The sequence below is a fragment of the Rhopalosiphum maidis genome, chromosome 3 (assembly GCF_003676215.2).
Source record: "Rhopalosiphum maidis isolate BTI-1 chromosome 3, ASM367621v3, whole genome shotgun sequence".
Lineage (NCBI taxonomy): Eukaryota > Metazoa > Arthropoda > Insecta > Hemiptera > Aphididae > Rhopalosiphum > Rhopalosiphum maidis.
The window spans coordinates 25,512,409-25,563,344 of NC_040879.1; the positions used below are offsets into that span (position 1 = coordinate 25,512,409).

A 50,936-nucleotide genomic window follows, 5' to 3' on the forward strand; every position below is an offset into this window, starting at 1 on the left:
TATATTTTATTTTAACTTCACTTATCATCAATCAGTAATTTGTATTATAATACATAGTTATGTAAATGAGCAGCAGCTATAGATAATATTGTTATCAAATTAATATTTATGATATTATAAATATTTGGGAACAGTAACCCTATCAGTGTGCAGATCATCAACAATGTTCGGTACACTGGTAATATCGGTTTATAATATGTATAAATGTATCGGTATAATTTTGAACAGGTCCTTTTCATCCCCCCCCCCCATCATATAGAAATCCAAGATTTTTTTGTAGTAAAAATTAGCATTAAAATAGCATGAATTGCAAGACTATTATCATAATTTGTATAATAAAAATAATAAAAATTTGTATAATAAACAATCAATAAACTTTGGGGAGGAAAACTGTTGAAACATTTCACCAGTTTCCCTAAAATCAAAAAGTAGGATTTCCCGAATTTTTTTACCTAATTAGAATGCAATCAGCATGAATTTTTACGCTCACTTCCATCAAAAAAAAATCTCGCAATATACGAGTATAGTATCCCATGAAATATAGTGTGCCGCAATATGCAGTGTTTCATAAGTCTTCATCCGATTACCGATTATCAGGTTGTTTACCTGCATCAAACTATTGCCGAGCTGTATACATTTGTGATCAAATGAAGACTTTTGATACACTCAATATAGTATCCAGTGAAACATTAAATCACAAAAATAACAATATCTGGTGAAACGATATAAACCATGAAATATAGTAATACATAGTATAAATGAATATAGTATTCGTCCAATTTATATGATATACGTATTGAACGTATAATAGTAAAGAGAGAAGTCGGGTGAGGTACTCAGTTGATGTAGATTTAGGTTAGAGAAAATTACCAGTGTTTTTCAATAAAGTAAAACGACTTGGTGGTATAGTATTGATAGTAAGTACGGAAATATTGAAGGAATTATGGCACAAATCCCTTTTAATCTTTTAAACCACCCAAACTTGTCTTTAAATAACAAAAGGATTATTGAATAAACTTGCTGAAGTCACAAACATCTAATAGCTTCGCAATGAAGCTTGACAAAAAAACAAAATTTCTACAGACCTAAATACCCTAATAAAAATAAGTAGCCGAGTTATATCGTATCATCCAAATTGTATACCCAACCTTAAACTTATGAGTTATGACGTTTTACTGTCGTTCACTCTGATCTAATAATTATAACTCTAAATTTAATTTAGCCAGAGCTGTTAACTTTTGAAAAAGTACAGTGGCGTTCGTTTATTGTTTCTCGCCTATTTCTTTTAGACGTTATGGCTAATGACCATCATGATATTATATCCAGATGTTGTAAAATTAGAAACCATTAGGTAGAACATCAAATAATAACTTTAGAAACATTTAACACAATAAATGGTCAACGACACTTTTCTTACATCAAAACAAACAGAATAATCTACCAAGATCCGTGCAAATTCGGTTTACCTCTGAGCGTACGACTGTCACGCATACACGCTCTTGTTAAACTCTTTAATCATAGAAAGACTCCCATTACACATAAGACAGTGGCAGCTTTAATAAAAAAAATAAAAATAATGCCTCAGCACAATTTTCTTCTTAGTCCCCACCTATATTAGTGACTTACACGCTATAGCATTAAATATATATGTATTATATCGTATGTCTATTATTATTATGTTCCCATTCTACATGTATATTATGATTTTGAAGATCATTTATAGTGTACAGTAGTTGGAACAAAACTGTCAATCAACCAAAATCGCTGTTCTGGCCTAAATTAACAGAATTTTATCGAAACAAAAGGATCACAGATATTTGAAAACCTCCAACGTCTGTAACCTAAAAAACTGGCAATAGCAAAATAGGAGTTTAAATCCGTAATAATGATGCGCCATCAAAAAGATCATGAGCGTATTCACTACATAACATTAACATATTCTATAACTGACAAACAAACAAGGACCATAATGAATGTAATATTAAAAAATAAAAATTATTTGAGATACGTATGTAAAACAGAATTTAATGATGTAATCTTACCTACACCCCTGCGTCTATTAAATGTGCATATGCATCTGTTTATGCTATAGGAGTAATAGTAGACCAATGTTTCTCAACCTTTCTTCATTCACGTACCCCTCGACCTCCAAATATAAATACCATTTATTTTCTCGTAAGATAGATATAAATTTATGAAATAAGTTTAATAATGAAAAATTTATTTATTTTGATCAACATGTATGATGAACCATACAATAATACCTCACGGACTAATGGTACAATGGTACATATTAATGTAATCATTTGGCTTTTTCGACAGCACTTAAATTATTGAAATCTGGCTCCACAGATGATTAATAAATTCGTAAGTCTGAATTTCTCATTGAATTTTAAACTATAGACGTACTGTTTATACGCCCGTTACAACTATGATAAATTACAACTCTGTCAGCACCTAAATGTCTCAAAAACAGAAATCTAGCATCTATTGACATTAATTACAGGTTTTGTATCAAAAAGTTAAAAATGTGTTGTTAATAGCATAATTTACATTTACTACCAACATACGCTCATATTATATACCAGTAAATTTCAGAAAAGTGGTATTGAAGAATTTAAAATCATAAAAAAGGTATCATACCGTAGGTTTGTAATAACGCAAAAATAAGAGAAATTAAAAATAAATTAAATAAAGAGAAAACTGATAAGGATATATTAATTTTAAAGAAACAAATACAAGGGACACAATCCTTGAATAAATGTCGGATCTGTGGAACCTTCTTCCCTATACTTATAAGTGCTGGAGAATAAAGTCACCTATCAGATTTAAATATTAAAATTATTTAAAATTACGTTATTAGCTTCCTCCTGATGGTCGGAGGGTTCTCGATATCGTGATTTGAAATACACTATAGTGATTAAATGTAGGAAAGCAGATTTACACAAATCAACGCAAATAAAATAATTCTCATGCACCTTACCTTATTCGCTGTTGAACTTGTTAACCTGTAGTTGCCTTAATAAAACTGGAATGGGTTAATCACACGGATCCAAATAAAAAAACAACACTGAAGTATTTCGTTGAAGTGAAAATGGTGCAGTTGTCGCTCGCAGTCAGTCTCCGGTGTGATGGGTGTTTATGGTGCTCGTGCACTCTTGAGAGTGTATTGTTAAAAGTGTTTGGTGCTCATGCACTCTTAAGAGATGTTATTGATACTAATGGTGCGCTTGCACTAATGAGAGAAAACGACGTGGTCAAGCCTGCCAGTGTCGCAGGCGGCTCCAATAATGGCATCCGCGTCCTTAGAGAAATCGGCTTTCTCCCCGACGACGGAGAGCCTCAATGGACCATCCCTTGTCTCTGGCGGCACACGAAATAGATCACACAATAGATGTGAAATAGATGCACCATATTGCCGCAATAACGTGTAAGTTCTTACGTGACCAAACAATGTAAATCGTCTCTTTCATCAGTGATAAATAAGGATTATTGGTATTTATAGACAGCTATCTGCGTGCGACAATTTTACTGTTATTTATTTGATGAAATAATAAAATATACAATAAATTATGATGTGTGAGCATATCATTACAGATTATAATAACTACCAGTTAGAATTATTGGATGGACCGAAATTTAGGATAGTTATTGTATTGAATGTCAAACAGCAAGTCTTCAGCATCATACTTGAAGTCCGTTTCAAAAAATTCATATACCAGCTGTTCGATTATGGCAAATTCACGTTAATCTTAAACCATGAAAAATATTTCAATCTAAACCTATCTTTTTAACAATCGTTGGTGGTTTATATTTGTAAGACTATTAATCTTTCCATATCTTATTATATTGTATCTACACTATGTTTTAAAATTTAATTTTTCCGATCTCGTTTAAATATTAAAAAATATTTGTCCTTTTTTGGTTAAATTTTGCACAAATAATTTTAAATTTTTTTAAAAATATCGGTAAAATCTCATTTGTGCTAATAAATATCATAATTGGATTAAGATAGGTACTTAAAATGTATCTCATAAATACAAAAAATTTTTTTAAATTAGTTTAAGTTTTAAATGTAGTTATAATATTTGTTGATTTTTGTTTACTATTTTTTCTTAACTAGACGTTTTTGCAAAATGTTCTGCTAAAATTAACATAGATACATTCAATGACCATCATTTTTTCAATGATAGACATTCGTGAGTATTTGTTAATTATTATTTGGTAATAACAAAATACACACTCAATATTTTGATTTATAATTATAATTGACATGCTATAATACGGTATGGTTCTAGTTACAAACAGTTTTTTTAAATGTACCTATCTAAAAACTATAAAGCTGTGATCAAATTTATTTTAATTTTAAATTCAAACGTGAAATTTTTTATTGCGTTTAAAAGTTTAAAAATGATTGCAATTATAGTTTAGTGAGAGCCAATTTCCCGTTATATGTGTTTATGATATCTTTAATATTATAATACATACAACATGTGTTTAATTTCAAATTGATTGACAGGAAAATTTACGCTTGGACCAGTAGACCACTTTTACTGCTGAAAAATGCTATCCGATAAACAATGTAAAAATACATATTATAAAATCAATTACTATTCATCTCTCAGATTATAATGATAAATGACAATAACAACACTAAAAATACAGCTTATTTATCTTAAAATATTTCATTGAAAGCTAATATTTATTCACTATTCATTTTATAATATTTAATATTTATCTATGGTATGCTATTAGTATAGATACAAAATTTGTATTTTCTTTCTTTTATACATTTGTTCATTCTTTTGAAGTTCAAATTTTTTAATTTTAACAAAATTTGAATATAATAATTAATAATAATAGATAAATAAATTGAATAAATTGAATAAAATTATTTTATATCATGTATAAATATTGTATTGTTTATGTACTTGTAGAAAGTTATTTACGACTTTTTACACTTGTAAGAACCATTGATCAAAATCGAAAATAAACGCTCCTTATAAGAAAGCATACTTACGATTAATAGTCGAAAGTTAGGTTATTCATTTAGGTTGTTCAATGCAGTTATAACAGCCAGTTAGTATTTAAAAAATTAACACTTAAAAAGATAATAATAAAATAAATAAATAAAACCACATGTTGATACACACCGTTGTAAAAATCAACAAGCTGTATCGTTTAGCTCAGAATCTAAAATAAAATTAATATTTTATTAAGATCTATGTTAATTTTAATTTGTGTAGAAAAATAAATTACAAATAGTCTATCATACAATATCAAGCCAAATTCAAATTATCGACTGTGTAGTGTATAATCTTTACATACAAATATTAATTATTTACCAATAAGGACACTTTTTAAATATATATAATATATATAATATATTTGTATTGCCCTATGTTGGAAACTTGGAGGGAAAAAGTCTTGAAGCAACCAAAAATCAAAACTGAGCCGTCACGGGACGCCTGACAAATGTGAAACATCAACAATTTTCTTTTTGTAATAATGTTGAAAATTATTATTATTTGTTATTATTATTTATTTTTTACCGAGCTTCGGCGAATTGAGCTGACGAGCGACAAGTGCGGCGTCGCCACGCCACAGTTGGTCACTACCGTACCACGCCATTAGATGTTTCACATCAAAAATAAAAATAAATTATTCTAAAAATTATCCATAACCTAATAAAAACTATAACATAAATATATAATTTATACTCTATATACTCTATATTTTTTTTGCAGTGTCACGCAGATGTCATAAAATATGAATTTAATTATTTAATATTATATAGTTTATGTAAATTTGAATATTAAAAATATAAAAATTAGTTCAAAAACGTGTTTTAAATACAATTAAACATATAATTTAGTAAGTAGGTATTAATTATTAAAAAATTGACAAATTGAAAAATTATGACATTGGTCTTGCATTGGTATTAATAATTAATGCAATTCAGATTGAAGCAGATGTTTCTTTTATCGCAACGTTTAAAAAAATTAGTTGTAAAAATGTTTTGACTTCAATTTGACTGAATATATCCTTGGAATACTGTTCCACATTCTAAGCTCCAATATGATGCCATTATCTAAATCGTATTCTAAGTAGTCGGCAACCTTTAGAACTCTCATTTCATATTCACATTTAGAAATTAAAGATATTTTGTAGGACGTGTCGGAAAAAAATAAAAATTATATAAGTAGGTAATCTAATAAAATGTTTTATTTGTATGATGTTAAAAAATAAAATGTTACATATATACTATCTGGTAAAATACTAAATGTAATTTTTATTGTTGGATTGTATACTGTTATTTAAATTTCTATATGTTATGTTGCTTGTGCTCTCTCTAAACACATGGCGAATTGGCGAAGACCAAACACATTAATTGCATTAGAACAGCGTGTGTCATTGCTGACGCAAAATTGTGTACATTCTCCGATACGAGAGGAGTCCCAACAAAATCTAAGAATTAAACCTATCGCTTAATAATTCAACATATTTTTATTTTCAAATATGGAATGGAGTGTTTTGTTAGTGATTTAGCAATATGTATGGGCCCTAAAAAAATCCATATTGCCCTCAAATAAAAAAAATAAAAACATTTTTCAAATTAAATATAAGAAATTATATTTAAGTAGGATTTACTTCCTTTAAAAAATGTATATTCAAAATTATATTTAATTATTAATTAATTTTTTTTATGGTATAGAATAATTTACACACAATGAACTTAAAATTAATTTATAAGAATATACCTTAATTTTTTTTTAAAATTATAACACGATATAAACATTATAAACCAACTAAACCAAGATTAGAATTAGGCCAAGACATTGGCGGAATAGTTAATTTTTATTTTCTTAATCCTATGATATTATTATAACATAATTTTATTATTATTATATTTATTTGTTTATTTATATCGATATATCAACCATTATACCTATATAATAATATTTATATATTCGTATAAAGATTTTTGGAAAACAAACAATCAAGCTTATTAATTAATCAACTGCAATTTCTCTTATTTTAATTATTTATATTGCCTTTTTTAATACCTTCAATACATTTATTACATAGGTACATAAATGTTAAATTAAATATCCTATCTCAACAATTGCGATTTTTGAATATTATTAATAATTCTTATTTTATAAATATTCAGGTTTTTTCAAACATTGAATTTGAATCATAACAAATTCACTACTAATGAATTAAATATTTAAATTAAAAAACTTTCATTTAATTAAAGTACAAGTAAATAATAAACAATTATTCCATTCATATTTAATATTCGATTATTAATTCATTTTAAAACTATTTCGAGATTAGTTATAAATATTGATGCGATCTCAGGACGAATAAATCCAATTAAAGTTTTTATAAACCATCCTGGAATATTTTGGCTAATACTCGGAAATATGATGATTTAATCATAGATTTAAGTATTAACTTATATTAATAATTTTATTGAATTAACCAATATTAATTCATTAGATGACTGAAAAGCAAAGTAATTAACTCTTCAAATCAAAATACAGATACACTAAATTATTAACAATTGCTTATAATGAAAGAGATTAAATAAAATTTAAACATCAATTTATCAAATTAAAATTATTTATTTATGTCCCTCATTTCCTCAAATACTTACCTAAAATCAATTGTACTTATAAAATTGTTTATAATTAATTTTTATTAAAACTATTAAAATTAAGTATTTTTATAAAAAAAAAAAAAAAATTATTATAATAAAAATATTTATTATTTTTTTAGGTATGTAAAAAATATAATATAATATTTTTATAATTTATTATATTAGACATTTATTAAATGTAACTATGTAACTATAAATGTAATATGTTCGTTAAATGCAATTAATATGCTAAATTGTAAGAACAGAATCAAAGGAAAGCCTCTAGGTGATGTAAATTAATGGCTAAGAACCAAGAAGTTGTACATTAATTACTTTTTTTAATTGTTTTATTAGCCCATCTGAGGGCCCCATGTGTGATTTACAGTGTCGAATGTCGATTTTATCTTTTTGCCAAGTATTAAAACCACCATAATTTCTACTTTTATAATTGGATTGTTATGCGCATTATTATATGTTTAATATAACTACATAATATATCATATACATGAGTACATGCATCATATAAATACAACGTACATTTTAAGAAATATATGTTTGGACACAAACATAAAACGCACGCATATATATTATATGTAATTACGTGTACGGACGCGTAATTATTATATTATATTATAATTATGTGAATTCTATAAATTCTATAAATCTTAATTCTAATTTTATCTATGTCTATAGCGTGTGTTTTATTTATACTATGATATAATACATATGTGTATTTTTAAATTTTTATTTAAATTTGTTATGCCTATATAGTACATAGTCCACAATAACTTAACAGTTTTTATTATTATACCAACTACGTGTTTATAAATCGTGTACAAGTTATCAATAACTAAAATAACTATATTTTGTATATATGTATTATAAAGAAGAAAAATCGAGTTGGATACCTCCTAACGGTTACCTATATAATTTGTGGCATCTTTAAATACGTCGTCATAATAATGATGGTATAACAAGAAAATTTAAAAATTTACAACAGCCTTCCTGTTAAGCCGCGTGTTTATAGCGTATTGCACTTTTGGCGTCCGCAAGTCATCGTCGTAATACTAAACTCCACACGGATAAATCGTAAAAATTATGTCTAATAGATACTAGCGGTACTACTATTATAATAGCTATGTATATTATCTCACGACGACAGCGCATTACACGTAAGTGGTATACATTATTAGCGGTATTCAGGTAGTAAATCCTAATAACATTATCGTGCCGACGCAGGACACACGTCGCTGTCGTTGCGAGGATCGCGTACGGCGCGCAGTGAAATACGTAAAATCTATATTTAGGGCGCTCGCCGCCGCCGGCGGTGGCGCGTCGTCGTCACGTCGGCGCTCTGCGCTCGCCTCATACTGTACGCCGCCCGATACGCTTTACGCTCGTCATCCCTCTCCGGCGTTCGCTCCGCGTCCCCAATGCGTAAACAAGCAGCATCCTGTTATCTCTCTCTCTCTCTCTCTCTCTCTCTCGCTGTCTGTTTCTCTCGGGCGCGCACTGTGCCTTACGGCCGAATCGAAGTGCTGGTGGCGCTGTCGGACATTATTGCGACAAACAGTGCCGCCGCCGTGGTCGTGCGTCACCGTCAGCCGCAAGTCCGACACATACCGACGTACGATCGACACGACCGTATAAACACAACGATGCTGACCGCGCCGGGTAAACGGTACGCGGCGTCGTCGCGTTCTATTGATATTATTCGTTGAGCGCGAACGACCACCGCCACCACTACGCACCGGTCCGATCGGCGGCCATGGCGACCGAATACCGACAACGTCCCGGCATGGGCGACCATTTCGACGACGAGGTAAAATAACGCACGATAACACAATAACGACAATAGATAATAATAATATTAATAATACACCTAAGTCACGGGTCCGCACACGGAATCGTTACGTTATATTGAGGACGATGTTATTTAATACGTAATATACGCACTGCAGAGAAACGTAGTATATGTTGAATGCGCGATGCCGGCTGGAAGGGCCATTAACATATAATATTATATAGCACCAAAAATATTATAAGCAAAACACGTAAATGTGCCGATATAAAATGATAAAAAAAAAAAATGTTAAACGCCCGGTTTTCGTATTTTGAATCCATCAACAATAAGTTTTTTCTTCATTTTGATCATGAGGTATCCTCTCAACTTGAATAGCAAAAACAATTTGATGACTTGTGGTAAATGACACAGTTATTTTTATATTATAGGTGTTTTTTTATCTTTGCTATTCAATTTTTTCGAATTTTAATAGTTTTATTCGTCTCACATTTTAGTTCTAAATCATTAAAATGTGTTATAATATAGACTGCAGATATAGTTAATTCGAATTTTTACGAAACTTGTATTAAATATTCAATACATTATACAACATGCTTTACCGTCTCAATATGCCTTGAGATGCAAAAATAAATCTTTATTTACGAAATTGGTTCGTTTTGCAAATGTGACACACACAATTCTCATCATGCACCATGATGCGCAGTAAACAGGTACACAACTTTACTAGACACTTAGAATATATTTATGCATTATGCATACATAATTTCAGTCTACATAACCATCAGGGGGGGTTCTCTAGGTACATTTCCCATTAGGAGGTAGGTGTAAATATTGCACGTACAAATACAACACATCTCACTTTTTTTCTGTTTATATATTATAGATTATAGGTATACCTATATGAGACATAATTTTAAGTGCACCACCTTATAGCAATATATCAAATTATTTTTATTTTTAATATAACTGTTTTGTATTATGATGGCCATGATGAGTGATGACTATTTGAGTTAATGCGTATTTATACAGTTGCACATACCAGGGGGGCGACCACCCACCACTCGTAAAACTGTCACTGATAATAATAACAATAATAAAATTTGATACATAAGTCGATGACGACAGCCGACAGGCTGGAAAACGATAACATGATATTATGGTAACAACGTTTAACGGGGTGGAAAAAACATAGAAAAATAAAATATGTTTAGACGATTTTGATTGTATAAGCTTTTCTTATTTGGTCTTTGAGAAATAATAGGTAGCCAGATGGATGATTATATTTATATAATAGGTAGGTATACTCGTGGTCGACAATAGTATATAAAGTATAACATGATGCGGGCAATACATTTTAACGGTATTGAAATACTATATTGACGTGAGTACGTGACATGTAACCATGATACATTAACATAATATAATTGGTAATATTATGTAGGTGGGTAATAGGTTTACTTATGTGGCTACTATATAAAAGTCAGTAAACTATGGGTTAAAAATCGATAATTGAAAATATACCATTTTCACGTAAACCCCATTATACATGCGCACCTTTCTGCACAGGACAGTGATATCAATACATTATAATGGATAAAGGCATTATCAATACGTAGCCATGTATATATTTTATCTATCGGCAGTCAAAAGGTGAATTTCTTGTCAAGTAAAAATGATATGTACATATATATTTGTCAAGAAATTATTTTCATGTAATATTATATAGTTAATTATTTAATTGGTTTCTTTTTTGGCACTTATAAACTTGATACGTCGTTTTGATATTTTATTTTAACATAATATAATTAAGTGGATACAATATACAAAATAAAACCTTGAAAAAACATATTATAGATATATGTATATGGTCATCCTCATATATATTTATTAATTTATTTTTTGATTAAAAAATATTGATTCATGACTGATGAAATACGAAACCATAATTTTGAACTAACATAGTAATAAGTAATTAAGGAATAAAAAACGTCATTACATATTATGATGAATAGTAGAATCACTTTTGAATTCCTCAAAAAAGTAATACAATATCTAAAATATCTTATGATTAATCAACTATCAATATTAGTTTCTTATATTACTATTTGAAAATGGCTGATAGCACATAATATACTAGACTGTTTCAACGTTTAACGTCCGTTATTAAAAAATAAGATTTCATTTTTTTTTTTACGGAGATCTTGAAATTAAAAATACTGAATATTTTTATCATATTAGGATAAAGCATATAGAATCCCGGGGAAAGTTTTTTCTCGCCTTTAAAATATAAATAATAGTTATATAAAACGAACGTATATAAGTAGAAGCTATAAAATACACCAAACGTACTAAATTTTGCTTCAAAATAACAATTATAATAGTAATATTCTAAAATGACGTATTAAATTATAATATAATGACTGAATGTATTATGTATAATACAAACAATTATTGATTGTCATACACTTATACGCAAATAAACAATGCTAAAACTGATAATAAAATGTGTTATTTAACGGTAGGAACAAAACGAATAACTTTATAGTTAATTTTATTGATTTAAAAAAATATAAAATATATTACGTATAATATCAATATCTATATAGGTACTAAGAATTATTTATCATTTTGTGGAGTATTTATTATTTATATTTATAAAACATAAGACATTTTGAGTGATAAATTTTCCACGAATAACAGCAATATAATATTTATTGGGAAATTGTTGAAACTACACTTCAATTCAGTTCTTTATATTTCAATAAGTACCTATTCATTATTTTTTCCTACGAAATTATCACGGAAAAAAATCTTTAAAATATGTATTAATAAATAAAATAACCGATAACTGTAGATAATAGGCTGATATACCTGATAAATTATCATTAAATTACGATAAAAATCAACAATCGAATAGATAATATGAAACATTTTTTGGACCATGTAAAACAAATCACAGAAAAAAAATTGATTGTAAAAAAATACAATTATTGTTTCGTTCAAAATGTAAAATATGAAGTTAAAGCAATTTATTTCGTCGATTTTTTAGGATCTTGTGATGAGTTCGGCCCAACAGCGACGAAACTGGCGTGGGATACTTATCGCACTAATGGTGATCGTCGCGGTTTTAGCTATGATAGTGACGTCCGTAGTCTTATTGACTCCGCCTCAACCAGAAGAATTGTCGGACTCGTACTCGGATTTGGATAACGGTGACAGAACTGGTTCGGACTACTATTACAACCAACGGGCTAACGATGAATTTTGGTGGCGTCACCGAGGTATGAGAACATTACGTTTATCGGATATACTGTCAGACTCTGCTAACATAAAAGTATTCAACGGAACGTGGATTTCTGGTACTGAGATATTTTACGTGACCGGCTCTGGTGACTTAGCCATTATGGAAATTATGGCAGACGGTATTACGCAGACTACTCACCGCATAATGTCTAAAAAAACTTTGCAGGTACCTAAACCTATTATAATATTATAGTATAGTATCATAAACATGAATGATGTTTTATGAAACGTGAATTATTTTTCTTTTAGAAATTAAAAGGTCCTTTGATTTCATTCGAACTATCACCTGATCGTAACCATGTGCTCATAGGTCATCAGGCAAAAAAAGTAATATTTACACGTTCAAAATAATAATAAACAATTAATATTTCTAATTACCTATCCATTTTTATATAGCTCTTCAGATATTCTAAAACGGCTCGTTATACGGTATATACTGTGTCAACCAGGTTAGTATCATTCCGGATTCGTATAGTTGTTAAGCACTGCCCTGCGTTAAGTATTTATATAAAAATACTTGTTGCATAAATTATTATTTATGATAGAGCCCAAAGGATTTTAGATTTGAATTCCAAAATTATTACCAAATAAAATCTAGATGTAATCTTTAGCAGTTTAACAGCACATTTTAACTATACTGCACTATAACATTTCTTATTGTATATTTTTTTATTTTTGACAGAAAAATGTTCAGAAATGTGGTTGCTTATATCTAATAACATTTTATTTTAAATAGATTATCTAGATATAGGAACAAAAAAACTACAATAATTTAAATAATGATATTTTTAAATTATTAATATTAATATTAAAATTCAATTTCTCACTAAATAGTTCTAGATTTAATTTTTTTTTACAATATTAATTATCTTTTAAGAAAAATAAATAAGTTGACACACACACTGGAAAAAGTATTTCATTTTTTTTTAAATTTTTTCTAAAAATGCTTGTTACAAGTCTAAGCTTTTATTAAGACACCATACTTAGTAATTTGGAGGTTTAAGTATATCCAATTTTAACTCGTGAAAAAAAATATGATAATCATTGTATTTATTGTTGCAGACAAATGACTCCTATAACATTGGAAAATCATGGAAATTATGGAAACGAAACCACTTCTAATGATCAACAGCCACATTTGATGCACGCTCAGTGGCATAAGATTTCGACAACAACCGAGAAAAGTGCAGAATCAATGGCATTGATCGTCGTGTATCGGTACGATGTGTTCTACGTCCCATGGTCAATGAAAATACCAACATCAACCAATGGTACCAACATTGGAAAAAATAATGTCACAGTGGATTCTCAGACACCAAACGTCACTAATTTCTCGTCGACACCACTTTCCACTCCATCACTAAACGAAAAATACGACAATGGTGATGACAACAACACGTCAACTCAAAATATAATATGGAAGCCATGGCCTCATGGTCCAGTGCGCAGAATCACCACGTCCGGATCCGGTGGATCGGTTACCGCTGCCGGGGTTGTGAGCAATGGTATAGCTGATTATCTGTATGAAAGTAAGATATTATATTTGGAACACTTTTAAATATAAATATTAAATACATATATTATTGTCGGTACAGTGGAAATATTGAAGAAGTCCCCAGCCATATGGGCATCATCTGGACGGTATTTGATGTACGCAACGTTTGATGATCGTCGAGTAGGAGAATATAAGTATTCAGTTTATACGAAGAGCGGACAACAACACGATCACGTCGATGACAGTGATACCGAAAAACATTCTAAACAGCGAAAACTGAAACGACGCAGGAGGCGTTTAAGGCGTAATTCAAAACCTGTTGAAACACCAGGAATGGCGGAAGATGGCGGCACATCTGATTATTATTTGTACCCACATATAAGAACACTTAAATATCCAAAAGTAAGTCATACATTTTAAGAAAAATATTAGAAATAAATAAGTTAATAATATAATAATTAATAATCGTAAATTTTATTGTAACTAGGCAAACACACCAAATCCTGTCATCACTTTATCAGTAATTGTAAATCTCGATCAATTAGAAAATCCGCAAATACAACCAAAAATACGCACCTTGACACCACCACCAATTTTTCAATATACAGAGTGAGTATTGATACAAATATAAATATTTGATATTTGATGAAGCTTCTATAATAAATTAAATCTCATACGCGACAGCGATTACTATTTCACGGCCGTTCAATGGGTAAACGACGGAGGTGTCGGTAGTGGAAGTGGAAGTCACGAGATCAACGATGACAAATCGGGTGCTTCCGCAGCCGAAGTATGTGTCGTATGGCTGAACCGTGCACAAAACACAAGCGTGACGACACTCTGCAAATCACCCTTGTGGATGTGTCAAGAGGTACATAAATCAATACTTAGTTGTTTACTGATATATTTATTATTTTATACACTACCTACAGAGTATTTATAAAGGGATATGATTTTTATGTGATAGACCCAAGTAATTAATGCAGTGGGAGCTATTGGCGGTGGCAGTGGAATAAGAGGAGGACAAACAAGTGAAACGTTTAATAATGATCACGCACGTCGTCGATACAGGCGCAATGGTAGCGGATTACATAAATCATCACATGAAGCGGTCCATGGAGTAAAAAACAACAGTATCAACGCATCAACCTCATACCAAGAAGACCGCCGACGTCGCCGTCAACCGCATCAGCACAGTCAACATAAACATGGCAGTCAACATCAGCATAACGGACACCATAGCCGTCGGCGACGAGACGGATATGTCAACTCTGGTAGCTACGAACTGCCGAGAGGGCGATATGGTGGTTGGGTGGATGCCACTGTTGGCGGGGCAGGTGGTGGGGTTCCATCAACCGGGGGTGGTGTCAGCGATGGTAGCTATCACATGGTGTCAGCCACCACTTGGTGGTCAGGAGGATCCAACATTAACGATGGAGGAGAAAACTTCGTAGGCGATGACGGATACGCGGGGATTGCTGGTTTTGGTAGTACTGGGACTGGGGCTGTGTATTCCATGGCCGTTTTAGTTCGTAGAGGATGGGAAACAGGTGATAAAGAACTAACACCCCGAGCGCCAGTGTTTGCAGCGGATGGTCAAGGATATGTTAGTGTTGCACCGGTACGCGATGATGAGCACAACGATAGCGAGGACCAAGACAGTGAAGGAGGAGTGCGTCTCCGACGGCCGACTGTTAAACAACACACGCAGTCATCACGTGAGCGAAACTCTAAAAACCGATCACAGTCATCAATTGGAAAGTATTATGCGCAAGTGGTGGCTGTAAACATAACGAAAAAGCTGTTAGCACCACTAACGTTTGGCGAATTTGACGACGACAATGATGGCAACGAAGGGGACAAAAAAAAAAGCAAAGTCGTCACTAAAAGTTGGACGGTAGTCAGAATTTTGGCATGGGACCAACGGACTGATATGATGTAAGTTCTTTATTATATTTATTTGTGAGGTACTAATAAATATATTTCTAAAGTTTAGAAATTAGATTCTAATTAATAATCCTTTATGGCATAAATTTATGGTTAGAATCTAAACCTTAACGATCAATTCTAAAAATAAGTGCATTTTAAGTGAGCGGTGAAAATAATATTTCTTAAAAATTATGAAATATAGTCATATCTATTCGTTTGTATATTATACTTGTTCGGTATTTTAGGTTTTATTAGGTCTTATAATGATATATTTTTAACACTATATATATTAATAGATCCGCTATAAAAAAATAAATTGCACAACTCGTTCAAACTCAACCATCGGTCAACATTATCAATAAAAACAATAATAACAAATGGAGAAAAATTAATTAGATATTATTAGCCATTGAATATTTTATATTTACCTTGTCACATTTTGTAGATACTTTCTTGCGGTACCATCTGGTCGTGGCGCACCTCACCATCGTCATTTGTACGCAGTAAAGTTTACATCTGCGGCATCTTCATCTACAATAAACACGGATGCAGGTTATCGAATGGGACACTATCACCAACCACAGTTCCGTAAAACTTACCGCCATAGCAATCGAAGTAGGCCAATATGTCTAAGCTGTGATATAGGTCTAACTGGAAACATAAGACGTCGTGAGCGTCGTGAGTTTGGTGGAAAACAGAACCGAATGGACGAGGCGCGAGACGATCGGGTGAGGCAACAACAGCGAGAACGATGGGAAAATCTAAAGGAAGAAGAAGAAGACAATGAAGAAGAGGCAGCCACCGCGGAAGGTAATAAATTCTCCCAATTTATGGAGATAACATATTTATAATTTATGATTTTCGTGCAGAAGCAGAACGCCGTCAGCAGCGAAATCGTCGTCAACAGCAACGAGAAATTCAAAATCGTGGTATGCTAAGACACTGTACATACTTCGATGCCCAGTTCTCCAGGGATGGAAGCCATTATGCTTTGGTATGTCTGGGTCCTTCAGTTCCGTACGTGACATTACACAGAATCATATTAGATGAATTTGACAATGCTGAAGATAACCGTGATGGTAGTGGCAATGGCGATGAAATAGATAACGTTTCACTAACTACACAGAAAATTCCTCAAGATTCTTCTTACTCATTTGAGTTAATTGCTCTTATTGAAAATAACACTCGTCTACAGGTAATACTTAAAGATTATTTTTTAAGGCAATATATAAAATATTGTAACATTTGACATGGATTTCACAGGACAAATACACAAATCGAGTATTGCTACCAGGTACCAGAACTTTCCAGTTAAGACTTTCCGGTGGTCGTAAATTGACTACATCAGGGGGCTTACATTTTAATGATCCACTTGCTGCAGCTGATTATTATAGCAATGGTGGCGACCATCAGCAACATTTTTCGACAAATAAACGTCCGGATTCAGATCCCTTGACCGTGGCGCAGGTCAGATTGTATCTACCTTTAGGAGTTTATGATCCCGAGGCTGACCCTCGCCCAGAGTTTATGTCAAATCATATCAGAAAATCTGGTAACTCTGATAAAGTTGATATTACTAATACTGAAGTAACTACTAAAACCAGTGACAGCTCTTCGTCTAAGCACAGTCATCGGCGACGACGACGCTCATCATCATCTTCATCTTCCACACATGATAACAGTAATGATAATGGAGATGGATCAAAACGACAACGACGACCACGCAAAAAACAACGTCAACATCGTTTCAAAAAATTATATCCTATGCTTGTAGTAGTGAACTCAGACCCGGGGTCACAGGCAATCACTGATCGATTTTCTGATCGATTAGGTTATACGACAGGATTACTATGCTCAGGTTCATTAGGTAGAACACTACCTAATGCTGGTGGTAGAAGTTCAGCAGGCTCAAGATTCAGTGGGAATGAACGTCAACGACAAAGAGGACGTCGGGGTCGCCGTTCTCCGGCAAATAGATATTATTCATCTGGACATTCAGACGACTATGATGATGACTCTTATGACTACGATCAAAATAATGACGACAATACAAATAATAATGAGTACGTGGTGGCCGTTATAGATACAGGACGAGGAACGTGGGCTCGAGGTTATGAGTCATTGTTGGCCTTAAATTATGGGGATGTTAATGACGGATACGGAGAAGATAGTGGCAAAGACGATGTTGGACCAGGTGGACTTCTTGGTACTGCTGACCTTCGTGATCAATTGGAAGCAGTTGAGTACTTGCTTTCAAGCTCTACCGCTACCAGTGACAGTTTTAAGGACAGTGGTCAGGGATATTACAGCGAAGATCACCCAAGAGGTGGTGGCAGTCGTGACCGTTCTAGATGGTTCTCGCCGACTTCACAATCAAATAGAAGGTATTATAGCGATGACGATGATTATTATGATGGAGACGAAGAATACGATGACAACAATGACAAAAATGACAACGAAGATTACTATTATTATTACTACAGCAATGACGGAGATAATGGTGACTATGGTGATGATAATCGAGGAGATAATTTTTACAGGGATGATGGTAGTAAGAGAAGTCGTAGAGATCGAAGAAGTGCCAGTGACACTAAAGCAAACACTGAGGCACTACGGTTGCCATACGTAGATGCAAGTAAAGTAGCATTATTAGGCGGTGGACCAACATCACCTTTAACTCCACCATCAATTTATGGTGGATATGCGGCTACACGGATGGCTTTGTGGCAAACTATTTATGGTGGTGCGCCCATTGAGAAAAAAAGTGATGAATCTGGTGACAAAGGAAATAGAAAGGAGCCTGTGGCTATTCGCTCTTCGTTCAAGTGTGCTGTAACTATGGCGCCTGTGTGCTCATGGCGCTTATATGGTGAGTATTATATGTAAATTTATAGTTGTTGGATGGTGTGTTATATTAACAATATTGTTGGTGTGTTGTAGTTTCAGCATTTTCTGAACGTTACTATGGCTACTACAGTGAAAACGATGGGGATAATTGGATGTCATATGACCGTTCAGATTTAATACCATTAACACCTTCATTTAATGAATCGTCATTATCACCATCTTCATCCGGGAAAGGAATAAATTTATTAGTAATGCATGGTACGGCAGACACTACAATACATCCACAGAACTCGATGATGCTAGTTCGAGGAGTTATGCAACAACAACAACAACAATTCGTACCTGTCAGTAATATTGGACGGCGAAATAATAATTCAACAGCATCCGGAGTACGAGCCACTGGGGGATTTCCTACACGCGTTGGAGCTATAAGGATTTCACAACTAGTGATGCCAGACGCAGACTTGAGTAATTCTAGAATGGCTACAGATGTAGAAAACGGTTCTCCGATCGACCATCACCATCAATTACTCCACTCGATTTTCGGCCATGTCACACAATATCTAGCCACAGAATGTTTTACCAGTGTAGGTGATGGAAACCGAGGCCGGGGAATTAGGACGCGCAGTCGGCGTTTACGAAAACGGAGAAGAAGGAGGTGGAGGACCAGTAATCGAGACCAAGAAAAATCAGAGAGTCAACAGCAGCAGCAATGGGAGGATGAACACCAAGAGCATCAACGCAACGGTAAAAGTAATTCCGGTACTAGTAATGAAAACGGTGGTGGCGGTGATCGTAGTTCTGGTGGTAGATACCGTCGACACGATATTGATAGCAATCAGAAAATTTCAGAAAGCAGTATCAAGAATGACATGGTACTAGTAAAAATCCAGGTTAGCGACGCCTATGGTGGTAATTTAACAAAAAATATCAGTTGGCTTAACGGCTACTTGGGAAATTTAACCATTCCTAATAAGATTAATAACAAGAATAATAACGCCAACAAGAAAAGAGAAAGAGATGATGACGATGAAACAGAAGAAGACGATGAAGAAGACGATGAAGGTGAGAACAGCGATAACGAATACTACGATGGAGAAGAGAATGACGAAGAAGATGAAGATGGCGAGCATGATGATAATGACGACGATTAATAAGTTTTGCTGCAACATGAAATTTGTAATATCACCTGTGATGTAATGATTGGTAAATTTATAGTCAGTTGAATAGTGAAAATATAATAACAAAAAGAGTGAGTAATTAACGAAGAGTAGTATTAGTCTTAATAATCTAATTAGGTTCATTAAAAGTATTTCAATTTTGAATTTATATTGAATGAGATAAATCGAGTTTATGTAAATCAACAACAATCAATCAAAAGTGAACAAATGTAAAGACTTATTTTACACAGACTTTGTTTTTGGTATTAAATTAATTATATAAAAAAAAATACTAGTTTCGTTAACAATGGTTTTAATAATTTATGCTTTATACTATGTAAAATCTATACTTAAAAACGTGTTCTATCATCACATGAAATTTTAACCACAACATATTTTATTATAAGTGTTTAGACGTGCACTTATTTTTTAATATTTCATTATTTGTAAGAAATAGTCAGGTTAGGTTAAGCTAAGGTTTACAACTTAAAGTGGCAGTTCTTAGGTTAAATTAATAAGTGATTTTATTTTCAACGTTTTTAGAGAGAGGAGCTTTACAGTCATATTTTTATTTCTTTTCCTAATGCTATTTTTAAATACTTCAACGTTATTAATTTGTTAACCGCTAATTTTTATAAGTGAACATATATATATATATATATATGTATAATTTGATTAAGAACATATAAAGTTTCACTATAGATTTTTCATGGTTAAAAATTTATCATATTTTTAAGACAATATATTACCCATTTCGATATTTATCAAGCAGTGTATTATTTAGTACTTTTATACTCAATAGATGATATCTAGATTTATGTTTATTATTAAAATTGTATATGACATTTTCTGATCTCTATTCTTGTATTACGGGTGTAGACTACCTATTTAGTCTCGATCAATGATGTATCTCCTAGGTGTCCTAAGCTCTCGTCAAATCATTATTCAGCAACATGACGATGAGTGGAGACCAGCTTGTGGATTTTATGTCACTGTTTTAAAATATTATATTTTTAGATTTACCAAGTAACATTAGTTTTAATACTATACATCAAGGACCACCAATTTATTAAAAATGAATCGTTATAAGTCATTAAAATAAATACCATTGTATTTTAAATATCTTCTAAAAATATATATTATAAAATCGATTTCCTATCTCCAGGAATATTTTTGAAGATGTCACTAAGTACCTAGTAGTAGTATTGGAACTTCTTGATTATTTTACCATGAATTGCAATCGCCAATTCATATGACTATGATCACAACAACGTCGTTTATCATGTACACAAATAGATAATTTTGTGAATGATTTTATTCAAATATAAATTACATGCCAAAATGACTTGAATTTATTCTTTTATGGAAAAATTAAAGTAAACGATTTTTCTATCTTCATTGGTATTTTTAACACCACGTATATTTCAAATTCAAAATCATATCTAATATCTATTATAATTGTTGTTACTATTACAATATTTTATTATATGTCATAAGTGTTAGTTACCTATTATTAGTTAAAATTATTATTATAACATGATTACCTATATGTATCATAAGTAAGACGATATAAAAAATGTAGCACAGTAATGAAGAAACCAATTACTTTATATTTCACATACTCGGAAAAATAATTATTAAATATCACTTTTTAAATAAAATTAATAAGAATGTATAAAACATCATACATTAATCCACTAACCTTCTTTATAATATACAATTATTATCTTTTGGGTTTGGTTGTATTTTTCAAAGTACGTTATACAACATTTTCTATCTACTAATATATTAACTATTCAAATTTCGTTTTTATTATTTTTGTGGTGTAACCATTTTCCACATAATTTATAACTATTTAGTGTATTAATTTTGCATGACATTAAAACATTTTACTATCGTCTATTACTTAGGTATATCTTTTTCATTTTATTTATTTATATAGAATTAAAATATTTTTTATTTTTAATAATAATAGATACTTAAATTACTTCATAAATACTTACCTATATAATATTATCGTTTGAAAAATAGTTTTTAGTGTTTGTCATTTTATTTCTTAAATTTTTATCATTGTTATTGTGATAACTTTATTTTTAATTTTTATCATTTATAAATATTTATGTATACTAAATACTAAATAGGCATACTAATATGAAGTGTATATTTTTCTGTATCAATATGATTCTATGTTGGTATATTATTATAAGCCTATAGAATACACAACTATTATTATACCGTTCACTGTTATTGTATAGAAGAAATCTAAAAATATATTATACTGAACTTGAATAATAAAGAATATAATTTCGTGTTTAGTTATTGTCTATTGACTCTAGAACCGATCTATGATTTCGTACTCACATAATATACAATATTGATGTATGATTTTTAGATTGGTTTGTGGATGGGTGACTTCTTAACTTGTGGCGATAACTTGTTTGCGTACCTATGTTTTATTTATTATTGAGTTAGATCAGTTTGGATGAATTAATACACTACGAATATGAACATGTTTATTAAAATGGTATTAAGTATATTCACATAAAGAGACATTTCACACATTATGATGCATATTAGAATTAACGACGTTATAATATATTTATATACCTAACCTCTAATTCTGACAGCATAGTGATAATAATAATAATAATACATTTATTGGTATGAATATCATCAAATTAATTTACAACATCTCCCTTCTTCGAAACTAAAATAATTAATAAACAATATTGAGCATATAACGAGCTAGCTATACATTAATACTTAAAAGTTAATAGTATAATTAATAGTGATTCTTATACTACTACTAATAATAATAATATAATGAGAAATATACAGTTAATTATACAATAAAAAATGTCAATTAATTTAGGTATTTTTTTGGTTTATTAATCAACGACGATATCCTACTGTTACTTAAGTAACAATTGTTAATGTAGTTTTCGATATATTTTGCCATATTAGGCCAATAATAAAAAATTTTTCCTCGCTTTATTATTTTAGTAATTCCCAAATGGATTTCATGTAATAGATTTAATATTAATTTTCTGAGAATTAATGGATTATTTTATCATTTAGGCATACTAATCCATTGTTTATAGTTATATAATTTCTATTATTCCAAAAATATCTAAGTTTACCTAAATTTGGAAGTTAAGTTTTATCAACTGGCCAATCATATGTATAATATTCCATAACTCTACCTAGTACTAGGTCAAATATTGTTTCTTTTTTAAAATCTTCAAGTTTTTCATAATTAAATTCTACATTTTTAGTATTTTTTACATGCACATAATCATTTATAGATTCATCATCTACTTTACAACTATCAATTTAGTCTCTAGACAAATAATCTGCTATAAACATCTTTTTGCCCGGTAAATATTATACATGTATATTATACACAGTTAATTTAGTCTTAATCCTTTTGAGACGATTATTTTTAATTTTATCAGTCTTTTAACATAATAGAGACCAATGGCTTGTAATCACTATGAACTAGTACAAGTTAACCATAAATATATTCATGAAACTTATAACATGCAAATAGTATTCCTGTCATATCTTTTTCTATTTGTGCCCACTGTATTTCATTAGGTGTTTGACCATGAGAAGCATAGGCTATTGGCTGTTTCTTTTGTAATAAACAACATCCTAACCCAGATTGAGAGCTATCAGTTTGAATTGTAATGTTTTTTTTGGATCAAAAGAAGATAACACTGGCACATTCATTAATTTATCTTTAATAACATTTAAAACTAGCATTTGACTTTGTCCACTGCCACTCAGTATCATTTTTTAATAAATTCCTTAATGGGGCTGATAACTCTCAGAAATTTGGAATGAAGCTTCTTACATAATTGATAAATACTAACAATCTTTGCAGTTCTATTTTATTATTAATAAGTTTTAAATTTTTAATGGCCTCTATACGAAATGGATTTAATGATATTTTTTTTTGGTCAAATAAATGATCTAAAAATGTTACCTATTCTTTGTAGTACTGAATTCTTTCTTTATTAAATTTGACATTATATTTCGTAGCTCGATTAAGTAACTTTTCTACAATATTGTCATGTTCTTGTTTAGTATCTGTTGCGATTATAAAATCATCAAAATATATTAAAGACCTTTAATTTGACCAAAGTATTTAGTATCATATCTTTGAAAAACTGATGGAAAAAGTGGAAATCCCCAGAAGTGCTGGGTGCATATCCTCTGCACAAACAGAAACTGAAATGTATTCCATGGTCCTTACTAAACATAAACTAACATTTCTTCCATGAAATTGTTTTCGTAGCATACCTAGTCTATTGTTGCATAGATCCCTATATGGCCTTTTCCATGAACGTAGGGGCGTGACAAAAAATAGTATGTGTGGCTTGCGTGGGAAGGCAATTTCACTAATTATTTCAGTCTTGGACGAAATGCAGCCTTAGGCTGCGACTGAAATACCTCATTTCCCAACCTTGCCACACAGTATACTATTTCACATACATTATCCATTGTAACTTGAACATAGCCAAGAATAATTAGTGATTAAATAGGTAAGTACATCAATTACATCAAATACATCTTAATATTTTAAAACTATTATTTCGTAATTCGGTTATACATAGTCATATAGATACGTCATATAGATACGTAATATTTCGATATACTAATAGTCAATGACCTAAAATAGGTTACAGGGTAAAATCAAATGCATTTTTAGTGCGCCTCGAATCCGTATAGGGTATCTCAGTCGCTACGTTTACTCGAACTGTTCAAAACGAAAACATCCCTCGATTTGCTATGCGAAACCACCTACAATAGGTCACTGGGTAAAATCAAATGCATTTTGAGTGCACCTCGAAATTGTATGGGGTCATTCCCTCATTGCAATTACTCGCAAACAAATAAATTGTGTTCCTTCAAAAACTTCAGCGAACAAAACACACTTTTTCAACAAAAAAAATCATTCAAAAATGTAGTTTTTTACTATTTTTATCAAAGATACCACAATATTTAAAAAACCAATTGTTTTCTAGTATTTTTGGTATATTATAAAAAGTAAGTACATTATCCAAAATGTGATTGCTTCAAAAATTTCAACTTATAAAAGCACCCTTAAAAAAAAAAAAAGTAGTTTTTAATTGTTGTTGTCGAGGATACCATGATACCAAAAAATCAATTGTTTTCTGGTTTTTTTGGTTTAACTTCCGTAATAAAAATGAACGACAATTTTTTCAAACACGTTAAACTTCAGTGCCTTAAAACACACATTTAAAAAAAAAAATTTTGAAAAACGAACTTGGGCTGTAAACTAGATTTATGCTTATTTTACTATTAATAATACTGCAGGTTCAAGTTATTTTTAATACCAATATAGAAAATTTTATTTCAAGTTAAATATCTATCAAAATATAATATTATTCTAGCCGCTAGGATATACAGTACACTTACGTAAATATTTTATTAAATATTTTTATTATGATAGGTACAAAATTAAGTAAAATAACCTTATGTAGGTATTGACCTTAACCTTAAAAGATAAAAAATATTGTCAAAAATAATATAGGTACTGTTATTTTTTATGAACTTATAGGTATCACAATTCTAAATGTTTCAACATACCTAGTTTTGTCTACATTATGAACTAAATATTTGTCTTAAAACAGAAAAATATTTTTATCATAAATACAATTTTTTTTTTACGTAGGTAGCTTTGTTAAGAGAATGAACAAAATATTTCATGAAATCCCAATTCTGAAAAAAAAAACTGTTGTTAAAGCTCAGTAATAATAAATTAGTTTTTCAAGATTTTTTTAAAAGCTTGGAGCCTCCAAGGAGAAAATTGTATTTACATATAAAAGTTGTTTATAAGTTAATTATAGAAAAACATCCGGTCTTTCTTTTTCTTTTGAATCCGTCAACGATAGGTTATTTTTTTTTTTTTGATCTTGATGGCTTAAGGTAAATAACACAGATTTTTTTATTAAAGGTATTTTTCTGTGGCGTCATTTTAATTTTTGTTTAACTAGGGAAACTACTCTCTGATTTGCCGACTCAAAATTTTTTCCACGCATACTCACTTAGGATAGTGCCATAGTATGTATGTGAGTGCGGGGGGGGGGGTAAATCTTCAGGTATATGAACGTCACACAGGATTTTGAAGTATTAAATATAAACAATTATGTCAAATGTTTATTAGAATTAGAAAGTCAAATAGAATAATTGAGTAATGTGTAAATAAATAATAAATAGGTAATAGGTACCTTTTAATACTGATTTACAAGTAGTACTTATAATCACATAATGTAAATACTAAACATCTTGATTAATAATATAATATACTTCTTTGAAAAATACTACATAAAAATTAACAGTGAATCTTTATTTTAAAATATCAATATTCAATATTATAATTTAAGACAATGGCCTTAGTAATTAAAAATAAGATTCTTATAATTTTTAAATGTGTCAACTTAAGGTTGATGTAAATCTTTGACTAGGGCAAATACCCAAGTTGCCCCCCCTCCAAATGACGCCACTGTATTTTTTATTTTTTATTTTGAATTATAGATATGAATAAATATTCAGATTTACTATATAATATAGATTTATACATTTTCTTCAAATTTTAATATTTTTATTCGTCCAATTTTCGTTGTTAACGTATATTTAAATATAGACTGCAGATAGATAATTCGATTTTTTACGAAACTTGTGTTTAATATTCAATATTGACATAACAATGACATAACATGCTTTAACAGTCTTGATATTCTATAAGTTAGTCAGGTTAGATACCTTTTTATTTACAAAATCAGTACGTTTTGCAAACTCGATTATACAAAATACTCTCATGAGATGGGTAGTTAAATTATAGAACAATTATTTCAAATTTGTCATTGTCTAAATATGTTTGATTATTACTCTCAATAATTATGAAGATGTGGTGCCTATGTCCTAAACAATATATAACTGACAGATAAGTATCGTCAACGATGGACGTGTAACAGAAGAATAGTCGTTATTACATATTATGTGATGTTGACACAAAAATATAAACAAAATATGTACTTGTTATTAGAAATATCTTTAAGTTTTGGAGCTCTAAAATTGGATCACATACACAACTTTTGTGAAAACAATATAAAAGAACTGATCATTTTATTTTTTCCTTTCAATCACTATAAAATATTCCTATATTATAAGTATTAACCAATTTCTATGCACTTATCATTTTCTCTTTCTCAAAATATTCATTGCTCTGATTTTGTCACTTAAATGTTTTCAAAATTGCCAAGTTTTGAGATTTGAACAATATCGCAGGTTTTATATTTTTAAACATATAACTAAATACCTACCATTACTCTTCCATTGTATCAATCTAACATAGCAACTTATATTTATTTAGTTACTAAATTATTTCTTACCTAATTAGATTAATTTTGAATTTAATGCTTAAAAAAATAAATTAAACAAAAAAATAAAAAACACCATCATTGTTACAAATGCATATATGTGAAATATTTACAATGTATCAAAAGATAAATTTGATAAAATATTTTTATGGAATGACATTTAACAATTTTCAATACTTGATATATTGTATTCCACATTTTAGAAATTATTAAATTATTCAATACTTAGATATGGTAAGTATGTGTGCACATAAGTATTTTTTTTTTTTTTTTAATTGTAATACTAAGTTTTAAATACAAATTTGAACACACTAATATTATAAAATAATCGATAGTTTCACCTCATATAATCCGGTTTTGTTTGATTTAGTAATTATAATTGACCAAGTCAATTTTAGGCGCATGGCTAAATATACAAAACTTAATATTTAAAAATATTCTTTGTTAAGTAGGTAGTTTAAGTTGTATTTTAATAATACTAATTAGTCATTATATTATCAAATAAATAAATATTATTAAATGAAAAAATATTAAATATAAACAATTATTATTATTATTATTAATTTTTTTTTATAATTTAAATGTAAATTAAATAAACCATATTTAAAACTGATAACTTGGTCTCATATGCTTCATTTCAAAGTTAGGGAAAGCTGTGTTCTCGTTTATCATTAAAACATTTAAAAAAAATTATTTTTGAGCACATGCACAAATAATAAAATTTCAATTATTTCCAAAATGTGTATTACAATAACCTTTATGAAAATATGAAAATTCATATTACAGACTATTCCTAAAAAATATTGTATATCACCTTTATCTTTGGACAGACTGTAAGTATATTATTACATATATTTTTTTTTATTAATTTAATTACAAAATTATAACATTGTATATTACAGTTTTATACATAGATTTTTCAAAAGGCACGTGACATCAAAAATATTTTCCAGATCATTGTATTTTCAATAAATATTGGTTATACTTATATTGGAGGTAAATTATTATCTTAGTTTTAAAAATAAATTCGTAAAAAAGTTTGTAAGTAGCTATTTGCTGTTATTTAAACTTTAATTTTTGATGTGAACCCAATACCATTTGGAGGTTGCTGCTGGTGAGTACTACAGTAATTATTAGGCACTGTTGTGTCATAAGTGACACTGGTAGTAGTTGCTATAGGCACTGTGGCAGTTATGGAATCTGAGCTAGAGCTTGTTGATTGTTGGTTATAAATTTCTGATAGACCACCCCAACGTAGGCGATATTGCCTTGTGGTCCATGTCACAACTGATGGGCGCCATAAGAGTGCTGTTAAAAACAGATATGGTCCCATGAACTCTCTATACAACCAAGCAACTAAGTACTCAAATTTTGTAAATGGCAAAGGCCCATTCTGAAATTTAAAATACAAACAAAGTTAAAAATATAGATTATAGCTAATAAATGTACTAGATATAGTTTAATGTATAAATATGATTGAGTTGAGTTTCAACTGTTTTATAAACTTTATACATATCTTATTTTTTTAAAATTAAATATATACATTCAAATGGAAATAAAGATAAATTAAATTTTTAAAATCACCACTAAGATTTAAATTCTAGTTAGTTTGAACATAAGTATTTAGTACCAACTAATAATTTAAAAAAATAACTTCTATTGATAAAGTATAATAGATGTTCTTACACAACTATTTTAAGTAATAGGGTAACAATAAAAATCTACTCTTTTCATTTATGTGACTTATTAATTTTTATCCTTTCTAGTTTCATAAACCATTATTGATGGAATATTACTTTCCATTACATATTTAAAGATTAAAACTCACAGAAACAAGCCTAGAACTTGTAGATATGACAATTTTCAACCAATATATAGAATGTTTATAGATGGCAAAATCAAATTTAAATAAAATTTAGGTTAGGTTAGGTTAGGTTAGGTAAAAAAGCTAAAAAAAAACCACCAAGATAGCACAAATAGTATGTTTAAACAAACAACCTGGTTTTCTTTAAGAGAAGAAAGATTTTCACGGTTATTTACACATTATAACTAATTTTAAGTTATGATTATCTTATACTGAATTTTGTCATTATAATAATATTGAATAAAATTAATTTAATTTCAGTCCATTAGAATACTTAAATTAGTTAGTGAACAATTAAAAATACATTTTTAGTGATTTTAATATTTTTCTTTAAATAAACAGTCAATATAGCTTGTATTATAATTTTTGAAGTGACTCATAAAATAAAATATTGTATTATGCAAAAAGTTTAAATAGTAATAATTAATACTGATTTAAATATACCAATCAAATTAATTAATTTTTTTTAATTTAAAAAACCTTCAGTTTACCTAACATTAAGAAATACTTAATACATTTATATACTCAAAATTAAACTATTTGTTAAAAGTCTAGCATACCTGCATCACATTTAAGAGAATCCAATCTAATAAGAACCAAACAAGCACATGTATCATGTAGAATGCATAAGGATCAATTGAACCCCCAGAAAGTGTATTTGCTGCCCATGCAGCACATGCGCCTAAAATTAGACATTCAGATAATGGTTCCAATACAATTGTGTGTGGTACCATAGCTATCCTAAGTTTGACCCATCTGAAAAAAATTAAAGTATACTTTTTTATTAACAGGAAATCTTCTATTAAAAAGTAATTGTACAAATTTAAGTATTTATCAAATAAAATAAAAATAACTAATATTTATATATTACCTTCTAAGACGATCTTGAAATTTACTTAGTTCACTGCCTCCATTATTTTGTAATGCAGGTCGGCTACTTATCGTAGTGCGCCAACCTCGGGCAACTACTAATTTAGCCATAAAATAATCTTCAGCAAGATAACTAGCAAATGCTTGCAAACCACCACATTCATCCATTGCTTGCTTACGCAATAGTGTCGACATACCTGTATGGCATATAGCGCCTACAAGATCAGCCATTAAATACACTCGTGCATGAGCAGTTCCGAAAAATACCTAAAAAAAATTTTCAATAAAATACATTACTACATTAGTCGTCTGCCTTAAAAGAACTACTTAAAAGGACGCCACCCCGTATGTGTTATCTCCGTCTAACAAACGTACAATATCGTAAATTTTCCTTCAATAGAACCAACTTTGTGTCTAACTTAAATATTATAATGAAATGATGTGTTATTAAACTTAAAAATAAAAGCTTTATCTGTGTTTCCTTGTTGGTTTTTTACGATATTTTAATTTTTAAATGAATTATGATCATTTTCAAATATTTTTTATACTCATAACTCACTTAAAAATGAAAATATCGTAAAAAAACTAACGAGAGAAGACAAATAATGTTTTTACCTAAAAGTTTGATAATAGGTCAATTCACTCTATTATCAAAACTAAATGCACACTATTGAAACTGGTAAATGAAAATTTACCATGTCGTACGTAAGACGTGCGGGTGCGACGTCCTCTTAAAGAACTTAGTACTTTAATATTAATATTTATACTAAATATTAACTATGTTACACAATGCAATATGCATTTTTTTTAAGTTAAGCGTTACCTATAATATTTTGTAACAACTTTTTTTGTACAGCGTAAAATCATTTGACTTATAAAACATGTAGTAAAGAGTAGAGAATAGAGCACAATGGGAACTAATTAGACATTGTCCATCCAATATTATACGTATTATTGAAAAAAAAATGTTTACAAGTTTTATACTTGTTTTTATAGTATTTGTTTATCAGTATACAATATTAATACCCTAGGTTAGGTGAATATTTTTAACTTTATTTATAAAACTATTATCTAGTCTCATTTTATGTTTAAACAGTGGATACTGAGTATGAATAGAGTAACATTAACGAGACATAGTCATGTACAGAATATATGTAAACAGCAGGAAAGAGTACATCACACGAACGCATAACATTGGTTCATTGTCATATTTTAAAACAAGCATACAATACGCAATATAGTCATTAAACAATAAAAATGGTACATTGGTTCCCAACATATAAACTAAATCAGATATATGTACATTATTTTTAAAATATGATGTGTATTTAAGTATTGATAACTTCTTGAGTAGTTGCCTAGACACCAGTCCTAGTTACTGATTAGTCCGCTATACACGCCACTCGGTCCTGGGAATCGACTTTTTCAGATAGTCTGAACGGTCGGAACGAGTAGCATCAGTGTTTCAATATTCGACAATTCAGTTATTCTGTTTGAACAACCAAACTTGCGAATTTCAAAACCACCTTTTGATCGACGATATGATATAATAAGCAAGGACATTATAATGTAATGTTTGAAATTACCACAGAACAATATAGAAGCGACACTCTACTGTATCTCTACGGCATAAAGTATTGGACTCTCAAGTTAAAACCATACCCGTAATCTGATAAAATGTTGGTAACGTGTATCTCTATTTGTTACGATATCATAAAAACGGAAACAATACATTGACCGCATCTTATAGGCACTGTAGTGCCCTGTCTTAGAAATAGAAAAATTGCAATAGTGAATTTTGTAGATTCATTGTTGTTCTGTGCTTAATTACTACTCATTATGGTTTTAAAGTGAACAATTTATAATATTTGTAAAAATATGATGTTCTGTGATAATATTGTTATGATTTATTTAAGTAATAACGTATGATACGTCCCTCCAGAGATCTTGTCAAGGCCAGTCATCCAATTTGGCCAATACGCACACTGTCTATACTCTATACACTGAAATTACTAAATACCAATGGTGGATCCAAATACAAGGACGACGAACCCTGGCCCGCATTGAAGTTTTTAATTAACTCAATAGTTTTAATTCAAATTCAACGTAAATAAGGTTAAAAACGTATCTGTAATGCTGAGATCTTGTTTTCTCAAATCATACGCGCACAATTGTGACACTGTAGGAACATGGACGATATTTTTAACAGAACTAAAAAAAAAATAGTTTGTCCTGAATTATTTAAAATATCAAGTTCAAAATCAATCAACAGGTACCTCAATATTTTATTTTAATATATTAACTATAGGTACAATAGTATTACTAAAACATATACATACATAACACTTAAATTTTAGATTTTTTGATAACATTAATGATTCATTTTTAAGAAAATGAGAAGACTCAGCTGTTAGAGGATCAAATAAGTATTATATCACTATTTTCTTTATATTTTTTTTATTTTTAATAACCCCTAATCAGTAAGGACTCCGCAACGGAATCAGATTTTTTTCATGGAGGATAAACCTTAAAAAATTAAATAAACAATATTTATGACAAACGTATTGCATTCACATATGAGAGATCCAAAGTGGGGGAAGGCCAACTATACCTGCCTTAATGTGTATTTATTTCCCTTTAAAGCCTCCCACTACCATATACATAATTTAAATTAATTGTATGTTCCTATCTAATAGTCATCAACAATTTCAGTCGTAATAACAAACCGGAGAAAGTAAAATAATACGGAAAAAATATTTTTACAAATTATATTCAAGGTATTATCGAAAACGTTCATAGCAATTTAAGTACCCTTTTACTTATCATGGAAGAAAGACGTAGAGATATTATTTCTACAAAATTATTTACCTTCTATAAAAAATATATGATTGTTGATAATGATAATGATACAGTCTATTTGTATTATGATGTCTACGAACTGCGCAGTCTCTCATACCCTGCAATAGGACCAACATTGTAAGAGAAAAACATGGCCAATACTCTTACATGATATTATAAAACCAAGTTTCAGACCTTTTTTCTATCAATGTTGTCTCCAACTTCTCTTTTTACATTTGACTCACAAAATTAATTCACCCACACCGGTGCGTATTTTTCCACACAGGTTTGGCAAAACGAATTTCTAACATATTATCTTTATGGGTCTCTATGAAATAAATCCGTCAGTTAAAAGTTGAGTACTAAAATACTATCATCATATTATTAGTATTACAATATTATGTGATCAATGTTACTAATAAATTGTTGATAAAAATGTATAACAGTGATATTAATGTTTAAATGTTTTCGAATATTTCACTTTTGAATCAATTTATCTTCATAGACAATAGGTGGTATCATAGTAAAATGATTATTTTTATTTTGTCATTAATCATGAATAATTAACAGAAATTAAGATAGAGTGTAAACACTAGAGAGTGTAATTATAAGTGTAATATGTAAAAAAGAAACTAATAGCTAGTAATTAATTAATAAATACTTAAGTACCTTCATCTGTAATTACAATCGTTACGTAGATCTTCTAAAAACAACACTCGGTCAGCACTGCACATCTCATAATAATATTAACAAGTAACGACTATTATCATATATTTCAGAAAAAGTGTATAATTTAATGCATTATAAGACACAAATAAATTTCTGAGAGTAAAACAGCATAAATACAAAAAATGGTTCTCAACATTAGAAATATCTCACCATAAAGTATGTACTATGATTTGTTAAATTTTTAACTCAAGTAAAAAAATATATTTTTATTTTAGAATTTGATAACTGGAAAAAATGGCTTATGCCTACAAGAAAATATTATTGTCAGTTTTTAAACACATTTGTCAGAACTCAAAATTAATATATTAACAATATGACAGGTATTGAATTATAAATATGAATAAATAAGGTGAGTATTAATTGGAATTATATTGATTATAATATACATAGATGTAAATAAAAATTAATTCAACATTTCAAAATATTATACTCAACATGAAATGAAAAAAAAAGATTCATTATAATATAAACAATTTTATTGAAATTAAAACAAAAAATAAAATCTTTTTATTGAAATGAATAAAAAAAAAACCTTAAATAACAAAATATTACTTATACAACGGAGGAATATTTCATACTTCTCATATAACATTTTTTTAATCTTTAAAATGCAATTTATTTTTATTTTAGTTATTTTCTGGCCAGCCTTGAAAAATATGCATTCATAAATAACAGATATCAAAAACAAAAATAATACACCTTTGTATAAGTTTTGGAATAAGCGTAAACAACTTAAAATACATAAGACTGGAAAGCATTTCATTTAATTTAATATCAATTAAATGAAATAATGTCATAATTTTATTACTAAGCGCTTTAATCATATTAACCTTGAATTGTTTAATGAATAAAATTATTTATGTAAATGCAATAAAATAAATGTAATATCAAATATATAACAAATCATAAAGGTATAAATATAATATATAATATGTTCTCGTGGAAACAGAGAACTACGATTTTGAGGCCCAGATGCGATATAATTTTAAAGACTTTTGTACATCAGTGATATCTAAATTTTGAGTCATTAATCAACTCAATGGCCTAGATAAGAGAAGAATTGATATTTAAATATCTTCCAACATCTAATGAAATATTAAGTTGTTTTCAATAAAAAATATCCAATACATATTTTATCAAATACTATTTTCTTATAAAATATTACTCTTACCTGGAAGGGGGATTTTATTGAAGGGGACCTCTGTGCCTCTCTTCCAACTTGGTTGAAAGCAGTGACTGAATACTCATTTAAGCTTTTCAGATAGTAAAAACTAAAAATATCTCACGCTTCTAAATTAAGTGAATACACACTTGAATATGTCATAATAATAATTATATTTCCCAAAAAGATAAATTAAATAATTTTTTTTTTGACAAAGAAAATAAGTTTTTTTAAATAATATTAATATTAAAATAATAATATTTTAAGTACCGTGATATAATCAGATTTCATCAATATGTTAGTTGTATAAGAGGATATTGTGCCTCCGTGTGTTGTTTCGTATAACTAACAAATAATATACCAAAATGTATGTAGAGCAGTTTCAACCTTGTGAAGTAGATTAAATATTACAGTAAATTGACATATTACCAAATTTAAAGGTAAAAGCATCTATGTTCTTTCATTGGATGTTTATTTTTTGATATTTCAATTATTAAGCAAATTAAGATCTAATAAATTACATAAATTTAAGAATATTTATAAAATGTTAAAATTAAAATATCCTAAACGACCAACAAGAAAACACAGATAATATTATTATTCTTAGTTTAATAAATGGTCAATTCACTACAATATTAATATAACACAAAATTTAACCAACCGATCATAAAATATTTTTTATAATATTTTTAAACAATAAATTAATTTTGTACAATATGACAACTATGTGTTTAATTAGCTCTCATTAATTCAATTTTAGATTCAAAATACAATTTAATGCATCCAAGTAATTTGAAAATTTACCATCAGTCTAAAAATTAAATTAAGCAATAAAAATAGTGAGTTTCATTAAAAAACATATATATTTTATGTTTATTGCATTGCATGAGCAAAGTACACTAGTTAAAATAATAAATAGGTGCACGCCAAGGGTGTGGCAGTGTGGCATCTTTTTAATGGCTAATTATAATAAAAGCTATTTTTATGAACTTGGGTACTTGGGTACTTAAAATGGTAATTTTATTATTTTGATATTTCTATTATTATTCTATATAAAATAATGTAGAATATGCATGTTAATATTATTTATTTATAATAGCTTGGTCTTGGGTATAACAATATATGAATATAGACACACTTTAACAAAATAACAAATGTATGCACATACACTATACCGGATATTATTTTTATAATTAAGGGGCTGCTACTCTTTATCTCCCATCATAATATATTAAAATATATTTCGTATTTCCACGATTACGACTCTCTGGTTCAGTTTAGAGCAAAGGCACTTATCATATATTTTATAAAGAAGAATATTTCCTGTGCATTGGACTTGATAGATTTTTAATATTCACATTTTTTATGAATATAAGCATATTTTAAATTTAAAAATTATTTTGATTATTTTTAACTTATTCAAAAATATAAATATTACAAATATATCCGATCAATGCATAGAAAATATTGTTTGTTATAAAATATATTATAAGTGTCTTTGCCCTAAATTAAACCAGAGAGTTGTAATTGTGGAAATAAGGAATATCTTTATTCCTATATTATATGTGAGATAGATAGCAAAAACAAATGTTGGTGTGGCGACCTTATATTCATTGTCTTGAAAAAAATATATTTTGGAAATGTTTACAAGGCAATCATTTTTATAGTTTTAAATTTTTTGAAAAACATATTTTTAATTTCATTTTCCAAAGTAGAATATTTTTCAGAGAATTTCAGTATAATATGATGATTATTTAATTAGTTATAAGTATTTAAATTTTAAACGTGTAGATAGTGAACCAACATTGCTTGTGGTACATTTTTTAAGTACTACTCCATTAGTTTGGTCGTTTAAACTTTAAATATTTATAACTTATAAGTAATAGCTACAAGCAACACGAGTAACATTTATTTATTATAAATTTAAGAAAAATATTTTGCTTTAAAATATAAAATTAAAAATGTATGGTGTTATTTAAAAAACGTATACAAAAAATTAATCAATGACAATAAAAAAAATATGTTTTGTAATTACTTAAATTAAAAAAAAAAATTAATATATTTCAAGAAGATAAGTTTTTTTTTCATTTTTAATAATTGCACATACACACCATACACTACCATAAAATTGAGATTATTATGCTCTACAATACAGTTAATAACTTGAGATAATTATTTGATAAATTATTAGAATAATTTTTTCAAGTAAATATTATAATCCCATTTATTACACAATATCAAAATATTTTTTTTTATTGTTATATTAAAATATTAAAATGATGTATTATTTTTTTTTAAATAAATTATATTAAAAACAAAAAAATAAGATGTAAAGATGAAAATAATCATTCAATGAACAAATTAAATAAATATGCAAATATTGAGACAAAAGAATATCAATGATTATTTAAGTTTGTAATAATAGTTATGAGTAGCAACAGTAACATTCACAAATTTGAATAAAAATATAAAACTAAAAAAATTTTTTTTCTTAAATCAATAACTTGACATAATGTCAGCCAGAAAAAAAAAACAAATAAAAGTTTTAAAAATTACTTAATTGATGCATTTTTTAAAATTTAGAATTTATAATACTTGTTATTGTATTTTTAATATTTTAAAATTACTCAAAGAACATATGTGAGATATTTTAATAAATTCCAAAAGTCTTTGACCAAGCCTAAAATATTTTATCAAAAAATAATACGTATAAATAGCTTAAAACTATATTTAAAAAACAATTAAATGTTTCGAGTTTCATCGATAATTACTTTATGAATTATCAAAAAAAAAAAATAACTCATGCCATTTGATGATATATTATTATTTTACAAGTAAATATCCTAATCTCAAAATATAAAATAATTCCCACAGTTTTGTAATATAGAAAATGTCTATAACTTTAATCTTGCATAAAAATTATTGTAAGTTTACACACAACTTTTTCTAAATCCCACAATAATAACTAATAACAACCTTTTATGAAATTTTTAAATTTTTTGACCGAGCATACATCATTTAAGACATTTATTTAAAAAAAAAAATTCAAATGTCTTTAAATAACTCAAAAAGTGTCAATATACTTTGAAAAAATATACCATGTATTAAAAATAGTAAGAATGTCAAATATCTATGGATAATCAATTTTGAAATATAACAATATAGCAAAATCTAATTTTGGGTAAAAATATCTATTTTTTACAATGTTTTCTTTGTTTTACCGATTTTTTAAGATAAGTATTGGAATTTTTTTACTTTTGACCTCCTTTAATACCATTTATATCTTTTTCCTATCAAAATAAAATATGGTCGTTGAAGATTAAACGGTTTTAACTACTCAAAATGTAATAACAGACAATAATAAATAATTAAATATATAAACGTTATGTTCTAAAAGCACTATGGTCTAATTTTTGTAAAATGTTACTGTGCCCCTAAAAATATTCTGTGAGGAACATTTTAAGTTAGATTAAATATTCAAACATAATATGAACAATATGTAGAAAAAATTTCAATTTTGCATTAAAGTTCCTAAACTCATGAATATTCCAGGGAATTTTCCATAAAAATCCTGAAAGTTTACACAATTCTATTCATGAATGTAATTGTTTAAAGTATGTTAAGTATTCTTAGATATAGCCGCTAATGTGCTATATAAAAACTGCCTCTTGTAAGCTAGACTAAATAGTAAACAAAAAACATATTTCACAATACTAATATCAGGTATATATTAATTGCACAGAAAATCTTAGGTAAAAAAAAATAAATGTGAAGTAAAAAAAAGGTATACATATAATGTGCCAATTGATTTTGATAACTTCTAATCCGTTTTTACACGTTGAAAAAAAAATTAGATTAAAAATCACAAGTACAAATAACAAAAACCAAAGTTGATGAAAATATATTCAAATATTTAAATGGAAATCTAGATATGTTTGAATTTATGAAAAAGATAAGCTATTACTACAAAAAAGTTTAATAAAATAATAAAATGAAAATCTATACAATACGTAGCTACATTTTTCTTATTTTCATTTCATTTTTTTAGAAAAGTAAAAATTGACACTTCAATATAAATTTCAACGGTCGTACAACTCAATAATTTTATAAAGTATTAATTCTTAAATTATAAAAATTAAACCAACTAAGACAATTTTTTTTTTTTTAATAAAAATATTATTTTTTGCGCAATTAATGTATACCTCTTTAATATACCTTTTTTATACCGACGCAATGTATGTTATACAAGTAGAGTCCAAAAATCGGCGCCATTGACAAACAACGCTAAAATCCTGGATACATGATGATATACTTAATGTTATAGAAAATTGTAAATATAAGTACAAAGTAATGCATTGAAGTGTAACATCTTCTTACCGTATTACTCCCATTAATATTTTATTCATATCCTAATTGTTACAAACTCTCACTACCAAAGCAGTCAAATTTACAATCATTGATATAAAATTTTGATTTCTCTATTGATATTTAAATACCCTATAATTTCATCACACCACAGTTAAAATTTAAATAATTTTAAAATAATATTTTTGATTATTTCATTATTTAACCATATTATATTGTGTATATATTTTGGAATATTGTATTATATTAATTTAGTATATTTATTTAAGTATCTGCTTTGTTTACTATTTTATACCTACTCTAATACTCGTATAATAAATCTGAAGATTTTGTATGCTTGCATTAGTTAATACTAATAGATTGTTTTCAATAACAGTTATAATGATAAATTCCTTAAGACTCAATTTTTCTAACATATTTGTTTAACCTCTATAAGTTTATATAATATGATGATGATTCATACATGAAAACTCCACTTCATTAATATAATGTTGACTTTTTTTTTTTAACAAAATCTGAATCCATTATTTTAACAATGGCATTATTACTTGGTATATTCAATTAGGTTAGTAACATTAAGATACCTAATAAACTTATCACCAAATTAAAATAATTATCAAAAACTACATAATTATGTAAAGATTAATTATGTTTGAACACATTTTATAACTTTAACTAGTAAAATAAATTAAAACTAATTACATTTTAACTCGTATAAATTAACTAAAACTCTATTAAAAATCAAATTATTAAATGTATATGTATAGATATATAATGTATATTTTAAAATTAACTGTCAATATGATAAATTCTTTATTATAAATTCAAAAATAAATAAATATAAGAATATTATATGAATTATACGATTTGTAAATTTGATAAATTATCTAGAATATTAAATTAAATTAATTTGTATAAAAATTTTCTCAGTACATATATCTTACTCATACATAGATAATAATTCCATTGTAAAATGTTTAAAACTACACATGGTTATTATAATTCAAAATTGTAAAATTAGCTATTTATTAAAAACTCTAAAGATGATAAATGTATTTTAAAATACTTACTTTTTCTAAAGTAGCAACAAAACGTCGTTGTTTGCGAGTTTGGCATTGGTATTCTACTTTCCCATTTAATTTTAAAAATGATGAAGGATCTGCCGTATTATCTGACAAAGGTGGAGTCATAGGCTCAGTTCTATTATCAATTCGATCACATGTGAATGGTACTTGATGTACAATTGCAACATCATCAGCCATATTATCAACCATATCACTAAGTGTATCTTTTTTCACTGTAAATAAAGAAGTTGATAAAATAAATTAAATATATTAATTCAAATTTTTTAAATTGTATTTCAACTCTATTAGTTTCATAGGATTAATCAGTTGTTAGTACATATATACATAAACTTTAATTAAGAAAAAAACTACTAGTATATTATGTAAGTTAAATAGCTAATAAATAATCAACCATCATAATAGATGATTTAGGAAACAAATAATATAGCTGATAATAATTTTATTATTATATTGCATGAATAAAAAAATATATTTATTATTTTTATACTTTTTATCGAACTATCTGATATGAGTATCAAAGAATACTTGGCTGCTTGGTATGCTGCGTGTACATTATTGATTTTTGGATTAACACCTACTTGAGAACCACCTATAAAACATAATTAAAATAAAATGTTAACTGAAATTTTTAATTTTCAGATAATATGTACAGAAAAATATTAAAAGAAGATTATTCTATAAACTAAGAAAATATTTATTATAAATATAATTAAATACCTAAAAAAAGTCGAGCATCTACTGATGGATACATTTCTAATAGCCGATTAGCTACCATTGCAGCAGGATCATTTTGATCGACCACACATATTAATACTTCATACTGTAAATGATTATTACCATAGACTATAATCCAAAACAATTTATATTAACTTGCAATAAAAGATAATACTACCATTGGGTATTCCATTTGAAAGTATGAGCTTAAGTTGACAAATAGATTAGGATCAACACCCAATAATGGTTTCAATATACTAACACCCGGATATTGTTTTTTGTTATTTCTCGGCAACCCATGTTCTAAAGATACTAAAGATGGTATCAACTGAACAGATGATTCTGGTTTGGGCTTTCTGTAGAGTTTAAACTTCCTGTTAATAGAAATATAATAAAGATTATAGGTGGTATTTTTTAACCGTTCTTATAATGAAATAATGTATAATTTTTAATAATTACCCATAGCATATTGCACTTATGTGCACCAACCAATAACCGCACCAGAATATGAGCAGCCCGCAAGCCAATAGTATGTCATAATCGACAAACATTGGCGGTGGTATCAGTTGCATCGTTTTTTCTACCGCTTGTCCTTACTATTGTATCCATCTACGAGTTATGTCCTCTCTGGCACTGGAACACCTAGACACGAGACTTCACGTTTACATAACAATTCGAAACGCGGCGAAGGTATCTGTAGATTTGTTGGTGAGAATTAGGCGTATTATTGTCGTCGTCGTCGTCGTCGTCGGTATTCGGTTGCCGCGACACGAAAAACACGATAGGAATTCAACACGATTTGGCGGTCAGACACTCGCTGCTAGTTGTCGATGAATGATAATTGAGATCGGCCTCACGGCGTGACGAAAACAGGCTGAACTAGCCGAAAACGCATTTCGTACGGCAGCGGTGATTGCGTAACATCTTTTATTATCAGCTAGTACGTATTATCGAAAGGGCGAAGCGTGTGCGGTGTCATTGAGAATCGAATAGTGTAACATGACGCCTCGTGTACTATGCAAAATACTTAATATCATATACGCGCGTACAATGTATTGCATGAACACTACTACAGAGTACAGATTGCGTGAGCAATAATCGAACGACATTGTTGCATAATACGTGCCCGAAGTCTGATAAGCATTACCCATAAATTATCATAATCATCATTATTATTACTATTATTGTTGTTGTTGTTGTTGTTGTTGTTATAAATTACACATTTACACATCCGCGCGCGTGATAGTGGTGATTGGAGCACGGTGGCGTTGGCGCTAAACAGATTACAGGTACGCCGGTCACTGACATCCTCGTAAATACCATTCAGGTTTGCCGCTATCGCATACCAAGCCTCCGACGGTGTTCATCGTAACAATAATAACAATATTGTTATTATTTATATTATTGCTATCAGGTCAGGCGACTATTATGGACTAGGAGGTGAACGAATGATAACGTCGTACGCATAGATGAGATCATCATTATAATTATTCGTAATAATAGTTTCGTGATAGGTACTTTTTATCGTTGTTTAAATAGGTACCGCTCGAGGACTCGGTGTCGCGCAGGTACGTCGCCAATAAATAAAAAGTGCGATTCGCGTACCTATGGAAAAAAATGCACTAAACGTATGTGTGTCTACGTGCCAATGTGTGTACTGTACTGTACTATTGCGTGTATTGTTTAATGCAATAAAAAAAACTTACAGGCCGCGTCGACGTTAGCAGACGTGTGCTGTGAATCGATTTAATTAGGGAACTTGCGCGCGCGCGCGCATAGGTGTGTGTGTGTGTGTGTGAGTGTGTTGTATACTTGTATGTATTGTGTATGTGTATTATAATAGGTGTGTGTAGTACACTATTATTATACACGCGATGCACGTGAGTTGGGACGAAAATTAATCAAAATCGACGTCGGCGTACCGGCACAAGGGCCGGTAAAATGTATTATTACCGTCAAGCTCGACCAATTTCACAAAAAGCACTAAGTCCTTTTTACTTTACGTACCTACCTAATTTAGTACTTATATGGACCGCGTGTAGTAACGATGATATTTACGAGATCATATAATAATATGTCTGGGTATAGTGGACAATTTTGTAAAATAAATTTTAACGGAGAAATTCACCAGAAAACATTTATACACAGTAGTTCATCAGTGGCGTATCCATTCATAAATCATAATGGTTGGCAAAGGGACATCAACTCCACATTAATTACGTTAAATAATATAATAATATATTTTTTTTTAACTATTCCCATTTAAAAACATGAAACATAATAATAAACTTAATGTAGGTATTGCAATATTCAATATTAAACATACTTAATCACTAAAGACTAAATCACATAATATGTGAAGTGTTTTTGATGTTATCTAATCTTTTTAGAATATAAAATTAATTATTATCATTATCGCATATTTTTTTTTAAATATTTCATTAATTATTAATTATGGTTATAGTTGAAATAGCATGATTATCAACATAAAACACCGCAAAATGTTAGCAGTATTTTATTCCGCTTGCCTAAGGTTTAAATACTTGCAAATAATTAACTACTTGTTCAAAATGTAATTTGTATGTTTTATAATTTATTACATAGAAATGCGTACTTAAAAAATATTTCACTTTAGAATATGAAATTAAAAATAGATCTTATTAAAAACAATAATAATAAAAAAATGTTATTTTAATATTTTTAGCAATTATGAGTATTGTATTTTAAAAAAAAAATCGTATTTATAATTTTTTATTATAATCTAATTATTTTCCAAAAAGGTACCTAGAACAATGCAATTATAAGATATTAAGATGACTGGATCAAATAATAAAATACTATTGTTGTACCTATTTTTAATTGAAATTAATGATATTATAATTTATCGTATCACATACCATAGATTAAAATACACTAGTATATTTTATCAATGCACATACCTTAAGTATATCCTTAGAGTAATATCTAATATAAAATAGTTGCTACCATTATTTTATATTTTATATATAATATTATGTTGTAACTATTAAGCATACAATTATATAATATATTACTATAATAATTTATAATGAAAAAATTGTCACAGTACCTAATTTTAATTTATTATGTTTCATCAGAAAGAAGAAAGGGGTAATACTAAAAATCTTGTATTCACCACTGAAGTCTACATGGTGAGCAAGAAGAGACCACCTAGCGACTAGCCGCATTTATAGTAAAATAAGAAAAACATTAGCTAAAAAAAAAATTCTCGATCGACGAATGGTAGAAGAAAATAAATTGGATACATATATATATATATATGAGTATATTGCGATATGCCTACGTATAATAAATCGATCACTGTTACCTATATACCTAGATTAGTTATAAAATATGTAATAGAATGTAAAACGAAATAATATCATGCATTCATGCAATGATCAAATTATAGTATCATAATAGTTGCCTATTTTATGTACCTAAACTTAACAAATCTCATTTTATTGAATATTTTTTAAAAATAATTCTCATAACATCAAAATAAAACCTATTGTATATAATAGATATAAGTATATCAGTTATGGCAATTAAAATTTTAGAATATATTATTGAAAAATGAATGACTGAATTAGTTCAAAAACAGTCATTATTTATTTAATCTTTAAACATCCAAAAATTTATATTAGCTTTAAAAACAACATCTATATATACTTCAATTCTTATGATTTGCTTAGAAAATTATCAAATCTAATAAGTATCATTCAATTTTAACGGTTATAAATATTCACTTACAACGTATAATATAAACTTATAAAACTTCAGCAAAATATAATTCAAAATAATGTTATTTTTTATTTATCTTCGCTTAATATTTACTCAAATCCCAACTAACCTTAAATTAGTCATATATTCAAATACCATAAATTAAATTCAAAGTTATTTTTTTCGTTTTATTTAATATTGAAATTAGGATATCGCTGTTGTCTCCATGACTCCGTTTTACAAAAGTTGACAAAGTAAATTTGTGTTTAGCAGAACCAAGTTTGTGTTGTTACTTTGTTAGCTTTAATATTTGAAGAGTAAATTGATGTATTATCGAACATTATAAAAAAAACATTATTTGTGATTGTATAGTTGTATGTTGATTATTTACAACTTTTTAATTTTTAAGCGAGTTATGAGCATTATTAAATTGCATATTTTAAATACTCATAAGTTGTTTAACAATTGAAATATTGCGTAATTGTTATACATTATAATTTTCTTACCTTTAATTTTGATTATAGGTCAATTCGTTCTAATATTGAAGCTAATACAATAAATTGATTTTGTTAAAACTAAATTTACTATAATGTTTTATGTTTATACAACGGGAGACAACAGTTTTATGAAATATTTTAGATACTTGTGCCTACACATTGACTATACAACTTAAATTACAAATAATATACTCTGCATAAAAACCTTATGACTTATTATAAGTTATGACACATGAAGGTATTTTAGTTTTATTATAAATAATACCTAATAATGGACTTTATATAATTATAGTATGTACTGTAATTTTTATTTATTATACTATAATTTATAGTTATTTTTATGGTACTTATAATATAATAAAATGAAATAGATACGTTAAATGTAACGAAGAATAAAACTAATAAGTGAAGTATACCTTTAAGATAATGCTTTATATATATAGAGAGAGATGTATATTATATATTAATAATTTCATACTGATTAGTTAGGAATTCATTATTTGCTTAAGCAATAAACAAAACTGTAAATCATAAATGTATACCGTATAACCTTAATATTTTAAAGTTATGATGTGTTTATTTTAAAATGTAAAAAGTTTAAATATTAAATATACCTATATATTATTAATATCTTCATGTTTTAATTAACTTAGAATTTCAATTGAATATTTTTAAAATTTTAGAAATGTTATATTAATTTTATTTGATTACAACTGACTTATAATATTATATTAATATATCATATAAATTAAAAAAACTGGTTAAGTCACTCTGCTGTAAAGTAGATGTAAATTTAAAGTGTTCCTATAGTCGCAGGTCAGTAACCAATAGGTCACTGATAGATGTATTAAAATTTGAACTCGATAAACGATAATAAATCATTGAATACAAAAATTGAAAAAACGATTCTGCGCAGGTCGCAAAGACGTATAACGTTTTCACCCCCTATTAATAAAAATAACTTCTAAGTTAAGTATAGTAATACGATAAGTAATACCATTGATTATAAATACTAGTATTTATAATAAATGGTAAAACTAATCTTTGCTAAATAAATCGCATATTCGTTAAGTCGTATTTCAAATATAATAAATATTATTGTTATTAACTTATAAGTCATTAATACCGGAGTATGTACAGTAGAAAGAAGTAAATAGGTTTGTGGCAAAGACGTATGGCACGTATCAAGACATATAACTCTCAACCTAATCATGCTTTTTTTAATGTTATAATTCCTCAACTTGTTCAACTTTGACTAAGGAATGATTACTATATTTTATATTAGCCATTTGGTACCTATATACTTATACTAGTTGTTAGAAATTTATATTTTGAAATTTTGTAAATGGTAATTTACCATTCACCGTTGGTGTAATATTCGTAATCAAATTATTAAATTATATTGTACAACTTGTAATACATGTTCAGCAAAATATTAAGGTAGAACAAAAAAAGAAACTCACCCGATTAAATCATCAAATACATTTTCTTCTAATTATATGGACCTTTAGTATATTTACGATTTTTGGTTGAACCCGTTTACAGGATAAGTTGTAGACTATAGTAGGTACACTAAATACACTGTATTTGAATAGTACACCGAATAGTGTTACGACTTACGACTACTTTGCAACAGTATTGCGCACTTTTAACACAGCTGCTGTTGCCGTTGTAATCAACCGGATACGTTATTGTTTGTTATATATCTATTGCAAATAGTTTACAAAAAATAATAGATAAATCATAATCATAAAATCATAAAAATAGTAATAATGGTACTTATTAATAATTAGTCATGGATTTTTAATTTCAATAGGTACTTGTAAAAATCATATTATTATAATATTTTTGAATTCTTTTTATCATATTTTTATAATTTCTTTTTTTTAGCCATTCAAAGTATTATTTATATATATGATAAATAATAATAATCATATACTAATGAGGGAACTTTTATGTCAAATATGCGCGATTAATAAGTAAAATATAAGTAGCAAAATGTACCAGATGCGATTGTTTATTGCGCAGCAATGTTGCTACAATACGAAATAATAAAATAATAAAAACACGGTACGTGATGAATAATACATATTAATTAAATTTAAAAAAATATATATAGGTACCTATTATTATATTATTGAAAAATAAATAATGCTACTGCTTTATAGTAATAATCAACAACTATATAATAAATAATGATTGCTATATATAAAAGATATGTGTTAATTATTATATAGCTATTATACTCATCAGTATCTATATGTCTATTAAAATATATAAATTGTCCTTCAAAAAAACTTGGTTGAGTACGAATATTACAAATAAACACGTTATTTTTATTACACATTACTTACATATTATTAAATTATATACACAAACCTATTTCTACGAAACTATATTTACAGTATTCATAGTTCACACTCGTTGTTGTGAAATATATTGTTTAATATTTAATATTTTTCTCATTGTATATTTTATATTGAAGCCCAGCGCTACGTTTTGTCATTATGGGGCATAGTCATACACACTATAAAGGGGTGGGGCTATGGGATTGATTTATACATTCAGTTTTCACCGATTTTCAATTAGACTGCTAAAGTGTGTCATTAAAAACCATGCATCTACCTAATGTAATAACAAAAAAAAAAAAAAAGTTTAATTATTTTTTTATTGATTTTATTTTATTTTACTTATAATACTAATTTAATAACTTCGTATGTTTTATTAAATTAAATATATCGTTACGTAAGGTCAAATAAGTTCACTCACTATTGGTATTTTATATTTTTCTAGTGAAGTAAGACATAACTTAATTTTCATACCAATACTTATATGAGTATTAATATAGTATTTATGAAAGCAAACTTAAAAACATGTTAAGAATAAAGTATATAACAAATGATTATTCAGATTTTTTTTAAACATATATTTGAACTTTGAAATAGTGTGCGTAAAAAAAGACAATATTAGGTATTGACACACTTAGACTCTATTTAATAATGCCCACTTTGTTCATATCATATTCGCAGGCATGGTGCTAATGCATATAGTAATAATTAGGGAACGAATTTGAATGCAAATTGCATTTTTCTGAATGTCCGAAAACATTGTTTTCCAAGCACAAAGTTCATTTCATACATCAAGGAATTCAAAAATGTAATTTTTATTTTGTATTTTTTGACATTTTTAGTGTATTTTAGATGTTTTTAAATAATTTGTATATAGGAATAGATGAAATTCGATAAAAATGTACGAACATTCACTCTAAAAAAATATTTAATATGTTTTTACCGATCAGATAAGCCCAGACGAAATTATTGTTGACACATGTAGACACACGTATATAGTATACAGTGGCGGTCAAATGATTTTGTCATGGGGGGATATGGCTGATTTTTTAATATGCACTACTATTAATCATTAAAACAGGTATAATTTATGGTTATGCCTAATATCAATTTTTTTAAATTAAAGTAAATTTACTGGTACTTTATTTATAACAATGTAATATTAACAATATTTGTATCCAGTACACTTCATTGGATATTATATTTATAATTCCACGATGAACAGTCATAGTGGACAAACCATTGAGACGACATAAATAAAACATTTTACACTAATTAGTTAAACAAATATTATCGGCAAGTCCACAACTTCATTTTCTGTAATGATCTTAGGGATCATACTATTTTTTTCATAAGAGTCCTAGTATTTAGTGGTAGAGCAAGTAAAATAGGTGGTAATTTTTCTTTTATTAGACATTATAAATGTATAAAATAGACTACATTACAATTTACAGCAGACAGTTTAAATATGTATAATGCGCGACACAGTATATGACTGTACGAGACACGAGTGACGAGTACGAAAGCTAAAACACTGTGGTCTGTGTAACAAAATATTGTGACAAATGTAATAATAATCAATGAATTGGCCAACTATAATGACATAGCTACGTATTATTGTATTAAGAGGACGTTCTACCCTCATGTGTTGTCTCTGTCTTATTGATGTAGTCATAGCAAATGTACATGTCAAGGGAGCAGTGTGTTGTAATTGAATATTCACAATCACCGAGCTGGGTAGGTAATTTCCGTATATTTTTTATAAGTAACTAATTACTAAATATTAATAATAACAGCCTTGTTCCTAGAATGAGTCTAAAATCTAGATAATAATAATAAACGCGAGAAAAAATTAAAACAAAATATAATACATTAACTTTATAGTACAATATACATAAATGTAATTGTTATAAATATTAAAGAAAAAATGTCATTGGGGAGGAGATCTATCCCCCTCATCATCGCCTGTTTGACCGCCACTGATGGTATACACATACATACAACTTACAACATATTACTATACGCAATTAGATAAAGATAAGCTAGATAAGCTATTTACCTAAAAGTTCAAAATTGTGTTTTTATTGAATTTAAATACATTTTTAAAGTTTTTTAGGGCATTTTTTTGTTATTAAAGTATTTTTTTAGGCATTAATTCGTAATTATTTAGGACATTTTTCTTATTTTTTATGGCATTAAAGTCCGTTTCCTTGCAATAATTATATTTAGCCTTCCGTGCTCTTATTTTAAGTTTTCTTTGTATTCACGTTGACAAATTAAAATATAATATCCTAATTAAATATCTTAAATATTGATCACCAAATCCATATAATATATTATATATTATAATATTTATAATTAATTTAATGTCTCCTCGCTTAACCTAACCGGTTACTTTATACCAACGTAATTTATGTATTATTACATATATCAATGACATGTTTTGATCATTTATTTCATGTATAATCATTTTTATTAGTTGCAGATAAAATTTAACTTTGTAAACTTTTAATAACTAAAAATGATGCATTATATATTAGATTATTTAACAATGACATAAAAACAAAACTTCATCAAATGCTTAATAGTCTTTAATAATAGAACAGCATGAGCCTTAATTATTAATTTGATCCATGTACTCGTATTTCAATTGTTTCGAGTCAAAACACAAACAATTAAATGCGATACACCTACGTTAGCCACACTCTACATGTAGCCCGCCAATTGTTTTTATTTTTTTTACTATTTTTTTAAAAATTAGTCTGAATTACTTTTTTGACAGTTAAATTTAAATATATTTAAATGAGTATAATTAAAATTAATTACTTAAAAACTAAGGATTACTCTATGTTTTATATACTTAAAATCTTTATTACCTATTACCTACCTATTATAATTAATATAAAGATTTTAAGCTACATACTATAATGTACATACTACTAATATTTAAGGTATTTATGGAAGCTATAATCATATATATTTTATTAAAAAAAATTTTGTGGGGAGGTGAGGAGGAACTAATGAATATTATTAGCAAATAAACCTAAATATAAATCTACTATTGCCCATACGAAAATATAGTCTTAGAACCGTTCAACATAATAATAATCTACTGTATCAAAAATGCCTGT

At 28.2% G+C, this 50,936-nt stretch overlaps 2 protein-coding genes across 5 annotated transcripts; one reads left to right on the forward strand and one right to left on the reverse strand.

Annotated features, from left to right (window-relative positions):
- Positions 1–9,229: 9,229 nt before the first annotated feature.
- LOC113555835 lies at positions 9,230–21,971 on the forward strand. The gene is made up of 13 exons (XM_026960396.1): positions 9,230–9,467; positions 12,499–12,918; positions 13,002–13,079; positions 13,149–13,201; positions 13,815–14,281; positions 14,348–14,649; positions 14,735–14,856; positions 14,932–15,118; positions 15,215–16,185; positions 16,622–16,986; positions 17,046–17,371; positions 17,440–19,045; positions 19,117–21,971. The coding sequence occupies exons 1-13, from the start codon at positions 9,414–9,416 to the stop codon at positions 20,175–20,177; spliced, it is 6,012 nt and encodes a 2,003-aa protein (XP_026816197.1). The 5' UTR covers positions 9,230–9,413; the 3' UTR covers positions 20,178–21,971.
- A 6,489-nt stretch (positions 21,972–28,460) lies between these two features.
- Positions 28,461–47,121, reverse strand: LOC113555825 (ceramide glucosyltransferase). Of its 4 annotated transcripts, none has more exons than XM_026960383.1 (9): positions 46,921–47,121; positions 41,679–41,861; positions 41,398–41,593; positions 41,223–41,325; positions 40,993–41,094; positions 40,491–40,717; positions 30,328–30,593; positions 30,017–30,212; positions 28,461–28,985 (listed from the first exon to the last, which is right to left on the reverse strand). In XM_026960383.1, exons 2-9 carry the CDS (start codon positions 41,789–41,791, stop codon positions 28,656–28,658), a joined length of 1,533 nt encoding a protein of 510 aa, XP_026816184.1. In that variant the 5' UTR covers positions 41,792–41,861; positions 46,921–47,121; the 3' UTR covers positions 28,461–28,655. The 4 variants fall into 4 exon arrangements, with proteins under 4 accessions (XP_026816184.1, XP_026816183.1, XP_026816185.1 ...); XM_026960382.1 differs by having other exon boundaries at positions 41,679–42,233; XM_026960384.1 differs by lacking the exon at positions 46,921–47,121 and adding an exon at positions 42,399–43,427.
- Positions 47,122–50,936: the final 3,815 nt, after the last annotated feature.

What these genes read in the sequence shown, in the direction of transcription:
- LOC113555825 (XM_026960383.1), bottom strand. Translation starts at nt 41,791, where the DNA reads ATGCAACTGATACCACCGCCAATGTTTGTCGATTATGACATACTATTG. An exon ending in ATCAGATAGTTCGATAAAAA is followed by an intron (nt 40,718 to 40,992) that starts GTATAAAAATAA and finishes CTTTATTTACAG; the next exon opens with TGAAAAAAGATACACTTAGT. An exon ending in TTGTTGCTACTTTAGAAAAA is followed by an intron (nt 30,594 to 40,490) that starts GTAAGTATTTTA and finishes AATTTTTTTTAG; the next exon opens with GTATTTTTCGGAACTGCTCA.
- LOC113555835 (XM_026960396.1), top strand. Translation starts at nt 9,414, where the DNA reads ATGGCGACCGAATACCGACAACGTCCCGGCATGGGCGACCATTTCGAC. An exon ending in AGAGGCAGCCACCGCGGAAG is followed by an intron (nt 16,987 to 17,045) that starts GTAATAAATTCT and finishes ATTTTCGTGCAG; the next exon opens with AAGCAGAACGCCGTCAGCAG. An exon ending in GTGCTCATGGCGCTTATATG is followed by an intron (nt 19,046 to 19,116) that starts GTGAGTATTATA and finishes GGTGTGTTGTAG; the next exon opens with TTTCAGCATTTTCTGAACGT.